General features: G+C 48.0%; 2 protein-coding genes and 1 long non-coding RNA gene across 5 annotated transcripts; 2 read left to right on the top strand and 1 right to left on the bottom strand.

Annotated features, from left to right (window-relative positions):
- Positions 1-5706: 5706 nt before the first annotated feature.
- On the top strand, positions 5707-22389 carry Slc22a8 (solute carrier family 22 member 8). Its single transcript, XM_028857958.2, is given in 12 exon segments — positions 5707-5835; positions 6552-6606; positions 6609-6907; positions 16327-16430; positions 16903-17057; positions 17570-17738; positions 19509-19632; positions 19821-19936; positions 20818-21032; positions 21358-21466; positions 21603-21806; positions 21892-22389. Coding segments are annotated over 11 exon segments (1620 nt in total). The 5' UTR covers positions 5707-5835; positions 6552-6575; the 3' UTR covers positions 21986-22389.
- Positions 22390-24890: 2501 nt separating this feature from the next.
- Positions 24891-31799, bottom strand: LOC114683632. 3 transcript variants are annotated; one of them, XR_003733182.2, is made up of 3 exons: positions 31506-31799; positions 25234-25387; positions 24891-25088 (listed from the first exon to the last, which is right to left on the bottom strand). It is a non-coding gene; the product is annotated as an uncharacterized LOC114683632 (long non-coding RNA). The 3 variants fall into 3 exon arrangements; XR_005091964.1 differs by lacking the exon at positions 31506-31799 and adding an exon at positions 30651-30989; XR_003733181.2 differs by lacking the exon at positions 31506-31799 and adding an exon at positions 28854-28939.
- On the top strand, positions 28948-36982 carry Slc22a6 (solute carrier family 22 member 6). The gene is made up of 10 exons (XM_028857954.2): positions 28948-29581; positions 29968-30071; positions 30298-30452; positions 32098-32266; positions 32724-32847; positions 32981-33096; positions 33900-34114; positions 34255-34363; positions 36097-36300; positions 36590-36982. Exons 1-10 carry the CDS (start codon positions 29213-29215, stop codon positions 36678-36680), a joined length of 1656 nt encoding a protein of 551 aa, XP_028713787.1. The 5' UTR covers positions 28948-29212; the 3' UTR covers positions 36681-36982.
- The last annotated feature ends 23966 nt before the right edge of the window (positions 36983-60948 follow it).

Below are 60948 nucleotides of genomic sequence, written 5' to 3'. Positions count from 1 at the left end.
AACAGAAGGTCCAGGGATCCAGTAATTGTTCAGTCCGTGAGGCTGGATGTCACAGCAGGTCTTCAGTGTACACTGAAATCCCAAAGGAATAGGTTCTAATGCCAGTGAAAGACTGGACTTGCCAAGTAGAGCAAGCAGGCAAAGAGAGCAAGCTTCTTTCTTCCTTGTCCCTTATATAGGCTGACACCAGGTGTGACCCAGAGTAAAGGTGGATCTTCCCACCTCAAAAGATCTGGATCAAAAGCAGGTCTTCCCACTTAAAATGATTTAATTAAGAAAAAAATCCCTCACAAATGTACCCAGCTGGATGGGTTTCAGTTACTTCCAGATGTAGTCAAGTTGACAACCAAGAATAGCCCATCACAGCCAGCAAGGAGGAGGCTCGAGAACAAGTCTAAGGCAGTCCTACCCTTCCCTACCAGGAATCACTTCATGAAGCCTGTGGCCCCCATGGGTGGCAGAAGCAGAGAAGGCAAAGGGATTCCAGAAGGTGGGAGGAAGGGTCGCCTACACAATTGGAAAATTTTCACACACAAAAAAAGTCCAGATTTCAAGCTATTTTTAAAATATCTGAGGATCTGGCAACCCAAAGCCTGCATGTCCCCATGGCAACAGCAGCTGGTGTGGAGCAGCAGCTACCCCGCTTCAGACTGGACGTGTGCTTTACAGCTCCTCATGGACACAAACACACTTGTGTGCACACACACTCTACAGCTCCTCATGGGCACAAACACACTTGTGTGCACACACACTCTACAGCTCCTCATGGGCACAAACACACTTGTGTGCACACACACTCTACAGCTCCTCATGGGCACAAACACACTTGTGTGCACACACACTCTACAGCTCCTCATGGACACACACACACATGTGTGCACACACACTCTACAGCTCCTCATGGACACACACACACTCTACAAGCTTATCATGGACAGATGAACACACATGCACACAAACACGCTCACAGACTCTACACTCCATAGCTCACACACACACACACTACAGCTCTTCATGGATGTCTCTCTCTCTCTCTCTTTTTCTCTCTCTCTCTTTCTTTCTCTCATGAGAATGTTCTTTATTGACACCTCCCCTATACACACACACACACACACACACACACACACACACTGTCTGTTGCCAGCACTTGACCCACCCAATTTACTCACATACTCTCCCTCAGCATTAGAGTCTGCCAGCTCTAGCGTAAGGCCTTCGATGAGCAGAAAACTGTGCTGGGGAAACTGAGACCATGGCATTTGTCCCATCACCTTGAAGCTAAGTACCCCAGCCTGAGATCTCCTCACTCAGTTCTTTTTGTTGTAGTGATTATTTTTGTTTTGGGTTACTAGTGGTTTTTCTATGTTATTCGTTGTTTGTGACTTTTGAGGAGGATTGTTTGGGGGGGGCAGTTGTTGTTTCAGTTTGGTTTGGTTGTCGTTTTTTTAAGACAAGGTCCAGCTGTATACCCCAGACTGGCCTCATCCTTCTACTAGGTGTGCAGCATTGGCACCAGGTCCTTTTCCTCAACTCTTTAGGGCGCTTACCCCTTGTAGGGGGAGTCCCTGCTCCCTCCATCTTCAGGGAAGAAACACAGTTTGTGATGTAAACCAGAAGAGGGTGGGTGTCTCCCCACATTGCACTGGAGCTGCCTGTGAAGAGCCATTCCTAGCCACCAGGCTCAAGTTGCAATAACATGATCTCTGTGAATGTAGGTTCAGGAAGGGGCCTATAAACCTGCCCTGTAACACAGCTGAGGCCCAGGCTGCTTAGCTACAGGATGGACTCAGGCAGGAATGGCTGGGCCAGGGTCTATGTATTCCAGTTGATGAGGAAGATCTCAAGAGGCCCACCTACCTCGCAGGCCTGCTGGTCTGTGCCCTGGAAGGCAGCTCCTTCTCTCTAAACCTGTTCTGCCTTCTTTAATCCTATGAGAGCTCAGTTCTCCTGAGACCTGTTCTCTCAGGTCTGACCCTCAAATTAAGTCCCATGTCTTTGGTTCTGTGGGCTTACATACTTTATATAAAACCACAACAATCCTACAACTCCATCTTACAGGTAAAAAAAAAAAAATTGAGACTTAAACAGGTGATTTATCACTTGCCCAAGTCCAGCTTGGTAGTAAATGGTAGAGTCAACATTCATAGCCAGCCCTGTAAAGTCTCCGTCCCTGGGTCTGTGCAGGAGGGAGGAGCTGGGTTTTAAGGGCAGAGAATATCCTCTTATTCAGGTCTGGCATGAAGACACCCCACACAGACCACCTATCTTCTTGAAGCTGAGTTTGGGGTCTCTAACAAGTAAATGATCAATCCCAGGGCTAAGAGGATCCTACTCAGCCACTAGGGAAATACAGGGCCTGGCCCTAGGAAAGTTAGCCTTACCATCCTCACCTATGAACATTCTAAGCAGCCAGGCAGGGATGCACATGCTAAGTTCCTACCTTGAACCCTTGAGAGGGTTCAGAACAGGTAGGCAGCAGCTACTGGCAGCCAGCCTGGTAAAAATAACCGTAAGAGATGAGAGACTCAGATGCTGAACTAAACGAACTTGGGTACCACTGAGCCTGACTCAGTCAACTCCTGACTCCTCACAGGGTTCAGGCTTCAGACACTCTCCCTCCCCACTCCTGAAGGACAGAGAAACCCAGGGGCCACCAGACCCTCTGAGACTGTCACAGAGGTTCCTGGCCCTGAGGCTAAGGTCACCACCCTAGGTGGAAACAGAGGTTCTGCCCAAATGAATTCATCCATTTCTCCTCTGGCTAATCACAATCACACTGCATACACTACTCTCCCCCTCCGACTGTACCTGATGAACTCACTCTATCCAGTCATCAAATCCTGGTGATGGTGTCACCTCCTCCAGACAGCCCGTTTTGATCTAGTCCTCCAGCCTGGTCATCTTTAACATCTTTTGTGCTGTAATTATTTCTTGAATGCCGTCCACTCAGAGAGGCACGCTGGTAGTAAGCACAGCCGTACCGTGGGGCTTCAGATAAAACACGTGGCCACAAAAAAGTCGGTGGGACCCTACTTCTCTGTGTTCGAGAGTCCCTTTTTCAGCAGCTCCCCTGCCTCAGAGAACTTAAGATTTCGAAAGATGCCAAAGAAGCCGGAGACTCAGCCTGCCTTCCTTTGCACTGGGCCTCGATTACCCACACAAAAGACGAGGGTGTGGAACTAGAGGATTTCTTGGACCCTTCTTGGTCAAATTACACATACCCCCTGATGAGACCTAACAGATTACAGGGGAACCTGAACTCAGTTTCAGCTTAAAGGAAACTGGAAGAATTTAGATAAAAATGAAAAGAAGGAAGAAAAGGGGGGGGGAGCAAAACCAATTTCCATGTCCCGAGTTTAAAATGCATTCAGCATGTAAGATTTCTCAAGTACATAATTTCTTTTTAAAAAAATCAGTTTGAAGACATTGAATTTTAGGATCACAGCAGAGGTGGCCTGGGACAGAAGGTGCCAAGGGAAAGAGCGACTAGGAAAGGTGACGGAGAAAGGTGCTCATTTTGGTGAGCTGGAGCACCAACTCTATAATATACTTTATCCAGAGATGTCATGAACCCAATATACCATTAAATGAAAGGTTTCTGGTGCTTTTTTTTTTTTTTTTTTTTTTTTCAAAGCCACTTAACTAATGAAGGGAAGAGGCCCAGGGAGAGGTGATTTTTCTCCAAGGTCATACAAGTGTATCATACAACCCCCCCCCCAATAGCCTTGATCCAGGAATCAGGAACCCAGGCATATCCGCTGGGGGGTGGGGGTGCTGCCTGGATACAGCGGCCCCTCACTGGGCAGCTGGGCTATGTATACTCTGGCTCAACCCCAACAGCCTCAGGGAAGTCACCAGGAGCCTTTAAACAACAACCCACTGGGACAGGAACAGACGGACAACCCAGGCCAATTAGGAACCAGAAAAATCTCTAAGAGAGTGAACACCCAGAGCAGGGCGGGGGAGCATGGGGTTAGCTGTGGCAGCCCAGCTTGCTGCGAGCCTCACAGTCAAAACCTTCCTAAAACAACCCTTGGCGGCCTTGGAGCATAATTTAATCTTCCTTTGATGACTCCAGATCTCAGCCTGCCTCAGGCCACTCGGAGAACATCAATAATTGCCGAGTCCAGGTGGTAAGCGAAGAGGAGGGGCTGGAAAAGGGGGTCATCAGCTGACCCTGCCCTGTGGTAGAGGGAGGAAGAACTGGCAGGTACTTCGGCAGGGGGATCCCGGCCCTCGCTTGGGGGCTGGATGCCACCTTTAAGAAGGGGGCCCAGGAGGAGGAGAATGGGAGACCTCTAGCAGACAAAACAGTGGACCCCAAGTGGGCCCTCTCTGGCCCCCTAGAGCAGGTGGGATAGGACATCTCCCAGGGGTCCCAGGAAATAGAAACAGCCAGCCAAAAACAAGCTAGTCGTGATTTAAAAGACACACCAGGTTAAGCCACTTTGCTAAGGAAGAAGCAATACAGTGCCCTGCGGAGTTCATAGAACACTGATTCAAACCAGAAGTGGCAGTGCACACTTGTAATCCGGCACTCAATGGGAGCCTAAGCGGGGAGAACTGCCGTGAGCTGAAGGCCAGCTTGAACTATGTAGTGAGATCCTGTCTCAAAAACTGGAAGAGGGGAGGGAGGTGGAAAGAGGAGAGGGAGAAAGAAAGAAGGGAAAAGAGAGAAGGGGGAAGGGAGAGAGAGGGAGAGGGAGAGGGAGAGGGAGAGGGAGAGAGAGAGAGAGAGAGAGAGAGAGAGAGAGAGAGAGAGAGAGAGAGAGAGAGAGAGAGAGCTTAAGGACAGAAATGAGCTTGAAGCCGCACCTCTGACCTAGTTCCTGGCTGAGGACCCTAAGCAAGTTACTTAACTTCTCGGTTCCTGACGATGCCAGGCTAACAGTAGGACTGACCATGAGTGTCCATCAAGCTTCAAGTTGGCTGCTAGACCGTGTCTTAGATATAAGTCTGTGGGAGAAAAGACTAGAACATGACACAGAACTCACTGCCCAGTTGGCTCTTGGGTGAGATTGAATGTACTTATTTGATTTGTGTTGGCTTGTTAGATTTTCTGTTTTATACAAGAAATGCACATTATTAGATAATTAAACCATACCCAGAGAAATAAACAAAGCCATAGGGGCTGCAGTTGGTCCCCGGAAAGAAGCAGCTGGAAGAAGGTGAGTGAGTCCATGGGTAGATGGAAGAACGGTCACTTGTGTCTGAGACTCAGACAAGAATGGCCCTGGTTTTTCCAGGAGGCCAAGGCATGGCATCTCTGAGACCATAAGGACCAGTGCTTGGGACTTTCTGTCTGGGTGTGCTCTAACACTCTCCATGCAGCCACTCAGGAGACACTGGGCAGGAAAAGACAGTGCGTTGCAGGAATACTGCCTCTCTCACTGGTTGTTCTCAGCTCCAAGTCCTCTGACTATCAACTCAGAGGGCCCTGGACCCTCAGACCAAAATCCCTTCCCAGATTCTCTCTCAGGAAGGGCGGCCTGGGCCACTCAGCCTTTTGCCCAGCCAGCAGCCCTCTAGGCTCAGCCACACTCCATTCCCCAGCTCTGTCTCCACCCCCACCAGCCTTGGCTGAGGCAGCCCTTGGGCTTGGTGGTGCACAGCATTCTCGCTGCGCCCCGCCCGCCGGATGTTAATCTCCAAACAAAGTCAAACATTAGCCCAGGAGACAGCTTATGCCTTATATAAGGCCCCCTGGGGGAGACGCAAACAGCCTGTTAGAGCTGAGCTGTCCTACCAGAGCGGCCGGCTGCCGGACCCTGGGACAGAGCACGGGCCACCACCACATCCACCTCCAGCCCCACTGGATCCAGCCCCAGCCACCAGGTGAGATGGGATTGAAGGCCCCAAGTCTAGCACCCAAGAACACCCAAAGCCAGGCCCTGCTTCCTCACTGTGACTAGTCAAACCCCTAGTGCCTTCGGTAACCTGCTTGGACTCTTCTGATACTCCCGCTTGGGGGACTCACCCCAGGGAACAGCAAGGAGGCTTTGAACTTGGGGAGGTCCTTTCCGCCCCACACAGAGCAATACACGAATGTGTATTATTCTTCCCCTCACCCACCTCCAGCCTGTGCAACCAACATCCAAGTCTAGTCTCTTGGTTCCCACTCTGTGGCCTGTGCAGCCCCATGCATGCACACCTATAACATATAAGCATAGGGCCATATGCCTGCATTCACACAGCCTTCATGCTGCATTTTAAATGTATGCATACTGTAGATATCTGCTCCCACACATCTGTGTGTGTGAGTGTGTATGTGTGTGTGTGTGTGTGTGTGTGTGTATGTGTTTATACTTTTGGTATTTCACGTCCCTTCATGCAGCTGGGTACATTCTCATGCATCCACACACCAGAGCCCCCACATCTTTACACATACACACACACAGACACAGCTCCATACACATGCTCATACATGAAACTAGATACATCTTCGTGCATGTGGTTCTATGTTGCTCCACAGGCCTATATCACACACACACACACACACACACACACACACACACACACACACCCCTCTTGGCCTGATGCCTTGCCTACAGCTTTGGTTTGTCTTGCCTGGTGCCATGACCTTCTCCGAGATTCTGGACCGTGTTGGAGCATGGGCCCCTTCCAGTACCTGCATGTGACCTTGCTGGCCCTCCCAGTCCTCGGAATAGCCAACCACAACTTGCTACAGATCTTCACAGCCACCACCCCTGCCCACCACTGTCGCCCGCCACCCAACGCCTCAATAGGGCCCTGGGTGCTCCCCTTGGATCCAAATGGGAAGCCTGAGAAGTGTCTCCGTTTCATGCATCTGCCCAATGCCAGTCTTCCCAATGATACCCAGGCGGCCACTGAGCCGTGCTTGGATGGCTGGATCTACAACGGCACCAGAGACACCATTGTGACAGAGGTATGTCTGGCACCCTCGCTCCCCACCTTATCTTAGGTAGTCCCATACACCCTACAGCACTTGTGGATAGAAAGAGAGGCAAGGGGCCTAGACTTCCTGGGATTGGAGGACAGAGGACTGGGCAAAAAGGAAGGATCCAGTACTAATGAAGAGGAGCTGAGTGGTTTGGTTCTGTCATGCTCAGAGCCAAGCATTCCTTCAGCAATCCATGGGGGCATTGTTCTTTAGCTGGCATGGTACTAAGTTCAGGGATTCAGAAAACGTACAGTCCCTGCTCCTGGTGGGGTGTTATAACCTTGTTGGATAGCAACAGTGGGCGAAAACACCACATGAAGTAGTGTAAAATGGCTTGTTACCTCATGCTATGCCGTGACCTTGGACTGTGACCTACCACCATTGGACTGGTTATAGGACAGGAAAGGGTGGGCATTGCAGGAAGCCCTTCTAAAGACGCAGCACTGGAGCTGAGACTGGAACACCAGGCAAGGGTTAACCAGACTAGGAGGGAGAAGAGGAACATTCCATCCTGTGTAAAGCATTGCGTCGGGGGAGGGGGGGTGTAGAAAAGGGATTTCGAGGAGCAGAGGTTGAAAGACTCCTGAGAAGATCCAGGGACTGTCAGTCGCCCACACAGGTACTATGGCTTCACTTCCCAGTCATCCTTCTTGGAGGAGCTGATTCTCTCACTAGAGTTAAATCAAACTAGAACTAAAACTAGAGTTTAATCAAATCCTTCAATGAAGTGACAGGCCAGGCAGGAGACTGACAGGAGGAAGAGAGGAAACAGGAATGGTGTTTACTGAATGTCAACTGACTGCCAGGCATAGTTGGGTGCTTTGCAGATACTGTCTATTGCTGCTGAGGGTGAGGCCCTCCGTCCTGGGGGAGGAAGTGATTGGTCTGTGCAGTGTGCACGATCAGTTTCAAGGCTGCATTTTAAAGCAAAATGGCCCTAAGTACAAAGTACAATGGATGAGTTAGCCGTAAATTCCAGGGAGGCTTAATAAAGGGACACCCTGTGAGCCCCACAAGTGCAGGATCCAAACATTGCTTCACTAGAAGACCTTTGCCTTGCAAATACACTCCCAGGTAGCCACTCTGTGAGTCTGGGCTTTCTGAAATCCTAAGGCAATGTCTTTAGCTCCATTTCACAGATGAGAAATGGAGGCTCAGCCCTGACTTTCTTCTGTAGGCAGAGGTAGGATTTGAATCCAAGACCATCTACACCGTCTATATAATTATTCTACAGAAAGCATTTGTAATACGCCAGACACTATTCTAAACACCTTGCAAATGTTAACACTTTTGATCACATCTATTATTTTTCTGCTCTGTGTCAATCATAGCATTCAGATGATATAGCATCAAGTATCCAGAACATTGGGCACATTGGTGTTATGATGCAGAATGCTGAGGCCACAGAGTCAAAGAAGACACTAGTCTTCCAGGTGCTTACCTTTAGAAGGTACACAGATGCACGCCCCTGGGGGTCCAGTAGTTTGATGGAATCTGCATGGATTCACTGCTGTGTCCCCAGCACCTGGAATAATGCCTGGCACAGAGGAGGGGCTCTGAGGAGTAAATATTTGTGGAAGGAATAAATAAATGTTCCATAATCTTAAGATTCTGAAAACCCAATGGAGAGGTTTCTAACCAGCACAGGGGCCAGGAGGTCCTGTTGGAGTCAGTCACGCTTGCTCTGAATGTAAAAGAGAAGTAAGAGGTAAGGAGTGAGCCCAAATGGGCAGTACACCCCAGATACGAGACACAGAATGCCAAATGCAAAGTCACAGATGCACAGACTGAAGAACAGACAAGAACAGTGAGGCATGGAGGCTGTTGGACATGGGACAGGAGAGGACAGCAGGGTGGCCTGTTGTGGTCACTAAGCCAAACCTGTGGCCTCTGTAACAAGGAAGCAGGAGCCATAGGATGTGGTAGTCTTTAAGAAGGAGTGTGGCAGGCTCAGGTCGCCATCTGAGGAGCCTCACTCTGCAGGACAGAGAGTGGCTTGCAGGGAGGGCTTTTGTCTACCAGCTGGGAAAGCTAGTCGTGAGCTGCATAGGACTCTGGAATGGAGGTGACACATAGATGGAATGGTGGGTTTAGAAACTAGAAGAGGATAGGGAATTGGAATCTGAGGGCCTGGTGGCTGAACAGATGTGGGAGAGAAGAGCAGATAGGAAATCAAAGACATGCCCATAAGTTTCCCAGCGTATGAGTGAAAGAAGGAGAAAATGAAGAAAGAAAGAGCAGGCTTACAAGGAGTAATGAGATGGCCTAATCACGAACACGGTGTGTGAGTTCACAGGAGCCAGATGGATAGAGGTGTGTGCATGGATTCATTTCATCCTCACAGCCCTCGGAGTTTAGCACCTTGATTATCCTGTTTGCAGAGATGAGGAAGTTGGAAAACAGGTCCCTAGTCGAGGCACAACATTCACACAGGGCAGAGTGGAGAACTCAAGTCCCTGAGGTAGGGCTCTAGAGACCACGCTCCTTAAGGCTGCACAGAACCTGACCCGTAGTTTATGAGACAGACTGTCCACCCTTCATCCACTGAGAGAACTGGGTTGTCTGACTCGTCCACAGATGCCCCACCCACCTGGAGGAGCTCCTCCAGGACACGGACAGTATCTCTCCCACCTTTATCTGTCATCACAGGACTAGGTATGCAGTAGGTGTTTAAGCAATGCTAAATACAGGATAAGTTCCTCCTGCAGAGGCACTGCTGACCACTGGGGAACAGCTTCCTCTTGAGGTCATTCCTCAGGTGGGCTTCCAGGAGCCATGCCAAAGGCAGACAGGGCCTCATACACAGTCAAGCATCAGTTCACCTTTGTGCCAGCCAAATTTCCAGTCACCATTACATTCCTTGAGATGATGTGAGTCTGCACAATGTAGGAGATCAGCAGTCCTCAGGGGGCTGCACCCTTGTCCATGTCAGACCTCATTTAGCTCTACATTAAGCTCTAATTCCCTGGGGACACAGCCATGACAAGCCCACAAGAAGGTTCTCCTACCTTGCCCAGCCACTGGAACATTAATGGCCAAACCCAACAACCAGAACAAACACAAGCGCCGTGGTCTTCTGTTCATTCAGCCATGGCAAATACAAGCGCCATCTGCTTGGGGTGGGTAGAATTTCTGCCTCCCATGTGATAGAGGCAATCAGGACTTTTCAGAAGGAGCTTTAATGAGGACATTAAGAGGAAACAAAGACCTTTCTTTTATGCCTGGAAAGCTCAGGAGCCTGGGTGTTGATCCCTAGGTTCCCAGGAGTATAACTCACAGCCACATACACTGACTCAGCCCACAGCCCCCTGGACCTGGGACCAGCCTCAAGTGAGCAAAGTGCGCCTTTCAAAGGCCCCTGGGCTTCCTCCTGGCTTTGTACCCTCCTGTCCTGATTCCAGGGCCACAAGAAGTTCATGATCTGTACCCCAGGCAAAACTCTTGCAGGGTCGTTGGTCAACCACCTCTGACCTCCTGGTCCTCATCACAAATCCCCAGACTACCCAGATTCAGGACACTTATCAGTCTGTCTCTTGGGTTCAGTCCCATTCCTGCTCCACATCCCCACTGGCTGCCCTCAACCCTGCTTCAAGCACTCTCTGCTTCAACCTCTTCCTCAGCCTCCTGAGCAGAGTGGCCCTTCTCTTTCCTCCCGACCACCTTCCTGCTGTTCTAGGCCAGGCAGGAAGACAAGGCAGAAGTTTCTGTCATTTCCTTCCAGAGCCAGCTCCTTGGGGCTTAGTTATGCTACAGACTGGGAAAAGAAATGCAGTGCAGGACTAGGTTATGGAGAGCAAGAAGTCTGTGTAGAACTCACAGGAGCTGATGGGAATTACAAGCCCAGGCCATACCCAGGGCGGGAGAGAGCACCACAAAAGGCTTCTCCAATGAGCACATTACCTTCCCTCTCTGAGCTCAACAGTAAAAATATGTATGATAGCCTGCCTGTTTATTCATTCATCCATTATGCATTAAACAAACTCTAAGATGTATTATAACCAACTATTCTGTTAGTTTCCAGGGATAAAAAGTCAAGTGAGATGTCTTCTGCCTCAGCAAGGCTACAGAATACAGGAGAGGAAAAACAAAGACGTGAGTGGCTAGAGGCTTCATAGCATGTACCCTGTTGGCAGTAATTTGCCCTCCCAGCAGTAAAATCAGAGCTGCAGAGACAAGGGCAACCTTACTTCACTGGGAGTCACAGTTCCCAGACATTCATCACCTCACAAGCATGAATTGACCACCTAGAGAAGCCCTGATATTCAGAAAAGATTATCAAAGGACAGGCAACACCCTGACTAAGTAAGGGAATCAAGGAACCATTCGTTTTCATTGACTCAGAGTAAAACTGATTAAATCCAAGGATTACACAATCTCTGGAGTCCCAGTCAAAGAAAGCACAGAAACCACTCCAGATGTCATGAATATTCAAGCCTTCTGCTGCAGGTTTTACCAGGACTTCTTGAGGGCTTTGCACTGGAGCTTCCACAGGGAGTTCATCGAAAGCTTCCAAATGCTAAAATCTTCCTCTTTCAGAAACTCGGTATACCTTTAAAAACACATCCATTTGCTCCACACCCGTTCCTTCGTCTATTCTCGATCCCTTTCCATCATCACCTATAAGGCCAATAGATGTTTCACACAAAGCCAAATCACACAGTTTATTCATTTCTAGCAAATTCCCAAATCGGGTAGCTTAAAACAACAAAGATTTTTATTATCTCACAGATCTGGAGACTAGAAGTCAAACCCACAACATTAGTATGTTCTCCACAAAGGCCTACAAAGAATCATCGATGTTCTTCTAGCTTCAGGTGGCTGCTGACAGCCTTGGCACTGCTTGGCTTGTGGGTCCCAGTCTAAGCTCCGCCTCCATCCTGTCCTGTCTGTGCATGTCTCTACCCTTCCTACAAGGGTCCACCCTACCAGGACGGCCTCACTGTAATCAGCTAATTATACTTAACTTGATTTCCAGTCTAGAAGGCTAGAACTGTGTCTTTTGAGGGGACACAGTCAACTCCTAATGGTGCAGGTCTCAGACCTGGGCCTACAGTTTGTGTTGTTCTGTAGGGTGGTCACAGCACATTTTTCTCATTGCTTCTCATGAGCTTCATTACTCATGAAATCTCTGAAAGAAATTTACAGTGTGACTGAAGTTTGCTTTTTTTTTCTTTTTAAAGTTTTAACCACAGAGTACTTCTTTTGAGCTTCTAACATCACTAAAGAATGACTCAGTGGATGTCATATAGTTTTGAGCTTTCTCTCCTCACTACATAGAGTTGTGTGCTAGATACTGCCCATCCACCACACACACATCTCACAAAGAGGCAGTTTCCTCATAGAATTTGGAATGTAAACCTCTCATGCAGATGTGGAGGGTGATACAAATTCCATTTTCATCTACAACGTTTTGTTGCTGTAATGAAAGCCTCAGCAATAAGTCATGGCTTGACTATTATTATTAATAAAGAAGTGTTTCTTCTGTAAGAGTTCTAACAAAAAAAAATAGCATTCCAGACTGATGGTTAGATCTGCAGGGCCATCCAGGACCCAGACTGACAGCAACTCAGTACTTGCTCCAGGGTTGCTGCTCCTCAGTACTTGCCTCCCGGGTTGTTGCTATTGTCACTATTCTCACCCATAAGAAAAGTGAAAGCATGTATGCATGTATGCCCAGGCCAAGGAGTCCTCTTAAGCCAATAGTTAGAGATGCCACATGTGTCTTCCATTCAACTTTCTTATCAATAACAACATGGCTCCCCTCAGCTACAGCATCACACAGGGGGTGTGCTTTTTGCTGCAAAGGAAGGAGGTGAAGTAATTTATGTGAGCAGTAGGTCTTTTCTTTAGATTTTCCTAAACGGCTTAAGACGCATGTCATAAAATACAGAACTCTCTCTAAACACCTCCCACCCCACGACCACCATGCTTCTCTCCCTACGCCCTCACTTCCTCCCATATTCCGTTTCCTCCATTGCCGCCACACCATACCATGTAGATCCCTTCCCTGTTAGAAATGTCTACCAGGATTACTGGATATGTTGGCTCACCTGGAGCTAGCTGGAAGATCTGGAGTCCTCATCCACCCCCATCCCCCTCACTTCCAGAAGAGAAAGGTAGAAAATAACTCCTTGGGCTCCCCCACACTTTATTTATGAAATGCTCTTAGGAGGCATTTCTAGGGAACATTCTTCACTTCATTACACAAGTAATTTGGGATGTCTGGAGCAAAGAATGTGTGCTGGGATTAGCAGGAGATTAGAGCAGACAGGTTGACCAGGCCAAAGCATAGCCAGCCTTATAAACCTCTCAGCAGGGGAGTGAGTGTCCTTACCTAGCCAAGAACAGGGAGCCAGGGAATATTTAGCAAAATAGAAACCTAAAAGCCAATTCTGTCATGGGAAAGGAGTGGGGAAGACTTGTCATGCACTTGTCGCAGTAACCTGCTCTGAGCCTGTTTCCTCACCTGTAAATAGGAACATACAACATGGATGCTGTGAGGCTTAAAGAAATTAAAGTATAAGAAAATTTTTAACTTATGACAGTGCCTGGTACAGGGGGCCTCAGCAAACATCAGCTGTTACTATGCGTTCAGAGGCAAGATGGCGAGGCCTATACTAAGGCAATTGTAATGAAAATAGAGGGCCTGGAGGATAGGCTCAGCAGTTAAGGGCACTTGTTGCTCTTGCAGGGGACCTACTTTCTGTTTCTGGCATCTACATGGCAGTTCACAACCATCCATCCATAACTCCAGTCTGAGAGACTCTGACATCCTCATCTGACCTCTGGAGGCATCAGCCACACACAGTGCACTTACACATACACAGGCAAAACACTCAATATACACAAAAGAAATAAATCTAAAAAATAGAAAGATCCAGTTTCAAAAACAAATGCAGCCGGGTGTGGTGGCACACTCTTTTAATCCAAGCACTAGGTAGGCAGAAGCAGGCAGTCTCTGTGAGCTGCTCTATAAAATGAGTTCCAGGACAGCCAGAGCTATGTAGAGAAACCCTGTCTCAAATGACTGTGGGGTAGAGTATCTGCAAACACCAGAGCCAGCAGAGTTTTGATCTGAGTGAGGCAAGAAGTCCGGTTCAACATGACTCAGTAACTTGTGTGATGCCAGGTAGTTCATTTTAGGCATATTTAAGTATAGTACAATTTTGGAAAAGTTTTCGTGACAATTAGCTCAATCTTGTATGCACAATAAAGCTTAAGGCATCACTGCATCAAAACTCTTAGTGATCTCTTCCATAAAGATGGGTTCTAGAGATTGGCTGAGAAACAATACTCACAATAAGGGTCCAAGACAGTGGTTCTCAACATTCCTAATGTTGCAACCTTTAACATAGTTCCTCATATTGTGGTGACCCCCAACCATAAAATTATTTCATTGTTACTTCATAATGGTAATTTTGCACTGTTATGAATCATAATGTAAAGACCTGATATGCAGGATATCTGATATGCAGTTCCACAGGGTGAGAACCACTGGTCTAGGAAGAATGCTTATTTTTAAGCGTAAGAGTCTAGGGGAAGCCAGGTGTGGTGGCACATGCCTTTATTCCAGCATCTGGGAGGCAGAGGCAGGTGGATCTCTGAGTTCAAGCCCAGCCTGGTCTACAAATCGAGTTCCAGGACAGCCAGGGCTACACAGAGAAACCCTGTCTCAAAAAAGGAAAGAAAGGAAGGAAGGAAGGAAGGAAGGAAGGAAGGAAGGAAGGAAGGAAGGAAGGAAGAAAGAAAGAAAGAAAGAAAGAAAGAAAGAAAGAAAGAAAGAAAGAAAGAAAGAGGGAAATGTCTGGGGGAATCAGGTGTGACCTGGCCCTACAGATAGCACAGGTCACCAGGCTATTAATTACATACATTCCCAGCCTTCTAAATGGAAAACAAATTATACCTGTCTCCCTTTGAAGAGACAACCGTGTGTGTTTAACATTCCTGGTTTCCCTAGTGCATATCTGTGAGCATGAAGATATCATATTCTCTGCGGGGCAGGAGAGAGAGGAAGGAGTCAAAAAGTGGACACCAACATGCTCTCTTATATGTGGATTTCTTAGGAGTATAGAATCATATTTGTCAGAGGCCAGGGATTGAGGAGATTGGTGTGGAGTGGGCACAGGAAAGCTACTCATCAATGGATACACAGCTGTAGGTGAATGGAAAGAATAAGCTGGAGTTCTGTTTGCACAGCAGGGTGATTATAGTCCTCATAATGGATTGAATATCAAAGCAGTTGAAAGGAGAAACTTTAAATGTATCACCACAAAAAAAAACATAAAGCAGGAAAAGTTAAGGACAGGTTTCCATAGCACGATTTATTCTTTGCATGTATATTGAAAACATGGCAGTGTTATCCACATGTGTGATATAATTAGGATTCATCGATTCAAAGCCATGTAAATTTCAAAAATAAATATTTTTAAAAGCCAGGTCTGCCATTCGGTGTGCAAGGAACCTTACAAAGAGTGGAATGACAAGTCCTGTTAAGTCTGGAATGTTCGTGGGCTGTCATCCAGGTAGTGTTTTCAAGTATGACACAGACTCCAATGATCTGAAGGCCAGAGGAGAGGCTGGGCTGCAGAAATCGGTTTGGGGAAAGAGCCTTAGATGAAGAGCAGGATCCAGAGGGGGCCCTGGAGAAGCTAGCAGGATGGGGCAGGGAGAAAGAAGTGGAGAAGGTGGGGGTAAGAAGCAAGAGGAGAGCCCGATGGAGGGGAGCCCAGGGGTAAGTCAGGTCAGAACACAGAAGGTCTGTAGCGTGGCGACAAAGAAGCCGTGAGCGGCTTGGTGAGCACAGCTTCCGTGTGTTGGTCAGGGCAGAACTGAGAAATGAGCGAAGAGGTTGGGTGGCAACAAGGATTCTTGTTGGAGAGAACTGGAAAGTGTATAGGGAAGACTGATGGAGAAGAGTTGGGAGAGAAAGAGAGGAGGAGAGAGAGAGAGAGAAAGAGGAGAGAGGGAGAGACCAAGAGAGTAGACCTTAAGAGGAGGAGAGGTGAGGTCAAGGATGCAGGTGGGAGGAACCAGCCTTGGAAATGTGGGGGAAATGAGGAGGCAGATTGGGAGCTGCAGAGCACAGATGGACTTTCAGTGGAAGAGGCTGAGGACAGAGCTCAATGGGGCAGCTGAGCAGACTCTGTAAACCACCCAACAGGTCACACACACTTGAGAGATGCTATCATCAAGCGATCATGGGCCAAAGGCCTAAGGAGCCCCCACAGGCAGAAAGCATTGGTGCTTGGGAGCCAAAAACCAGGCTCAGGGAAGCCAAGGCATCTGAGCGCATGCATGCGTGCCCACACGCACGCGTGCGCACGCACGTGAAGGTGCAGGCTTAGCATGGCTTGAGGGTACTGGACTGTGTTGAACTGGCATGGCCCTACCTTGCTCTTGTGCAGTGGGACTTGGTGTGCAGCTCCAACAAACTGAAGGAGATGGCCCAGTCGATCTTCATGGCAGGCATACTGATTGGAGGGCCTGTGTTTGGAGAGCTGTCAGACAGGTGAGGCTGGGGAGCGCATTCCCTGTACATCCCCCCTAACTCTGTTACGCCCACGTACCCCGAAGAAGCCAAAGCTGGGAGAGGTGAGAAGGATGACCCTCCCTGGGCAGACACCATTCCCTTGTCCCAAAGTCCTCTCAACCCAGGCTTTCAGACACAGTATTGTGGTTACATAGTGTAAAGCCAGGGCAGATGGATTACTCGGAGATACGTGGTCTTTTGACCTCTGCTCGGTCAGCTAAGCAGAGGCAGAGGAAATAACTCATTAACTCAGCGCTCCTACTGCAAACTTGTTGAAAAACAGCAATTACCAGCAAGGCTCTGTCTGGTGAGAGAGTTCTATGCTCCACCTGGTCTTTGGGTGAGGACTGGGGGTTGGCCTTCAGCCCTTTGCCCCAAAGCCTGCACAGTCACTCACTCTGGCGATCAGACGCAGTGGCTAACCTGGCCCTCCCTCTCTTCTGAGCTGCAGGTTTGGCCGAAAGCCTATCCTGACCTGGAGCTACCTCATGCTGGCAGCCAGCGGCTCAGGCGCTGCCTTCAGCCCCAGCCTCCCCGTCTACATGATCTTCCGATTCCTGTGTGGCTGCAGCATCTCAGGCATTTCTCTGAGCACCGTTATCTTGAGTGAGCCGCAGTGGGGGCCTGAGCAGCAAGGCTTTGGGGAGCACCAGCCAAAGGCTGAGAGAGTGGGTTTGACTCGACCAGAGGCCTACCTTTGATTTCTTAAGACCCTTCTGAATTTCACAACAATCACAAACGTAATGACAGCAGCTATGGAGCTATAGGACTTGCCTTGGGTCTGAGTCCTCTGCTAGGCCTATGATCCTATTCAGTGCATACGCAGAAGTGAATGAACGATACTATATCTGCTGTACAGATGATGAAGTTGAGGTGCAAAGCAAGGGAAGTTACTTGCCAGTGGGGAGGCATATTAAGACTGAACTGGGGCAGAGAGAGGCCCAGACTTGAGTCCTATGTCCTTGAGTTTCAGGCAATATCTGCAAAATGATGATAATTGAATCCTTTAGATCAGATGAAGTCAGGTAGCTCCTGGGAGGCAGAAGCTGATACCACTTCACAGGGAGGTGCCTAAGGCCTGACAAGACCCTAATCTAGTCCTTGGGCTCCTTTCACAGATGTGGAATGGGTACCCACCTCGATGCGGGCCATCTCATCAACATTAATTGGGTACTGCTACACCATTGGCCAATTCATTCTGTCGGGCCTGGCCTATGTCATTCCTCAGTGGCGCTGGCTACAGTTAACTGTGTCTGTTCCCTTCTTCATCTTCTCCCTGTTATCCTGGTATGTGGCCCTCTTCTGTTCTCCTCTCTACCCAATTCCACAAGGGACAAATAAGGGATCCATGCCTAATCTAGCTATCCAACTCCACCTGTCCCCGGTTCCCTTGCACCAGAGTCAAGGAAGGCCTTCCAGGGTGGAGGAGTTACATGTACTGAGGCGTACTGGAAGAGAGATCAGGTGTTGGGGGCACTGGAAGCTACCTGGAGCTGAAGAAGGGGCATGAGTTGAGATAGGCAAGAGGGGGCTGGTCCATCATGAGCACAGAAATCCAGGGTAGCCTCAACTTTACATGGAAGAGGATGGAAAGGCACAGAAAGTGTCTGTGGGGCTGGCAGGCCTACCCAAATTTCTGTCTGGGTAGGGGGGAAGCCCAGAAATACAGCCCCACATGGTGAGGCCGAGAACAGAAGGGAAGGGGATATGCAGGCTAGAGGATGCTAGGGAAGAAATCTGAAAGACATTTTGAAGGAAGTAGCTACAGAATTGGGAGAGCTCCAGATGTAAAGCACAAAAGAATATCCACAGTGGAGCCTCAGCCTGGAAATCTATGAGAACTGAGGTGGTCTGCTGGGAGATGCAGAGAGGCCAGAGATCTCAGATCAGCCTGTTGAATGCCAGTTCACACGGGAAGACAGAAAACCAGCCTGCATAACTCGCTGCCAAAGCCCAAGTACTGGAAGTCACAAGCTTTCCGAGGGAGACTGTGAAACCGTGCAGTAACTATTTATAAATTATGCGTAATGCCCCATCCTGGACATTAATGAGTGTTGTCTCTGGCCCTTGTCACATCTCCTTTTGATGGGAGCATTATTGTCCCTATCCAAAGATGAGAAAACTGAGGCTCGGGGAAAGTTACACGGAGAAGAACAGACTCGAGATGGAACTGCAACTTGGAAATGAACATAGAAGTGTCAGAGATGGACAGCAATCTGAAAGGGAGGGGGTGGGACTAGAGAGTGGGGGCAGAAACGTGCACAACCTGGGGTGGGAGCAGTCTGAGTCGGGAGACCAAGGGGGCAGATGGTCAGCAGAGTGCAGGTGACGCTCAGTGCCCTTTACCCCGTGGCTTGGGGCAGGCCTCACCCGTCCTGAGCCTCAAGGCTTTCCTAGGTAGGATGGGGGTGGTGCTGCTGATTACCCTAAGTTGTGTGGGGCTAACCTACAGGAAGGCTTGCTGAGTGGGAGCCATTGATGTCGTTATTCTCAGGAGACAAGGCTGGAGCCCTGGGCCCGGCCATGAAGCATGAGAGGAACTCCTTCACAGTCTTGGTGAGGGCAGGCTCACAGGACTGTCAAGGTAGAAACGAAGCTATAAGTCCATGAGAAACAGACTCAGAAAGTTGGGATCAGGGGTCTGAAGCCAGGTATCAGCCTCCACCCTCCAAAGGCCCTGAAGGAATCCAGACCAAGGATGGTTAGGGAAGTAGAGGTAAATGACCCTCCAGCTGTCCAGCCTCAGGTATGCCATCCCCTCCCCAGGCTCCACCTACCTTAGTCTAGTCCTTGGGACTCTTAGCTAAGGAAGACATCCAGCAACAGCCACCAACCTAGGTTGGGAGCATTGGGAGGCAATTTTAGAAGTGCGGGGACAGAATGCTGGAATTTGTGCTAGCTAGAGGCAGCCCAGGTACAAAGATGCCCATGTGAAATTCCATAGAAAGTGCACGAGGCACCTGAGGATTCTGGGCCTCCTATCCCATGGCCCTGGATGCAGACATCTCAAAAGGGACTCTGAATCCGGAACCATTATGTTTTGACTCTGGCCCCCAGGTGGGTACCAGAGTCCATTCGCTGGCTGGTTCTGTCTGGAAAGTTCTCAAAGGCCCTGAAGACACTCAAGCGGGTGGCTACCTTCAATGGCAAGAAGGAGGAGGGGGAAAAGCTCACCACTGAGGTAGGTGAGGAGGGACTGCAGTTGGGGCAGGACCATGTGTCTGCCTCTCTTGCCTCTGTTTCCTTGGCTTACAGCTGTCTTCCATCTGCCCCCAAATTGAATCCTCTGGAAGAACTTAGACTTGAAACCTCCTTCCCTCCCACCAGCTAGACCCACTAACAGCACCCCTCCTTCTCCTATGTTCCAAGGAGCTGAAGTTCAACCTGCAGAAGGACATCACCTCAGCCAAGGTCAAATACGGCTTATCTGACTTGCTCCGGGTATCCATCCTGCGCCGTGTGACCTTCTGTCTCTCCCTGGCCTGGTAACCTGCCCACCTCACCCTACCCACACCCTGCACAGGGGTGATGAACAAGGAGGTGTCCATCAGGGCAAAGGCTAGGGTACCATTCAAGAGAAATCAAAGGAATACCTCCTGGGGGCCACCAAGCCCAGCTTCCATCCCAGAAGTCCCATATTCAGCTGAGAGTGTCTGCTTCCCTCTGAGGTCGCACTGCCCCACACAGGGCAGGTGCTCTAGACCCTTCAGTACACCTCCTGGTGACAGAACTTTCTCCACAGTCTGCCTCTCTGCCCCTGGAAGCCTAGCCTTGCCCTCTGGAGCCACACAGAGCAGAGCTGACCCTGCAGGCTGCAGACTTTCAGGAAGCAATTATATATCTCCCAAATTTCCTCTTCTGACTGATCCTACATCGTCCCCAAAGTCCTTTTGTGACCTAGCTGTGAGACCATTTTCCATCCTAGTCTTCCCCAGGATCAAATTTGTCCCACACTTTGCCGTAATTCTGAGAGAGGAGGAAGAATTATGTTCACACGGTTCACAGCTTGACTTTCACCTCTGCCTCTCTGGATGTTCCACTTCTACTGAACAAAAACAGATCATTTCCTGCCTCCTCTAGTCTCTGAGAGTCCCTCCAGTCATGTTATTCTATGGAGCCAATCTTGGGCACCTTCACCATGAACACCCTAGACCATGACCATGCAAGACATGACCAATCAATCCCAGCACTTTTCCTTGAGTTCAGACACACCTCATAAAACTCAACTGTACTCAAACAGACTGTATCAATCAGCTATAGATAGCACAATAAGCAAAACTATTTATCATCCTAGTAACCCATGACAGCTATGGGAAGAGATCTTAGCTTGGCTACAGATGCTGACCAATGCCTCTCTGTCTCTCAGGTTTTCTACTGGTTTTGCCTACTACAGTTTGGCTATGGGGGTAGAAGAATTTGGAGTCAACATCTACATACTCCAGGTCATCTTTGGTGGGGTCGATATCCCAGCCAAGTTCATCACCATCCTCTCCATAAGTTATCTAGGCCGGCGCATCACCCAAGGCTTCCTCCTGCTCCTGGCAGGAGGGGCCATCTTGGCCCTCATCTTTGTGTCTTCAGGTGAGAGGTTGAGGCTACCCTAGGACCTTTTGGAAGAATCTGATACAGGCTAGAAAGTGAATTCCAGCTTTGTTAGCCCTCCTCCAATTCACTGTGCTGGCCTTAAACAGATCCCCACTTTTTGTGGGGCTCAGGTTACTCTTCTAGAAAACAATCCAATTGGCCAACATGAAAAAGCATTAGGAGTAGCAGATGGGTTATTACTCACCTTTTCATATGAACTTCCGGGCAACCAAGCACAAAGGGAGACAAAGTCTGCTAAGGAGTGAAAACATTCGGGTGCTCATGAACACCGAGGCCCATCCTCCAACCCCTTCCCATGCAGAAATGCCGCTCGTGAGAACAACACTGGCTGTATTTGGGAAAGGATGCCTGTCTGGCTCCTTCAGCTGCCTCTTCCTCTACACGAGTGAACTCTACCCCACAGTCCTCAGGTAGGCGATGCACCGGGGTCAGGGGCCAACAGATGGAACTGTAGCATCCTCCTCCCATCCTCTACCCAGGGGTCCTAGGACTGTCCTTTAAAAGCCCTCTGCTCAGGCTGCCAATCCCTTCTCTGAACCCTCCCAGGCAAACAGGTATGGGTGTTAGTAACGTGTGGGCTCGAGTGGGAAGTATGATAGCTCCACTGGTGAAAATCACGGGTGAAGTGCAGCCCTTCATCCCTAATGTCATCTTTGGGACCATGGCCCTGTTGGGAGGCAGCGCTGCCTTCTTCCTGCTTGAGACCCTCAACCGGCCCTTGCCCGAGACTATCGAGGACATTCAGGACTGGTGAGTTCTCTGCCTCTGGCCCCCAGGACCCCCTTTGAGCAAACAGGCCAGAGCTCCAGGCTTTTCCTAAGCTCTATGTCTCTAGGCACCAGCAAGTCAAGAAAGCAAAGCAGGAGCCAGAGGCAGAAAAGGCATCCCAGACAATCCCTCTGAAGACTGGTGGATCGGACCCAAGCTGAGAACAGAATCTTCTTTCCTGCCCTCCAGAGACTGATCCCAAGCAGGACCCTTCCAGGGCTCCTCAAGCACCTTGGGGCTTGGGGGAGACCCTGGGTGGGCCCATACTCTTAGAACAAAGACTTCTGAGAGTTCAGTCAAGGCATCTCCACCATCACCTCCTCCACCGTAGCCCACAACCCAGACCTCACCTGTTCAAAGCTCTGGCCACAAGACTTCCCATACTCACCCCTGCACTCACCCTCCCTGCAAACCAGGGCCTGCCCTTCCATCTGCCCTTCTGTATTGGCCACTTTCCTCCATTGTCCCATCTCCATTTCCCTTGAGATCCCCTAGCAGGTAGTTCTTTCCTCTCCCAAACTCTTTCCTTGGTGGGAAATTTCAATAAACCACAATGAAGAACTCAGGCCATGCTGCTTGGGAAAGGAGATGGGAAAGAGGGCTGGCCACCATGTGGACATGTGAGCACACACATGTCCATCTGTACTACACAGACATACAGCTATGGGCACTCAGCTGCGTGCAAGCTGGGCTACTGTGAACACGTACAGGTATTCTAGTCTGTGCAGCTGTAACAGACAACCACAGGCTGGATTGTCTAAACAATAGAAATGTATTGCTTGTAGCTCTGGAGGCTGGGAAGTCCAACCAAGGTCAAGGTATTGGCATTCAGTGTCTGGTGAGAACCTTCTTTAGTGTCCCCACAAAGCTGGTTCCCTCCGGCTATTTCTATCTGTGTTAGTCAGCTTTCTATCACCATGACAAAATACCTTAAAAGGTGTTATGTGGTCTCTCAGTTCGAGGTTTTGAGCCACACTCACTGGGCACTGTTGCTTCAGAGCTAAGGGAGAACATCAAGATGAGGAGCACTTCGCCCTTCTCCAAGGGTCTGTATTCCCAAGACCTGCTAATCAAATAGTTCCAGAACCCTACATGAGACCCTGCCTTTGTTAGGCTTTTTACTGCTGTGGTAAAACATCATGACCAAAAGCAACTCAGGGAGGAAAGGGTTTATTTCATCTTATAATTTTCAGGTCATACTTCATCACTGTGGGAAATCAGGACAAGAACTCAAGGCAGGAACTGAAGCAGAGGCTATGGAGGAACACTGCTTATTGGCTTATTCTTCCTGTCTTTCTCAGGCTGCTTTCTTATAGAACCTAGGACCACCAGCCCAGAGGTGGCCCCACCCACAGTGGGCTGGACCCTCCCACATCAATAATTAATCATGAAAACACCCCACAAGTTTGCCTACAGGCTAGTCTTATGGAGGTATTTTCTCAATTAAGGTTCCCTCCTCCTAACTTGTGTTAAGCTGACAAAAAGTGAACCAGAACACTCAGTTTGGATCAACTCCATTCAAGTGCTCCACAGTGGCTACTGGTGATCACATAGGACAACGCCAACACACTCTATGAATTCTCATTATCAAGCACAGAGCTAATGACTACTCTTAAGTATGTATTTAAAGATCTGAGAGGGTGCTTAATAAATATTAAAAAGAATGATATTGCACCCTGCCTCCATCTTTCAGTGATTTCTCATGGGGATAGAACTTCAACCTTCTTACAAGATTCACCAGAATCAGGCCCCAACCTGCCTCAGCAATTTGTTTTTAACATTCCACTTTTACAGGCTGAAATCCAGCCTTACTCAGTTTCTTTCTGCTCAAAAACTGCTCCAGCCTTTCACTCAGCACTTGAATTTTCCCTGTCTGACTCCCACTGCATTTGGCTCATCCACAACTCATCTTGGGGGTGTCAACTTGTGCAATTTCCTCCCAAAGGACTTCTGAGGCTCTAAAGTCTGGGTTAGGTACCCTACCGGTTGTACAATGAATCATGGTCTCGGTTGCATCTTGGTGTAGATTTCCCCAGAAGCAGACCCCAAGACAAGGATTTGATGTAAAGTGGCTTACTGGGGAGGATAGTCAAGAAAATAGGAAGTAGAAGAGTAAGTCTGGGAAAGAAAGCAAGAGCTGGGAGGAGAGGGAGTAAAAGGCAGAAGGATCTCTCTGCTACCCGCTCCAAGCCCCACCCACACCAGCCTGTCATCCAGTCTCATGGGAAACTGCTATTTACTCTTGGTTTGGATGCAGGAGTCTCGTTTGCCAACCTTTAGATAATTTGGGGCTGGTACACTGGCCATGGAGACCTGACTTTTCCAGTGAGGCTATCAGGCCTTAGAACTTGATGCCTACTGATGGGGCTTCCACCTTGTTGCCTAAGATCAGCTGGCAATCGAGCCAGCAGTGCCTCCCTTGGTTTCACTAGATCTCCACCAGACAGAGAAGAACTGGGCTCAGTGTGAATCACTGGCCTCTACCTTCTCCCCACCCATCAGTGATCCAGAAGTCAGGACGGCTCCTGGGATGTCCTAACCAGGACCGTTTCTGCACTGCTCCAGGGTGTGTCTTACAGACACATGGTGAGGGAAAGGCAAATGTCCAGAAAGGATTTTCTGTTGCTGCCGTCAGGATTCACAGAGAAACACCAAACCCCATTCCTCCTCCTCTCCAGTGCTGCTGTTCCTCAGCCCTCCCTGCTTCCTCTATTCCTCTCTCACTCTCTCTCTCTGGACCCGAGCAGGGACAACTACTAACTCAGTGAATTGCCACCCAATATGGAGCACCCCCTGGGTCACCTTGTGGGTGAGTGATCTCATATCTAGTTTGTGAGGTTTTGCTATTTTATTGAGACAGGGTCTCATATAGCCCAGTTTGACCTCTGATGTGCTGAACAGCGAGCTGAGGATGACCTTGAACTTCCGATCTCCAGCTCCCACCTCCTTAGTGCTAGGATTACTTGTGTGTCACGATGCCCTGTGTTATGTGGTTCTAGGAATCAAATCCAGAGCTTTCTGCATGCTAGTGGGTACTTTATCAATGAGATACATCCCCAGCTTAGATCCAGCTTTTAAACAGTGGTTTTGGATGGGTTTATACAGCCTGCTGGTTGGGGTAGCCAGGAACAAGGCACAAGGGTCACTTTGGTTCTGAAATTTCCGGCTTAGATGCTGGTAGGCAGCTGGAGTCTTCTGAACTCTCCAGGTCATTTCAACCCCATGCTTCCAGAACGTGATCTGAGCCAAACTGTCTTCTTTGATCTGTAAATTATTTATTTGAAAGGTGTCACAAAGTAATAAAAATCACATGTAGTCCCACACTTTGAATCCCATTGACTTAACAGACTACAGTTACACCAAGTCAGCACTTAGCCCAGAAAATCTAACCTATGTGACAGCAACTCACACGGCACAGAGAACAAAGGAGTCAAAGGCATGGAGTCTGAGACTTGCAGTGTGATCATGGGCGACACTGGTCCTGTCTGGGCCTCAGTCTTCTTATCTGTATCACAAGTTGTTTTCAGCTGAGTGATGGCTCTCAGTTCCAGTGGTTTGTGGTTCTGAAAAGAGAAATACGTTTCTGCCTGTATCCAGATCTCCAAAGCTGACACTCCCCCACTGAGCACAGCCAGAATTTAAAAGCCAATGATCCATTTGGCACAGAGGCATCCCATCCTGAATTTTCAGTGACCCACAAAGTCAACAAGGGACCATCCCCAGATCTGAAAACCCCAGGATCTTGCCACCGTTCAGTTCCTGAAGTCTCCAGTGGAGCCTTTTATAGACTCCACCAGGCTTGGGGTTTGTCAGGAGCTGCGCTGGCTAGTTTTATGTCAATTTGACACAGGCTGTGGCCATCCAAGAGGAGGGAATCTCTATTAAGAAAATGCCTCTGAATGGGGGGGGTGAGAGGGGGAAGGCTGGAGGAGTGGGAGGAGGGAATCTGTGATTGGTACGTAAAATGAACAAAAAAATTCTCAATAAAAAAAGAAGAAAATAAAAAACAGGAAAAAAGAAAAGAAAATGCCTCCATAAGATGGGGTTGTACACAAGCCTGTAGGGCATTTTCTTAGTTACTGGTAAGGACCCAGCCCACTGTGGATAGTGCCACCCCTGGACTGGTTCTGGGTGCTATAAGAAAGCAGAATGAATAAGCCATGAGAAGCAAGCCAGTATCACCCCTCCATGGACTCTGCATCAACCCTGCTTCCAGGTTCCTCCCCTGTTTGAATTTCTGTCCTGATTTCCTTCAGTGATGGACTATGATGTGGAAGTATAAAGCAAATCAATCCTTTCTTCCCCAATCTGCTTTGCTCATGGTATTTCATCACAGCAATACTAACTAAGACAGGAGCTAAGAAAGAAGTTCTTACCCAGGGCAGGATTAAGCACAAGCTTGGAGAGCGAGGGTGCTTGCAAGAGGTCACCCCACTACCCTCAACACTCCACCTACTTCCCTACAAGAGCCCTAAGTCTTGGCAGGGAACTGACCCCACAGCTTCTAAGCTGTTTGTCCAGCTGTCCTGGCCTCCCCAGGCCACAGGTTCTTATATACCTTGGCCTGGAGAATGTATCAGGCATCTGGACACCCATTGAGCCCAAGCTAGAATCAACACATGCTGGGAGGGGGAGGCTGGGATGAATTACAGCCTCCTCTGGGCCTCTTCTCTACATATGAAGTTGGCTCATCTCCAAAACCCCTTTAGCTGGGCAGTGAACACCTCTACGGCCACTGTGAAGGTTCAGCTTTTAGCCATCGTGGCTCCAGGCCTGTAATCCCAGAACTTGGGAGGCTGAGATCAGAGAACCATGAGTTTGAAACTAGCCTGCATGTATAATGAGACCCCGTTGGAGGAAGAGGAGGAAGCCAGCTTTGAAGCTAAGATCCTAGTCCAACACCTCATGTGCCTCATGTGCCTGAGGATCTAATCAGACAATAAACACCCTCCCGATTGAATGCATACAAGTGCAGTTTGCGTAGCATAGTATCTGGCCTTTTTTTTTTTCTGGTGGGAGGTTCTTTAAGACAGGGTCTCATAGTCAGGTAGTGGTGGCACACTCCTTTAATCCCAGCACTTGAAAGGCAGACACAGGAGGAGCTCTGTGAGTTTGAGGCCAGCCTGGTCTACAGAGTGAGTTCCAGGACAGCCAGGGCTACACAGAAAAAACCTTGTCTTGAGGAAAAAAAAAAAACAACAGTGTCTCATGTAGTCCAGAGGGCCATCAAACTTACTATGTAGCCAGGACTAAGCTTGAACTACTATCCTCCTGCTCAAGCTGGTTTTGAACTCCTGAGCTTAAGCCCCCAGCCTCAGGTTTCCCAGGAGCTGGGACTACAGGCACAAACCACTATTCTTGGATAAAGGCTTCTCTAAACTCTTGACCTGTATTGGCTCATTTTACCCTCCAGGAACAAAATAAAGGGGACATTAAAACCATCCCTACCTTGAAAGCAAGGGCACTAGGTGCACAGGAGTTTAATAACTTGTTCCTGGTCGCACAGCCTGAGAATATGGCAAGAGGACTGACTCTGGAGTTCAATGTTCTTCTACACCAGATGCACCTTGCAAATCAAAGCCATAGAGTAGCAACCTGCCCACTCTGTGATCCAAGCAACCGGATCCAGTTAGTGTCCAACACTGCCTCTGATTGTGAATAACTGAGGCTCAGGAGCCAAAAACTGTTGGAGGAATTCAAGTCAATTTAGCTGGACTTGCAGCTAAAAATAAGATAGGTTCATGCTCATTGTTTAAAAAAAAATAGAAGAGGTGGATAGAGAAGTGGCTTAATGGTTAAGAGCACTGTCTGTTCTTACACAGGACCCTGGTTCATTTCCCAGCACCTACAGAGTGGCTCACAACTGTCTGTAATGACAGTTCCAAGGAATCTGACACCCTCTGTGGGTACCAGACATGAATACGGTGCACAGATATACATTCAGGCAAAACATCCATACATATGAAATAAAGTAAGATATTTTTTAGAAATAAAAACACAGCAATGGGAAAATTTGAATCAAGACAATTAAAGGAGGAAATAGGGGCCAGTGAGATGGCTACACACATAATAATAATAATAATAATAATAATAATAATAATAATAAATAATAGTTAGTTAGTTAGTTAGTTAGTTAGTTAGTTAAGTTGGCAGGCTGTGGTGGCACATGCCTTTAATCCCAGCACCCAGGATGCAGAGGTAGGTGGATCTCTGAGTTCAAGGCCAGCCTGGTCTACAGAGCGAGTTCCAGGACAGCCAGAGTTACACAGAGAAACCCTGTCTCAAAATAGAAAAAATTAAGGTAAACAGTGTGGTGGTATATATTTGAAATCCCAACTCTTGGGAGGTGGAGCCAGGAGGAGTCATTCAAGACCAGCCTTGGCTACATACCGACCCGGAGGCCACCCCAAGCTATGTGAGACCCTGTCTTTAAAAACAAATAAAAAAGAAGAATCAAGAATGTGAAAACTAAGGTCCCAGAAGAATGAGTCCCATTTTGTCTGATTTTGCCCTTGGTCCCCGTGACTTCAAGAGCAACCTTTGACCACCGCTGTTTCTTCCAGTTGCACAAGGCTGTGGTCCTACAAGACGTGAGCTGTCCTTGGAAGGCCAAAGACCAGGGTTACTCAACTTAGCAAATAAGAATATAAGATTCCCAGTCAGATCTGCATTTCAAACTAACACATAATTCTGGATATAAACATGGCCTATGCAATATTAGGGCTATACTTTTAAAAAATTAATCATCGATCGGAAGTTCAGGTTCAACGGGACTTGCCATATTGTCTCTGGTGTTATTACTGAAGACAGACTTTGATGTCCACAGAAACCCATCAGGAGGTCACCACATTTCCCCAGAGCCCAGACCCCTCAACAGAGAGAGGACAGAAGTTCCCATATTTCCCCTTCTGCATCCAGGTGCCCAGATGGCTGCCCCCAGTGAATCCACTCTCCACTCTCAGTCTCAACCATCCCCTCCTGCCCTTTACACCCACTTGGAAAAATTCCACTGACACAAGGGATACTCACAGGGTTAATCCTCCTGACACCAAGTCACACTTTAACTCATTGTCTTCAGGCCAAAGATTAAAAGCTGCCTGCATAAGAGTCAGGGCTCCAGCAGACCCTGAAAGCTGAGCTGTCCAGACCCCCGAAGTGAAGAAAAGAGGCGAGGGCAAGGGAGGGCCAGAACCAGGGGAGAGAGAAAGGAGGGGCGGTCCACCAGTTCGCTGTCCCGCCACAGAGCCGGCTCAGTTCCAGCTCCAGGAGCCACTCAGCTGCAAAGGCAGCAACAGCCCCACTCCTCAGGCAAAGGGCAGCAGGCAGGCAGACAGAGGTCCTAGGACTGGAGGTCTTCAGTCTCTGACCGCTCGGCCTGGCCCAGCCCCATGGCCTTCAATGACCTCCTGAAGCAGGTGGGGGGCGTCGGACGCTTCCAGCTGATCCAGGTCACCCTGGTGGTTGCTCCCCTGCTGCTGATGGCTTCCCACAACACCTTGCAGAACTTCACTGCTGCCATCCCCACTCACCACTGCCGCCCACCTGCCAATGCCAACCTCAGCAAAGATGGAGGTCTGGAGGCCTGGCTGCCCCTGGACAAGCAGGGACGACCCGAGTCTTGCCTCCGTTTTACTTCCCCACAGTGGGTACCACCCTTTCACAATGGCACAGAGGCCAATGGCACCGGAGTTACAGAGTCCTGCATTGACGGCTGGGTCTATGACAACAGCACCTTTCCTTCAACCATTGTAACTGAGGTAAGGATTTGGGGCTCCCTCTCCGTGTGACACCCTTCACCTCTCAGACAGATGGTCAGACAGAGACACAGGCGTGTGCGTGCTCACACACACACACACACACACACACACACACACACACACACACACGTTCCCCGGGGGGCCAAGATCTGGAGATGAGATAGATAAAAGCATTCAAGAGGGTGGTATCTGTGGAAGGTGGATGTGGGAGCTGCTGAGTGCTTTAAATGTACTTAGCTCCCGGGAACAGTGAGACAAACAGCAGAACAAAGTATGACTGAAAGAGGGAGGCATGGGCCCCAGAGGACCTTCCTGGAGGAGGCTGAGAGGGTCTTCCCTGCGTCTGGGCTCTTCTCTGGCCCACTCTGGCTTACCTCTCCCCACAGTGGAACCTCGTGTGCTCTCACCGGGCCTTCCGCCAGCTGGCCCAGTCCCTGTACATGGTGGGAGTGCTGCTGGGAGCCATGATGTTTGGCTACCTGGCAGACAGGTCAGTCCTGGGTAAGCCAAAGAGCTGGGCTAAGCTGGGATTGGGGGCCCCTGGCTGGATTCAAGGCAGGGGTGGCTGGTTTAAGTGCAACACTCAGGATTCTTCTTAGATCCTCAGAGGACTGCAGCCCGGGGCCTCTCCTGTGTAGCTCAGCCTGCCCCCGGCCTCCCCCCCCCCAACCCTCGAAGTCCTCAGGCCCCTGACCCAGGTCTTCCCTCCCCCACAGGCTGGGCCGTCGGAAAGTACTGATCTTGAACTACCTGCAGACAGCTGTGTCAGGAACCTGTGCAGCCTATGCACCCAACTACGCCGTCTACTGCATTTTCCGGCTCCTCTCGGGCATGTCTTTGGCTAGCATTGCAATCAACTGCATGACACTAAGTGAGGACTGCTCACCTATGTCCCCTCTCACCACCCAATCCTGCCAGCCTCCTCCTGAAGGTGTCCCCTCCTGAGCTCTTCCCCCCACCCCCATCCATCCCCCCCCACCCTGCACCCTCAAGCCAATACCTCCCTTAGATCAGCATTTCCAGTCAACACCACCCTGCCTTCCCCAGCTCGCTCCATCTCGACTCTTACTTATTAGTAAGACTTGTGGTCAGAGTGACCAAGACAAGCCAGGTACAGGAGACCTTAGGAGAAGTGAAGACTGTATCCAAAAGAGATCCAAAGGCCGGGAGACAGGCCAGGCATGGTGGCATGTGCCCACAATCAGGAGGCAGAGGTGGGAGGACTGTCCAAAGTATGAAGCCAGATGGAGCTATTTAATGAGTTCCAGGCCAGTCTGGGCTAAATAGCAAAGAAGGTGGGCATGGAGAGATGTCTCAGTGGGTAAAGACACTTGCCACCAAGGCTGATGGCCTGGGTTGATCCCAGGACCAACTGCTGCAAGTCAGTTGTCTCTGACTTCCACACACCTGCCATGGCATAAACACTGAGAGGGAGGGAGGGAGCGAGAGAGAGACAGAGAGAGAATACATAAACAAATGTGATTGTTTTAAAGGAAACATCCTATCTAGAGATACCAACTGTACTCGCAGCCAAGGAGTCAGATCTTACTCCATTTTTGTTGGTATTGTTTATTTGTTTTGTTCTGATACAGGGTCTTACCATGTGGCCTACAATTCACGACATTCAGCTCCCCGCTCCCGAGTGCTAGAATTACAGGCACATTCCACCACACCCAGGTCTCTGTCCCTTTTTAAAATTAATATAAAATATCATAATTATTTTAATATTGTGGCTAGTCTAATATTTCTAAACAAGGATAAGCCAGCATCATATGCACCAAACAAACTTAGAGACTGAGGATAGTGTGTTCATGAACCATCAGTGTGCTTCCTCTAGTAGATCACACACACACACACACACACACACACACACACAATTTCCCAGATAATGAATCTGAAGCTGGAGAGAAGAAGAGAAATTTACCTGAAGTCATCTCTCAATTCCAGGAGGGAATCCAGGGATTCACAGTTCTCTAGACAAAAGGAACTAGCTAGGCCTGAGCTGGAGCTGAGATATGCCTAAGGCTCCAGCTCCAAAGTCAACGCACATATTCAAGTGTATCCCGGCAGCAGAGTCAGAAGCCCTCCAGGAACCTAGCCCAGCCTCTTGAGACCTTAACGGAGTAGTGGTCCTCTTCCGGCCTGGACTGATGCTTCAGGATAGAAAAAGAGTAGTGCTCTGACCACGAGGGTGGGTCCAGCCCAAGGCCGAGGGAAAGGGAAGTGGTTTCTGCTGAGAACAGACTGAGTGGTCAGAGTAACTCTGCAGGGAAAGGGGATGTAGCCAGGCCCTGGGGGCAGAGCCAAAAAGCAGCAGGAGCAAGGAGAAGACAGTCAGTCCCAGGGGCTCCTACTTCCATTCACTGTCTCCTCTCTCCCTACCCTGGCACCCAACCTCACTGAAACATCTTCTACGGAGCTTTGGGAAAGCACTCGGTTGGGAGAGGGCGGGAGCGGAGTCTCTTTCCACCCAGCAGCCTGGTTACTTGCACCACTCTATTCTAACCCCTTTCCAGATGTGGAATGGATGCCCATCCACACCCGCGCCTACGTGGGCACCTTGATTGGCTATGTCTACAGCCTGGGCCAGTTCATCCTGGCTGGTGTCGCCTATGCGGTGCCCCACTGGCGCCACCTGCAGCTTCTGGTCTCTGTGCCTTTTTTCGCTGCCTTCATCTACTCCTGGTATGTGGGATCTGGGGTGGGAAGCAATGGCCCAGAAGCCTACAGGACGACAGGGAACAAGCCAGCTCCCAGAGCAGGGCACAAACCTCCCCAGAAAATTCATCCAAGACAGAAAGCTGACCCCAATCCAATGCTTCTGTTGAACAGACTCTGAAGCCAAGGCTATGGGGGTAGGTTTTGTCCCAGAGGGGGGCGGCAGTTCCCCAGCACCCCACAGTTTGACCTGCCCGCTGATACTCCTCCTTCCCTACCCAGCACCCAAGAACTAAATTCTGGGCTGGGGATGAGCGATTATCAAAGTGGCCACTACTTTGTGATCATTATAGTGATCCTTAAGGGGGTCTTGGCACGGGCCCTGGCCCCCAAACATAAATAAAACTCTACTGTATACCTCTAACCCAGAAGACTAAAACTGAGACCATGCCAACATCCACCCTCTCTCCATCCCCACTCCCAGGTTCTTCATTGAGTCAGCCCGCTGGTACTCCTCCTCAGGAAGGCTGGACCTCACCCTCCAAGCCCTGCAGAGAGTGGCCCGGATCAATGGGAGACAGGAAGAGGGGGCTAAGCTGAGTATAGAGGTAAGGCACCTCTGTCCCCAGATGCTGCCTGAGCTCCAACCCAAATACCAGTACCAAGACCCAGGACTCAGAGGCTGGACCAAGGGCGTTCCCCGGGAGGAGCTCAGGCCCTGAGTCCCGCCTGTCCCGCCAGGTGCTCCAGACCAGCCTGCAGAAGGAACTGATGCTAGGCAAAGGCCAGGCCTCAGCCATGGAGCTGCTGCGCTGCCCCACCCTTCGCCACCTCTTCCTCTGCCTCTCCATGCTGTGGTAGGCTCAGACAGACACACAGGTGGACAGAAGACAAACAGCAGGCTGAGGGAGGGCGTGGATGCGATGGGTGGAAAAGGCGGGGGGGGGCGGGGGGGGGGAGTCAGCACATCTGCTGTGAGGAGTAGTAAGGACCCTAAAGAAATAAGGGTCCTCCAGCTCAACCAGTCTCCATGCTAAACTCACCAGCCCCGTTCCCGTACAAACCACCTCATCAGGACCAATGGTCTCCAGAGCCCACGGGTTTGTTTATATTGTGAGGACAGATCCGTGTGCTTTGAAAACCACGCAGAGACTTGACTGCTCTGGCGGTGCCTGGGGGGGAAGTAGCACAGGCAGAAGAGGACCCACACGTGTATCCTACAAACCCAAATCTTCCTTTCCTGTGCGGTTTTCCCATTGCCTCTCCCATGTGCATCACCATGGCAATCCCATGACAGTTAAGTGGGGCGTGGTCAGAAGAACAGTCTTGCCAAAGAACTCTTTGATGGCAAGTTTAGGTTTATTCTCTGTAGAGGGTTCTACCCCCAAACCTATGCTTTGTGAACCCCTCAACAGTCTTAGCAACTAGATGAAAGTTCCCCCTGTTCCCTGGGGTGTCTAGTTAGCACAGGATTGGAGGACTGCCCCAATACTTCAACTGTGCAGTTTGAATATGCAGTTGTAGTGTCTGAAGAAGCAATAGAGAAAGCAGATCCTAGGTCCCGAAGCAGGATACCCCATGTATCATATCACTGTATTTATGAAAGAGCACCTTGGTTAAGCCTGTCTAACCAGCCCACATCCCTCTCCCTCCTCACCAGGTTTGCCACCAGCTTTGCCTACTACGGGCTGGTCATGGACCTGCAAGGCTTCGGGGTCAGCATGTACCTTATCCAGGTGATCTTCGGTGCCGTGGACCTGCCTGCCAAGTTCGTGTGCTTCCTTGTCATCAACTCCCTGGGCCGCCGGCCTGCACAGTTGGCCTCCCTGCTGCTGGCAGGCATCTGCATCCTGGTGAATGGGGTAATACCAAAGGGTGAGCACTTACCAGCGTCTTGGCACTCAGTCCCACCCACCCTACTCCTTCAGACACAGCCCAACTTCTCAGAAGGAAAGAAGCCAGTACCTCCAGCCTCAATTCCTATGCTCCCGCTCTCCCCATTCCTTTCTCTCTAGACCAGACGATCATACGCACCTCCCTGGCTGTGCTAGGGAAGGGCTGCCTGGCTGCCTCTTTCAACTGCATCTTCCTGTACACTGGAGAGCTGTATCCCACAGTGATCCGGTGAGTGGGAGCCCAGGGCACGGAGGGGAGGTCTAGGGAAAAACAGTCCCCTGCACACACTAAAGCCAGAACCCCAGAGCATAGCTCAGTACACAACCCCCCCCAAAAAAAAAAAAACACATTAATCAGGGCAGGATATATAGGAACCAGGAACCACTCAGTTACACATGTCGGGGTCTGGTTGACAGAGATATAGCTGTCCAGCCCCCGCCTAACCCTAAAGGAGATCTAGAAGGAGTCACCATCTAGAACAGGGTAGAGAGCTACATCTCAGAGGCAGTGAATGTACTGAAGATTTCAGAGCACAAGTTACAAGCTGTGATCATATCTAAACTCCATCTTAAACCAACCAGCACATCTGAAACTAAAAACACAAACATGCATGCAACTTCCTACAAGAACCACTCCTGACAATATGCCAGCCATAGGAATGAACTCAGCACCACTTTATAGCGAGATGGGAGAGACATTAAGAAATAAATAATAAGTCTGCTTTAAGAATCAAATGCAAATCACATGAAACGTCAAAGACCTGAGAGGTCAGAGCGCTGGGATGAGGCATCTTGGATATATATTATGCCATGCCTTTAAGGGTTTCCAAACAAAGTGTGTTCTGTGTATCAAGCATCTTCTTAATCTCTTCACAAATATTAACTCACTTATTTCTCATAGCTGATCAAAGTAGGCACTATCATTCTCCTTCTACGAATGTGAAAACAGACACACAGAAGTTAGGTGACTTCTGCAGGGTCACACAGCTAGCCATGAAGCCTGCACCAGACCCCAATGCAGCTGCCTCCTGGGTCAATGTTTTTAACCTTTCTCTCATAGAAGATGTTCTTGGTTAGCTAGATTTATTCTTAAATATATTTATTTTTATTTCATGTATGAATGTTTTGCCTGCATGTACGTATACATACCACGAGCATGCCTAGTACACACAGAGCACAGAAGTGGACATCAGATTCCCTACAACTAGAGTTACAGATGGTGATGTGCTGCCATGTGGGTACTGAGAACTGAACCTGATCCTCTATGAGAGCGGCCAGTGTCGCTCTTAGCGGCTGAGCCATCTCTCCAGTCCCTCATAGAGAATGAATGTTGTTAACACACAAGCAACAGGCAGCCTCCAGATTCCTTCCCCTGAGGATCCTAACTAATAGGTCTCTGTGAGATGGAGACAACTATGATTCATAAGGGATGCAGGTGTGCTGGGGTGTAGCTCAGGGGCAGAGCAACCGTCTTGTGGGTGTGAGGTCCTGAATTCCATCCCTAGCACAGCCAGAAAGAGAAAAGGAAAACAAAAACATTCCAGATCATGGTAACCTAAGAATCACTGGTCTTACCCAATGGTCTCAAGTGTCAGTTGGAAACTGAAGCCCGGAGATGTAAAGCAATTGGCTGAAAGTCACATAGGGGCTTACGGATGGAGGCAGAACTCAGTTTCAAGTCCCCAGTTCTCTGACGACAGCCCTCCTCGATTTCCCTTTTTGTCTTAAAAGTCACCACAATGGCCTGGGGATGCAGGTCAGTAGTAAAGCGTCTGGCTAGTGCAAGGTCCTGGCTTTGCTGTCCAGCACAACCAGCAGCAAAACACAAAAATGTGGAATCATTTGCTAGTCAAGTAAGAAAGAGGAAGCACAGGGATGTCCAGGGCTGTCAGAACTACCCTGCTCCGAATGTGACCACTGGTACCCACACCAGAGCTCTAACCAACACCCACCTGACCACAGGCAGACAGGCCTGGGCATGGGCAGCACCATGGCCCGGGTGGGCAGCATCGTGAGCCCGCTGGTGAGCATGACTGCCGAGTTCTACCCCTCCATGCCTCTCTTCATCTTCGGCGCTGTCCCTGTGGCCGCCAGTGCTGTCACTACCCTCCTGCCAGAGACCTTGGGCCAGCCACTGCCGGATACAGTTCAGGACCTGAAGAGCAGGTGGGCACCCCCTGCCCAGAGGATCGGGGTCTTACTCCAGGTCACCCACCCAGGCTGGGATAGCACTGAGGCTCAAACCCAGGACTTCTCTTCCAGATCAGAGTTTAGTCCCTTTATCCCCTAGTGGAGGCTTCTCCCATAATCCTTCTCGGGGCTCTCAGCTCCAGGGAGGAACAGTTGCCATTTGGGGGCAGATAGCAGGTGGCTAGTCACAGACTGGGGGGAGAGCCGGAACCATGTCAGACCTGGACAGGAGGCTGCAAACCCAGATGTCTGCTTCCCTTCCCAGGCATAGAGGAAAACAGGGGCAAGCACAGCAGGAGCTGCAGAAGCAAATGATGCCACTCCAGCCCTCCACACAAGAGAAGAATGGGCTCTGAGGACAGCACTAAAGGGAGCAGACTTCTACAAATCCTGCCACCTACCTGAGGAGGGGGAGTGAGTGGAGAGACCAGACCGTCCAAGTGTGCAGGCAGAGAAATGCCTCCCCAAGGGTCACTTCAGTAGGCCCCACCAGTAACAATAATTAAACGGTCTGACTGTGTGCAACTTCTTAAATGGAATGTGCTCTTCATCAGCAGTAGTCCAGCTTCACATGGTCTGTCCCTCCCCCGGCTCCAAGGCCCTCCACCTCCAGGACTTGACAAAGAATCCCAGATAATTAAAAGACTCTCTTCTCCCACCTTGGTCCCTCTCTCTTCTTCCCTGCCTCCACCTCTCCGTTCCTAACACTTCTGTTTTAGTTAAATGCCTTATGCCCCCTTCCCTTCCCAGAAATCAGAACCCGATGAGAAACTGAAATGAAAGCAGCCAATCAGAGGCTCTGCTTTGGGCTCTTCTCCCTCTGTAAGAGCAGATGGAAATTTCTAGCAGTAAAAGAGAAAGATGATCATAGGTGATATCAGGATGCTGCCCTCTGCAAGTTCAGGCTACCTGCCGACCTGATTCTTCCTGTGTTTGCTGAGTTTTCAATCTGCTTGTTTCCTGAGGTCCAGGGACAGGGCTGGAGAGGAAGGACGAGGACGGGACCATATTGAACAGCCAGGGAGACCCAACACTGAGTGCTAATTACGTGTCAGGCAACGTCTTAAGCAGTTTGAATATATTAACTCAGTTTCTCCTCCCAGTCACTCCCTGGAGGTAGATATTGTTTGAGAATAATTTGGTTTGGTTTCATTTTTTGGTTATTTTGTCAACTTGACACAAGCTAGAGTCATCCAACAGGAAGGAACCTCAACTGAGAAAAGGTCTCCATAAGTGGCCTATGGGCAAGCCTGTGGAGCATTTTCTTGATTAATGATTGATGTGGGAGGGTCCAGATCACTGGGCTGGTGGTCCTGGGTGCTATAACAGAGCAAGGTGGGCAAGCATGGGGGAGCAAGCCAGTAAGCAGAGTTCTTCCACGGCCTCTGCTTCAGTTTCTGCCCTGACTTCCCACAGTGATGGAGTGTAACCTGAGAGTTATAAGATGAAATAAACCCTTTCTTCCCCAAGTGGCTTTTGGTCATGGTGTTTTGTCACATCAATAGAAATACTCAGACAGGGCCTCATGTCCCCCTGGCTGGCCTTAAACTCACTACATAGCGGAAGATGACCTTGAACCTTGATCCTTCTGCCTCCACCTCCCAAATGCTAGTATTACAGGGGTGTGCTGCAATGCTCAGTCTGAAAGTGGCACTGTTTTCTTCCCACTTCAGTCTCTTTTCAGTCAGCATGTCACTGAATGTGTAGCTTTCTCAGCATTTTCTGTGTCCAGAGCAAAATGGAACACTCCAGGGAACCCTCAACTGCCTGGTCCTGGCAGAGTGCTCCTGCTAAAGTGCTCCTCAAAGCCACATTCTCTGGACTTCACTCTGTCACGCCAGCTCCCACACAGGCTTTAGTCCAGTCCAAAGCTCTTCCTTAGATGTTTCTGTCCCCCTCCCCAGAAGTTTCACTGCCCCAGAGAAACACAGAGGACAGAGGCTTCCCCAGAGAAGCTTCCAGGTCCTGTGGTAGGCTGGATAGAGGAACCCACAAAGACACCCACAGCCAAATCTCCGGAACCTTCTATTGTGTTGCCTGAAACAGAAAAGGAATCATGCAGATATGGTTATATTAAGGATTCTGAGATGAGGAAACTAGCCTGAATTATTTGGGTTAGCCCAATGTGATGGCAAGGGCACTTAGAAAGACGGATCTGTGACCAGGAGATGTAACAGCAGAATCAAGAGGTTGGAGTGACTCAAGATGGGACAAAAATAAAAAGCAGTTCAAGTCAAGACAGAGGCAATAAGATTCAATTAATTGTTACTAAATTAAAGTAACTTCTGATCATTTTCAGTCAAATAAATATATTCAGCATTACAAAAAAAAAAAAAAAATCAGTGGTGTGAGCCTCCAAGCCAAGGAATGAAACTTCCCAGAGCTGAAATGGGAAGAAAATGGATTCTTCCTTGAAGCCACCCAAAGGAACACAGCCCTGTTGACATGGCAACCTTAGATATCCAGCCTCTATCTATATGAGAATGATTTAAGCCTCTATATTTACAATGATTTCTTACAAACAGCAATAGGAAACTGATATGGCTTTTGTTAGCTTCCTCCAGGAGGCCCAGTAAAGATTTATTTCCCCATGCACTGTATTTTTTGATGGGGTAGAGCTGTAATGCATAGGTAATGCAAAGGCCCTTACCATCGAATTCACAGCGTTTGCCTTACCCCCCTGGTTCCTGTATATATTTTGGAACTCCTAGACTCCCCTCTGCTAAATCCTCACCTGCCTCAGCCCCGCAGCCTCCCAGTGCCCCCAGCCCCCCAACCCCCAAACCTCTGCTTAGGTGTTTCAAAGATGTGCAAAAAAAAGTGTTCATCATAGGTACAGGGGCAAAAGAAAAATAGTGCACTGGGGCTGGAGGTGGAGCTCAGCTGATAGCAGGTACGAAGCCCTGAGTTCCAGCCTCAGCACTGAGGAAACCAGGCATGCTGGTGTGTGCCTATGATCCCAGCTCTCAAGAGGTAGAGGCAAGAGGAACCAAAGTTTACGGTCACTCTGGGCTACACAGTGATTCTGAGGTCAGTCTGGCATTCATGATATGTACTGTCTCGAGGGGAGAACAAAAAGAGATAAGCAGGGGGCAGGGAGGGAAGGGGGGAGGGGAGGGAAGGGGAGGGAGGGAGGGGAGGGGAGGGGAGGGAGGGAAGGGAAGGGAAGGGAAGGGAAGGGAAGGGAAGGAAGGAAGGGAAGGGAAGGGAAGGGAAGGGAAGGGAAGGGAACACTGCATGAACCTGTGCCCCATTGTGCCTCCTCTTAAGAAAACCCTCAGGTTGGGGATTTAGCTCAGTGGTAGAGCGCTTGCCTAGCAAGCACAAGGCCCTGGGTTCGGTCCTCAGCTCTGAAAAAAAAAAAAAAAGAAAGAAAGAAAAGAAAACCCTCAATGATCCCTTAGGGCAGTGGTTCTCAACCCACGGGTCATGATTCCTTTGGGAGGTCAAATGACCCTTTCACAGGGGTCACATATCAGATGTCCAGCATATCAGATATTTGCATTATGATTCAGAACAGTAGCAAAATCACAGTTATTAAGTAGCAATGAAAATAATTTTATGGTTGAGGGTCACCACAAGACAAGGAACTTTATTAAAGGGGCCACAGGAAGGTTGAGAACCACTGTCTTAGGGCCATCTCCATGCAGCTCAGATTGTGGTTACGCACCAGCAGCTGAGTCTGTTGCAAACTGATGAAGTGCTGAACTGATGATCTTGAGGCTCAATTCCCTCCACCGGCTCTAATTCACTCTCACCCTGTTTTGCTTAAATCCCTCCTCAAGAGAAGCGTACACCAGTGCTATGATGTAAGTCACATCTGTAGAAGCTGAGCCAACTGTAAGGACCCCAATCAGCTACAGTTTAGATGTAGGTGATGGATGGTGCTAGATGTTCAGATGCAATGTCTCAGAGCATGGCAGCCACTGGGGAAAGCAGGAGTTCAGGGGACCAAAACACAACATAATGGAAAGCTAAAACTACCCCAGTAGTTGGATGTCATTGGCACATAGACTTAACCAATCCCAGAACCACCTACTGACCTCTGCTTGAACTCTCCACTTGCAATTATACACGGAACTTGGCTGTTCTAAAAGCACTGAAAATGGAAGAGAAAAAGGTCCCAACCATCAGGGAGAGCAGGGTCCAAAAGAACTCTTCTACTTGTCAACGACTAGAAAACTGAAGGAAACGTAGTTAGACACTGGATACTAGGTAGCAACCAGGCCATACTTGCTGTGAGAAAGAGAACAAATGATATGAGAGCTCCTCCCCTTCCTGGGAGCAGATTCTGGACCTCAGGAGAGAAGCAGGATCCAAACAGAGCCAAGCAATCTCATGAAGTTGAGGAGAACAAAAGAGAAGTTCAGGGTGGCCAAGGCAGCTAGTCTTTGCAGAAGTGAGAACTATGAAACTTCTGGAGATGAGAGAGGTATGCCGGCACTGGGTTCCACAGGTTTGCAGAGTCTAAAGAGAATTCCTATCCGTGGAGGTGTATCTCAGTTGGTAGAAGGCTTATCTACCTCAGCACCACATACAAACTAGGCGTGGTGGTTCATACCTGTGATCTCAGCACACGGAAGATCAGAAGTTCAAGGTTACCCTCAGTTACATAGAGAACCTAAGGCCAGACTAGACCACATGAGACTGTCTTAAAAAAAATAAATAAGTGAAAAGAATTTCTAGGGCCAGTGAGATACCTCAGTAGATAAAAGCACTCGCCACAAAAACCTGACAACATGGATTCTGTCCCTAGAACCCACTATGGAAGTAGTAAACTGACTCCTGAAAGTTATGTTTTGATCTCTATATGCACATATACAGAGAGAGAGAGAGAGAGAGAGAGAGAGAGAGAGAGAGAGAGAGAGAGAGAATAGAATTAAATTTTAAAAGAATTCCTTAGAATTCAGTAAACAGAACTCAGGCACCCCCGATTTAAATGTACCCAAAAATACATAAATACAGGCTTTACCATAGAAGATACAGGAATGGGTGGTAAGCATTTGATATGATCAACCTCAATAGTCATGAGGAAAATGTCGGTTCACACCCATACAAACAGCTAACACATAAAATTCTGGATTCTATGCAGTCACCTTGAGACTCTACAGGATCCTCACCAGCATGAAGACTCTCACCAGATGTGACCTCTTGACTTTGGACTTCCTGCTACTCCATGTGACCAAGATGCAGCCAGAAGGCTGAGACTCAGCTAGTGCAACCGATCCACACAGGACTTTGACTCAGGACACAGTGACTTGAAAATGGAGCCCACCAGAGAACTCCCCCATGGTGAGGGGTCCACAGCTAATCTGTAGACCCCAGTGTCTTCACCAGACTAGTTGTAGATCACATTACTCAAGCTGAGTTTTCTCTATAATTCTCCTAACTATACCCAAAGGACTATCAATAAATTTGTTCCCTCCTTGGAAAATAAATTAAGACTGACCACACCAACGTGCTGAAGAGAAGAAACAGAAATCCAGTTCTGGCAAAAACCTAAGTTTGTAGCCATTTATTAGCAATGGCAACAATAGTGAGCCTGAGCAAACCTTTGCACTTTGTAAGTTGCCTAACCTCAGGTATTTGTTACAGTGACAGGAAGCTGACTAACATACAGAGTTCCAAAACAGAATACCAAGAACTAGATAGCTTGCTCAACAGAAAAGCGCTTTCTCACCGTGCTAGAGGCTGAAAGTCCATTATCAAAGAGTCAGCAGGTTTAAGCCGCTTCCCTTGGCTACCTTCCCAGTGTGTCCTCACATGGCCTCTCCTCTGCATGCACACATCCCTGATGCTTTCTTTTTATAAGGACATCAGAAGTTCGGATTAGGAGCATATTCTGTTTTCAATACAGTATTTTTTATTATTGGACAGTTCCACTTGTGTGAACAACTTATCTTAATCCCATCCACCCCACCCCATTCCCACTCTGCCCAGGCACCCCCAACATCTTCCCCTCTCTTTCACTTCCTCAACTTCAGTAAGGAGAGGGTCCCTGGAGGCCTGGCTGCCTCAGACAGGGGATGGCCTGGACCCTGCATCTCCTTCTTCTCTCCTCCAATGGAACAGTCCTTTCCCGATGATAACATGGAGGCCAGCAGCACTGGAGTCACAAAGCCCTGCATGGGTGTCTGGATCTTCCTTCCCTTCTACCAGCATGGCCGAGGTGAGGAAACCTGGACCACTTCCCACCCTCTGTGTCCCCATCTGTTTCGATTCCTTCCTCGGTGCTGCATCAGAGAAACTGACAGAAAAAAAGGAAGAGTTTGCTTTGGCTCACAGTTAGAGGGAGACAGTCCATGCCAGCAGGGATGCACAAGCCTGGGGCAGCTGGTCACAGACCTAGCATCTGCAGTCAGGAACCAGAGAGAGATGACTGCCTGTATTCCACTTATTTTCTCCTTTTCATTCAGTCAGGAACCCCAGACCACAGAATAGTGCCACCCAGATTCAGAGGGGGGTCCACAGACACACTAGAAGTTTATCTCCTATGTATTTCTAAATCCTGCCAACATGCCCATCAAGATCCCTTGTCATCCCTCCCCACCCACCCCCACCCCCACCCCCGTTCGCCCCGATCTTGCCCTCTCACATACAAACACAGACTGTGTGACCCTGACTTGAGTTTGTCTGAATGGGGGAAGACCCTGAAGCTACAGCGTTTGCCCAAAACACAGAGCTGGAAGGCTCTTCCTGGGGGAGACACAGTAATCCCTGCAGGAAGCAGCTCTCCACCCAGCCCACAGCAGAGAAGATGCTGCAACAGGAGCCGAATGCTCACCTTCACCTCGGAATGCCAAAGGACCCTGGAGAATCAGACAGGTCTGCAAGGTGGGTAGGTGGATGCAAAGGAAGGAAAAAGGAGCTGGAGATTCTGAGCTCAGGGTGTTAAAGGCAGAAGCAATTTCCTGACTTCATCTTGAGATTGCTCTCAGTAGCTGAGACTAGGAGATGGAGCACAGCCAAGGAGCGAAGATGGCTGTGGGGTTCCTTTCATCTTGGTAATTTAGTGCCTGTTAGCATTTACGTACTGGCCTGCCCTTAGGGTCCTGACAGGACATATCCTCAGCTGCAGCCACTAAGAGCGCCCTCGGTGCGTGCGCATTCACAACGTTTCCTTATAAAAAGGCGGTCCTTGCCCATCTCCCGTCTCTTTTTCTCTTTCTTCGCTCTGGTCCCCAGGGACCGGTCTCTCTGCCCCTTCTCTCCCTTCAATAAACCTCCCAGGTGAGCCCTGTTGCATGGTGCGACTCCTTCCCGCCGTTTTTAAAATACAACATTCGATGCCATGACTGGGATAGGCTCTCCCGGCAGCCTGAGACTTGTGGGGACCCTAGAACCTGGTCTGCCCATGACAGCCCTATTTCTCCACCTAACGGGTCACTGGGACTCTCCATCCAACACCGACGATTGGTAATCACCCCCTTCTTCACTTCTGACCATTTCCCACCAGTGAGGCTTCATTTCTTGAGCACCATCTTCGTCTTCTGGCTTTTCTCGAAGTCCCGGTACCAGGCGACTGTGTCTCACTCGGGCTCTTAGCCCTCAGCCCCTGCTCTTGCTTGACAACGCACTGAACAGCTTGTGCCCACTTAATCCGATCCTCCTTGGACCCCTGGGACGCCAGAACATTCAGGCCTTTGGATCTTCTTCTCTCTGCCTCCTCCTTGGGAACTGTTCATACCCCTCCTCCCTCCCATTGGGTTGCCTTTTGGAGACCCGCTGACCATTTTTTTGTACCAGGCAGTTGGAGAACCAAGAAAGGATTTTCCATTTTCTTTTTCTTTGCTCCAAGATCTGCTTGTGTCTGTCTGCTCTCCCTCTCTAAATGTTCTGTTTGCTGCAAGGTGCAAATCAGAGATGGAGAAGCCAGCTTCATCTTGCTCAGCACACACAGGTTCTTCCTTTCTATTTACTCAACTCCTGCTTAATTCTGTGTATATGTGCATGTAACTATTAACAGCAACCACATGGCTCTCCTCCATCTTGGCTGGTGACCTCATCAGGATTTCTTGTGAGCTCCAGGGAGTGGACTTCGACTCACCTCAAACAGCATCTTGCCAGGTCCAAGCAGCACCAGATGGTTCCACAGAGCCTGGACAGCGAAGTGAAACAGCCAGCTACCCCAGGACGTGGCCAGCACCCCAACTCTCTCAGGTCCCCCAAAGATGATCAATGTCTCCCAGGTCAATGCCTCGAGAATATGGCGACCTCATCCCCACCTCACCTGCTACCCCTTTCTAACTCTTAACCTTTTTTATAATAAACAAAAGGGAGGAATGTTAGCATTCAGGCATCTGTACTGGCCTGCCCTTAAGGTCCTGACAGGATACATCCTCAGCTGCAGTCACTAAGAGCGCCCCCTGTGCGCATTCACTACGTTTCCTTATAAAAGGCAGCAGTCCTTGCCCACCTCCGGTCTCCTTTTCTTTGCTGTTGTCCCCAGGGGTTGGTCTCTGTCCCCTTCTTTCCCTTCAATAAACCTCCTACATGGGCCCTGTTGTATGGTGTGACTCCTTCCCACCGTTTTTAAACTATAACAGTGCCTCTCCCTCAAACACACACACACACACACACACACACACACACACACACACACACACACAAAGAGAGAGAGAGAAAGAGAGAGAGAGAGAGAGAGAGAGAGAGAGAGAGAGAGAGAGAGAGAGAGAGAGATCATGATAGCCTGCTGAGTGGCTCATTGGGCTACATTCTGAATGTCACAGCTGTGACATGGATCGTGTTCTTCACCTCTGTTCCAGCCAATGGTCAGCAAGAATAGCGCCCTCGAATCAGCCCATGGGAAAGGAGACATAGTTTCAGGTACGCAAAAGAATTCAAGGAGGCTGGAGAGACTGCTTAGCAGTTAAGAGCACCTGCTCTTCTTCCAGAGGACCCAAACTTGGTTCCCAGCACCCAAGTCAGGCAGCTCTCAGTGATCTGTTGCTCCAGCTGCTGGGGATCTACTGTCTCTGGCCTCTGCGAGCATCAGCACTCATGTGCAGGAATTGTCTTACATTGCACCCACATGCAGACATACCTACACATAATGCAAAATACTAAAAATAGATTTTTTAAGACTTCAGGAACAGTAAATAAAGCATATCCAGGGTTCGTGGGAACTGGAACCAAGAACTGGAACCCCAAAAGTGTTTCTGCACACTCTTTCTGCTCCTCTGCCTCCTCAGCCCCTTTCATCTGTGGGCTCATCTTGCAAAATGATCACCAGTCCTAGCTCTGATCCTCTCAGGTTTAGGGCTCAACACTAAGAACATTTCTGTGTGCTTAATTCAAATTCTCAGGAAAAGTTCTGATTGGCTTAAGGCAACATACTGATAAGCTTCCCCGTCTGCATTTGGCTCATGGCCATACTTCCTCTAATAAATGCACTTTATCATTGACTTTTTTATTACTGTGATAATGCCTGGCAAATGTTATATAAGGAAAGAGGGTGTTTTTGGCAAACAGTTTAAGGATAAAGTCCTTTCTGGCGGGGAAGCCATGGTAGCAGGAGCTTGAGATGGTTGGTCACATTGAATCCATGATCAAGGAGCAGAGATGTATGTTACACTTAGCTTACTTCCTCCTTTTTATTCTGTCTGCGACCCCAGCCCACAGAATGATGCTGCCTAAATTTGGGGTAGGTCTCCCAGCTCAATTAGCCTAATCTAGCTACCACCTTACAGACAGGCCCAGAGATTTGTTTCCATGCTGATTCTAAACACCGTCAGATAATTAATTTAACCATCACATGCGCCTCCGTCTGTGTTAAGCAAAGAGAAGATGCCCTAAGAAAGAACAATGGTCAAGCATAGACCCAGGCTTTTCTCATACAGCATCTGTCTGAAACTGGTAAAAGGTAAATTATATTCCTACTGGAAAGACCCAGCACAGAAGCATCAGGTAACTAAATATGGCATGGCTAGTCCCTCCTCCCTGTCACACACAGATGTCCTGTGGAAGTCCCTCCAGACACAGTTATAAAGACTTTCTTCTTTTCTTAAAGATTTGTTTATTGTTATTTTATGTGTATGGGTGTTTTGCCTGTGTGTGTCTGCACACTATATGCACGCAGTGCCCTCAGCGGCCAAAAGATGATGTCAGAGCCTCTAGAACTGGAGTTGTGAGCCTCCACTGGGTGCCCAGGGAGGGTAGCAAGTGCTCTTAATGCTGAGCCATCTCTCCAGCCTGGGTATTCTTCTTTATTTTCTGGCCTAAGATAGTAGATAGTGTCCACTCACTTCAACGTATCTTGTTTGTTTGTTTGTTTGTTTTTTGTTTTTCAAGACTGGGTTTCTCTGTGTAGTTTTGGAGCCTGTCCTGGATCTCACTCTGTAGACCAGGCTAATCTCGAACTCACAGAGATCTGCCTGGCTCTGCCTCCCAAGTGCTGGGACTAAAGGCGTGCACCATTGACACCCGATCACTTCAACATATCTTATTAACCTCCCAAATCTGCTGTCCTTTGTCTCTTCCTTTTTAAATTTTTTTAAATTTATTTTTTAATGTGTGTGTGTGTGTGTGTGTGTGTGTGAGAGAGAGAGAGAGAGAGAGAGAGAGAGAGAGAGAGAGAGAGAGAGAGATATGCAGGGGAAGAAGAGATCGTGTGTGGAGGTCATAGAACAACTCTATGGAGTTGTTTCTCTCCTTCTGCCTTTATGTGGATTATGTGGATTCTACAGATTGAACCCAGATTATCCTGGCAAATGCTTTTACCTCCTGAATTCCCTTGCCAGCCCCTCCTTGCACTCCCCCACCCACCCATCCACTCTCCTCCTTTTTCAAGACAGGGTCTCACTATTCTCTGTGTAACAGCCCTGGCTGTCCTGTAATTCACTATGTAGATGAGGCTGGCCTCAAACCCAGAGAGATCTGCTTGCCTCTGCCTCTGACTGCAGAGTGCTGGAATTAAAGGTGTACACGACATACCTGCCCCTTTTCGCTTCTTTTTTTTTTTTAAGATTTATTTATATTATTTTACAGTTATGAGTATTTTGCCTGCATACATTTATATGTGCACCACGTCTGTGACTGGTGCCATGGATCCCCTGAAACTGTAGTTTCAGTTGTGAGTTGCCATCTAGATGCTGGGAATCGAACCCAGGTCCTCTGGAGGAGCACCCAGTGCTCTTAACCACTGAGCCACTTCTCCAGCCACCGCCACCACCCCCTTCTTCACTTCTTAAACCTCTACTTTCTTTTGGTTCTGGTTTGATTTGGGGGTTTGATTTGGTTTGTTTTTTGGGTTTTTGAGACTGTGTAGTCCTGGCTGTCCTAGAACTTGCTTTGTAGCCCAGGCTGGCTTAGAATTCAGAGATCTGCCTGCCTCTGCCTCCCGAGTGCTGGGATTAAAGGTGAGGTGTGCACTACCATGACCAGCCACTCTTTTTTTTTTTTTAATTTATTTTATAATTTAATTTAATTTTACATATCAGCCACTGATTCCCCTATCCTCCCTCCTCCAGCCCCCCCACCTCCCCCCAGCCCCCCCCATTCCCATCTCCTCCAGGGCAAGGACTCCCATGGGGATCAAGAACAGAGAGGGAGAACAAGGAAAAAGAGACCATGATGAATGAAGACCCCATGGGAATAGGAAGAAGCAAAGTGATAGAGAGGTCCCCAGAAATCCACAAAGATACCTCCACTATAGACTGCTGGCAATGGTCGAGAGACAGCCCAAACTGATCTACTCCGGTGATCCGATGGCCAAACACCCTAACTGTCATGCTAGAACTCTCATCCAATGACTGATGGAAGTGGATGCAGACCAGCCACTCTTAAAACTGCTTTCTAAGCTGGGCATGGTGGTGCACACCACCTTGAACTCTGTAAGTTCAAGGCCAGCCTGGTCTACAAAGTAAGTTCCAGGACAGCCAAGGCTGTTACATAGAGAAACCCTGTTGGGTGGGAGTTGGGGAGAGACAAAAAAAATTCCACTTTCTGCTTTCCAAGGTTATCTATACTCCCTGATCTGTCAATCCACCTGCTGCTCTTCTGTCCAAACAGCAGGTGGTTTGATTGAAAACTCAGATTTCTTACCATCTGAAGAATCTGAATAAGTGAGCATCCTGGATTCCCTTAAAAATGAAGACTTGATACTAATCTCCTCACCACTTTTATATATTTATTTTTAGATTTAATATCTGAGCAAAGTCAGACACACATTCTCTGAGACAATTCCAGACATGTCTGTATGGATGCCAGGAATGGTCCAGTCCTCTTGCAATGGACACCGCGGATGGGGCTATCAATCACCACCACCACATGCCGGTGTGGACCACCAGAAAGTCTGTTTTGTAAACACAGTCACAACACTTTTTCCTTGGGTCAACCCTATCAAAGCCTGTGGCTGCCTCCCAAAACCATCTCATTAAGCTAATGGGCAGCTAACGTGCATAACCCAATGTGAATGAAATGGCTGACAAACCAGCAGGGACCACTTAAGCGAGAAACAGAATTGCCATGAATATGTTCCCCCAGGACCACATGGCTGTGTCTGGAGAGCACAACAAGCCAGGTGGTCATCCGAGAAAGACAAGCTCAGAAGGGCCCTTGAGAGGAACTAAAGGTGCCAAGACCTGAGAGGGATGACTCGGCAGTCTACACGCCATGCAATAGATAACTACAACAAGAAAAGGTCACTGGTTGTAGGTTATTTAAAAAACAAAAACAAAAACAAAAGCAGCACTGGGGCCACGGAGATGGTTCAGTGAGTCAAGATGCCTGCTGCCAAGACTGATGACCCATGTTTGATCTCTGGAAGCCACTTGCTGAAGAGAGAACCAATTCCTGTAAGTTGTTTTCTGACAACTTACTCGCATGCCATGGTACATGCACACACACACACACACACACACACACACACACACACACAAACACAATCAATAAATGTAAGAACATCTTAACCCAACTTCAATTATTCTTGTAAATTAAAAATGCTAGACAAGCCAGGCAGTGGTGGCACATTCCAGCGCTCGGGAGGCAGATGCAGGCGGATCTCTGTGAGTTCAAGACCAGCCTGGTCTACAGAGTGAGATCCAGGACAGGCACCAAAACTACACAGAGAAACCCTGTCTCGAAAAAAAAAAAGAAAGAAAGAAAGAAAAAAAGCTCGACAAGCCAGGTGGTGATGGTGCACACATTTAACCCCAGAGGCAGGTGGATCTCTGAGTTGGAGGCCAACCTGGTCTACAGAGAAAGTTCTAGGACAGCCAGGATTACACAGAGAAAACTCTGTCTTGAAAATTCAAAACCAACACAAACAAACAAACAAACAAAAAAGCTAGACAAGAGACTCGGGAGATGGCTCAGTCAAAAAAGTGTTTGCTACACAAACATGGGGGCCAGAACTTGGATCCCAACAAAAGCCAGACATGGCAACACACATCTGTAACTCCAAGTGCTGGAAGAGGTGTGGAGACTGTAGTATCCCTGGAGCTCATTGTCTATCAAGTTGAACCCAATTCAGGTTCAATGAGAGACCCTGACTCAAAAAACAAGATGGAGAGACTGGAGAGCTGGCTCTAAGAGCTCAACTGCTCTTCCAGAGGACCAGCATCCACATCAAGGGGCTCACAACTGCCTGGAACTCCAGCTCTAGAGGATCCATCATCCTCTGCTAGACTCCACAGGTACCTTCACACACACACACACACACACACACACACACACACACACACACACGGGCACTGGAGTCTTGTTTGCTTGTGGTTCAATGACAGTTCTTGCTATTTTGAGCATAAACAGGTCATATGATGGCTCTTGTAACCAAACCACAAGATGGATAGAGCTGAATCTGCCCTAGAGACAATGAGGACAAGGATGTGGATGTTATCAGCATTCTTTTTGGCCTTCTGCTTGTCTTGCATGCCTGGAACATCTACTGTACACAAGTGCTTTGTGTGGTAGCCTTATTACATGTGCATGTGTGAGCATGTGTGTACCATGATACACATGAGGAGATCAGAGGACAACTTGCAGAAGTTGGTTCTCTTCTTCAACCATGTGGCATCTGGAGATCAAACTCAGATTGTCAGCAAACGCCTTTCCCCTACGAGTCATCTTCCACCCCAGATTTTCTTCTCATTGCACCCCTGTGACTTCTTGCCTCTGTCCTGTTTCTTATCCTTTTGTTACTCTGCTCCTGTCCAAAATATCATTAATCCGGTTCCCACAGTGTGTTCCTACGTGGATCTCCACAGTCGTGCTCTGCTCAAGTGTTGTTGAAATTAATTCTCAGTCTTCTCTGACACACCACCACAACATGTTTTAAATAAAAGCTGTATCAGACAGCATGTAGACTTACATAACAGCAGCTATTTGAATAAAACAGAAAAAAAAAATTCCATTTGTGGTTTGAATGAAAACTGTCTCCCGTAGGTCCCTGGTTCCCAGTTGATGGCACTGTTCAGAGAGGATGTGGACCTTTTAGGGGTGTGTCCCTGATGAAGTCCTTCATGGGGGTTAGCCTTTGAAGGTTTAAAGCTTTGTCCCACTTCCCATTCTTTCTCTGTTGCTTCCTGTGTGAGGATGAAATATGATCTCTCTGCTGCTCGCTTCTGCTTCCATGCCTTCCCCACAATTATGGATTCTGTCTCTTGGGAATCAGAAGCCAAATAAACACTTTCTTCCTCAAGTTGCTTTTTGTGGTGATGCTTTCTCACAGCAACAGAAAAGTAATAAGACAATCCCATTGTTCTTTGAACAAAACACACAAGCACCAATATCCCAAATTCTACATCATGTGATTTTTGCATCCACAGGATACAAAAAACCCACAAGTGGGGCTGGTATGTGTGCAAGAGCTCTTGCTACATACCATGAAAATCTGAGTTCAGATCCCCAGCACCCATGTATACACTGGATGTGGCCTAGCACATATATAACCCCACTACTAGAGTGGCAGAGAGCAGAAATGGGAAGATGACTGAGGTTTGCTGGCTATCATCATAGCTGAAAAAACAAAAAAGCAAACTCCAGGTTCAGAGAAAGACCATGGCTCAAAGGATAAGGTGGGAAGTCATAGAGCAAGGTAACCAGCATCCTTCCCCTACCTCCAGATAAGCATGTATGGACACACATACCCACACATGCACATATTCACGCACATATAAAACACACAGTAAGTGTGTATACCACACAAGCAATTAATTAATCAAATTTCACAATAACAAGCAAGGATTTCTCTCCAACTCAAGTTCATCAGGTGTGGTGGTTTAAAAGAAAATGACCCCCAGAGAGAATGGCACTATCAGGAGGTATGGCCTTGTTGGAGTGAATATGGCTTTGTTGGAGGAAGTGTGTCACTGTGGAGGTGGGCTTTGAGGTCTAATATATGTTCAAGCCGTCCAAGTATCTCAGTTCACTTCCTGTTGCCTTTGGATCAAGATGTAGAATCCTCAGCCCCTTCTTCAGCAACATGTCTGCCTGTGTGCCACCATGGACTAAACCTCTAAAACTGTAAGCCACCACCTCAATTAAATGTTCTCCTTCGTAAGAGTTGCCGTAGTCATGGTGTCTCTTCCCAGCAATATAAGCCCTAAGACATCAAGTAACTTTGCTTGAAGGGTACATTCATTTGGACATATAATAGCCATCTAATGGGGACTCTCTGGCTGTCCTGGTCATTCCAGATCCTTTCCTTTCTTTTCATTCTTTGTGGACTTTTGTTGTTTCTTTGAGACAGGGCCTCACTATGCAGTCCTGGCTGATAGAGATCCACTTGTCTCAGCCTCCCAAGTACTGGGAGCCTTGTCTTTTTTTCTATTAATAACGAAAATGCCAGTTTTACAATCCATCCAAAAGGACACAAAAGTGAGTTCTTAATTTTAGAAAAAAACGGCATGTCTCTTCACCATTTCAATTTAAAAGTAATGGTACATCCTTTGGCAGTATAACTTTCTGTAGGCTGTGGAGCTGTTTGATTGCACCTAGAGAGGAAATAATTTCAGAAGGAGAATTCTTTTCTTATCTTGATTTAAAAGAACAACAAAATTATTCAGTGATAAAAAGAACTGAGCTACCAAGTCATGAAGAACCATGGAGGAAGCTTACATGCATATTACTGTAGGTGGAGTTTTCCTGTCCTGACCACCTGCTCCCAAATAACTGACAGAGAGGTTTAATATTACTTATAAATACTCAGCCAATAGCTCAGACTTATTACTAACTAGCTCCTACAACTTAACCCATTTCTATTAATTTATGTGCTGCCCCAAGGCTCATGGCCTTTGTCTCTAACCCGTTTTGCATATCTGACTCATTCTCCGTCTGGCTGGCAACTCCTCACCCACCCTTCTCCTTCCCAGCATTCTCAATTTGGTTTTCCCACCTAACTTTATCCTGTTCAGCTATTGGCCAGTCAGTTTCTTCATTACACCAGTCACAGTGACAAATCTTCACGATGTACAAAAGAATTATTCCACAGCATATTACTCAGCAAAAGAACCTCTCTGAGAGGTAGAGAGATGGGTCAGAGGTTAAGCACTCTGGCTACTCTTCCAGAGGTCCTGAGTTCAATTCCCAGCAACCACAAGGTGGCTCACAACCATCTATAATGAGATCTGGTGCCCTCTTCTGGTGTGGTGTGCAGGCATTCATGCAGGCAAAACACTGTAAACCTAATAAATAAATCTTTAAAAAAACAATCTGAAAAAGCTACGTACTGTATAGTTATATATTTGAGACAGTGTCTCACCATGTAGCCCTGGTGCTGGTCTGGAATTCACAGAGATCCAATTGCCATGCCTGGTTATATTATATTCTTTTTTTTTTTTAAGGCAAAATGGTGAAGGCAATAAAACAATCAGTGATCACCAGGGCTTAGGGAAGAGGAAGGATTAGACAGACACAGAGAATTGGGGGACCATGAGTCTAGGTTTCTAGTACTCTACTGGTGAATACATCCATTCCACATTTGTCAGAATTTATAGAACATAAAATGCTAAGCATGGGCTGTAAAGTACACTATGGGCTCTGGTGATGACGATGTGTTAATTCAGGTCCACTACTTGTAACTAAGGAAACCCACTCTGGTGTGGATGCTCATGGCAGTAGAAGCTGCATGGTTGTGGCAAGAGTGGAAGCAAATCTCTACACCTTCTGGGAACCTGGAAGGGCAGTCCACCATCTCAACCACGGAGCTGTCTTTCGGCCCCCTTCTATTTTATTTGTGGTATGTGTGTGTCTGTGCAGTACGGTGCATGGGTGTGAGGGCATATACGAAGGCCGGAGAATAATCTCAGGTGTCTTCCTCTATCACGTCCCATCTTACTCCTTTAAGGCAGGAGTTGTTCAAAGAACCAAAAGCTGCTTCACAGACTGGCCAGTGACGTCCCAGCATCAGTCTATCTCTACATTTCCAGTGCTGGGATATCAGGGATGCACAGCCACGTCCGCCTTTTTATGTGGACATGGGAGTTGAACTCAGGTCCTCACACTTGCTTAGCAAGTATTCTTACCCAGTGGGCCATTTCCCCGGCCACTGGTTTCAGTTTTTTGAGACAGGGTTCCATGTAGTCCAGACTGACTCAAAACATGCTATGCATTAAAAACAACCTTGAACTCTTGCCTCTGCCTCTCAAGTTCCGAGATTACATGGACAACAACGCCAGGCACATAAAACTGTTTTAAATAATAAAATCAATTATTCAAAGTCAACTGAGCAGGAACCCCAAAAGGCACTTTCCATAAGAACAACACTTTAAATGTTAGCTGTGGTACCCAGTTACTATTTATTTCAGGGCTGCAAAGGACCACAACCCTCTCTAATGCAGTTTACAAAATGGGAAAGTTAATGGGAGGATGGAAGAAAGGTCCATCAAGCCCTTGATCCAGAACTTGAGTGTAGCCTCACAGGGGCCTGAGGGCCAGGCAGCTGGACGCTCCATCCCTCTGCCAAGTGTAAACAGATTTCTTGTCCTGACTTCCCTGACTGGATCATAGTCCTTCATCTTCTCTCCCTCATCCTCTCCCTGACTCCTTTTCTCCCCCTGATCTTAGTGTTTCACTCCCCCCCCTCCCTCCCTCCTTCTCCCTTCACCCCCCCCCCAGCTAGCTCTCTCTCCTCCCCATCCCCCTCTAGTTTTCTCCACTGTACTTCTACACTGGCACAATTTCAGCCATGCAGCTCCAACTTCAGATGTCCTTACAAGTCCTGCTTGTCTGAGTCATATTAGCAAATTCATAAGAATGTGACTCGCTCAGACCAACCCTGGAGTCAGATGTCTTTAGTCGTGTCTAAGGAGAGGCAGGTGCATTGGTGTAAGACCACTGCAGGAGAGTCGGCAGCTAGAGCTCAGGAACGGCAAACAGGCTGAGCAGACATCCCAAAGGCATTTCCTCAAGCAGATGAGGAGAAACATCTGTGGCCGTGAGAAGGTGGGGGGAGCTCCTCGTGTGTTATCTTTAAAGCAAGACCCTCAGCCCTGCCAGGGAGTGGGGTTTTCCCCGCAACCATGGCAGTCTCCGTGACCCCAGTTCTTCCTTCCTGGCAGGAGACTCTTGTGTGTGCACACCACCTTCCCCTGGGGAATTAAATCATTTCCATGGCTGGGCTGTGATGGGAAGATTGATGCCTGGGAGTCTGGCCGACAGGTGAGTGATGGACAAGGCTGAATTAAGGAGCAAAGGCTGTTCTGACTGGACTGTTTGAACTTGTTTCTTAATCATTCACATGAATTAATTTTATCATTTCAAGCATTTAATGCTGATTGGGACAGGAGTAAAGTGCAATCATGTCACTAATAAATGAGAAGAGCAGGAGAGGAATCCAGGACTGCTAACACCCAAAGAATCAGAGGGGCAGGAGAGACGGCTCAGAAGTTAAGAGCATGTACCTCTTCCAGAGGACCCACCCACCCATGTCAGGAAGCTTGCAACACCTGCAACTCCTCGTGGTCCCCCGTCCCGTCCTGTCCCCCCCCACACCCGTCATCCTCCCGAGTGCTGGAACAACAGGTGTGCACCACCATGTTCCGCTGAAATAATCCCTTAAATACAGTTCCTCTTGAAGACAGAAGCTCGTCATTACCTTATAGAACCACATCATCTTTTTTTTCTGATTCTGGAAGCAAACCCAAGTACTTGTGCACGCTAACAAGTGAACTGTCACCAGGCTGCATCTCCAACCTCCTGCTCTAACTTGTTTCTTCTTCCTTCTCCCCTCCTCTTCCTCCTCCTTCTCCTCTCTCTCTGCTGAATGTTGAACCCAAGACCTTTCCCAGACCCTCATACTGTCATGCTCAGCTCCTTTTTTAAAAATTCACCTTTGATGTTTCAGATTACGTTCAGAAAGGCCTTCCCAGGGTTGGCAACATGGTAGTATGCTTATGTGAGGCCCTGGGTTTGAATCCTAGCACCATCTCCCACCCAGAAAAAAATAGAAAGAAATTCCTCTCCCCTTGAATTCAAAACTATTTACCCAAACTCTCTTCAAAGCAGTTACACGAGTCTGAGGTTTGAGATTTTATCATTATGTATATGAGCTTTAACACAAAGTGAAAAATATCTTTTTTCTTTATTTCTTTTTTGTTTAGGCTTTGTTTGTGTCTAAATTAGTCATTTTCTCCCAATCCATTTACTGAATAGCCCCATGTTTCCTAGCTGGCATAAAAAATGCTCCCTATGGCACACTGTTTCTAAAATCCAGCCCCACTGAGCAATGTGTCCTCCGCAGAACCATGCAGCCCTCCGATGGATTCTTCTTGTGAAAGGGCATGGGCACTTGGCAGGGATGAGGCTGCCTCACACACTTTTGTAAAGTCATGTTTATCTGGAGAGGAACGTGGTTTATATAAGACTGTCTTCCTGCACTGGCTTTTTGCTGCTCCCTCCACCAACCATGAGGCAAAGAACAGCCCTTGCTCTTGTCACAAAAGAGCAAATCTGCCCCACAAGTGTCACTAAACATCACTGACTTTCAGAACTCACAGGGAGACAAAGGAAATGCGTACAGCATACACCGCATAGAAAAACGCTGAACAGACATTTGTGTTCTCCTTCAAAGCCATCCTTGGAAAACAGCCATCGGTCCTTCTCCTCCTCTCTCTCCTTTCCCTCAGTAACCTCTCAAGTCTCCTCCATTGCCGAAAAATCCAGGTAGCTACAAATTTACAAATGTGATTCGGAAACTCAAACGTCCTATTACAAATGAAATCTTTGTTAGAATTTATTAATTGTTACTTGAATACCCTAGAAGGAGACAGACAGACAGACAGACAGACAGACAGACACACACACACACACACACACACACACTGAACAGAAGGAAACACCTGAGGAAGACATCCTGGTTTCAACCTCTGGTCCTACACCTGCCTACATGGGTAGGCACATCTGCCACAAGTGTGTGCATACACACACACACACACACACACACACACACACACACACACAGGAATGCACTCATGCATTCACAAAAACCACCAAAGAACTCAAAAAATAGTAAGGAGGGACCTGGAGAGATGGCATTGGATGGCAAGGTATGTTTCTAGCACCCACACGATGACTCACAGTCTTCTATAACTTCAGTTCCAGGGGAGCTGACATCCTCTTCTGGCCTCCCAGGGCACCAGGTATGCACATGGGACACACGCATACACACAGGCAAAACAACTCATACACATTAAAAAATAAAAATAAATTAGCAGACTGGACATGATGGAGCACACCATTAATCCTGGAACTTGGGAGGCAGAGGCAAGTAGATCTCTATGAGTTTGAGCCAATTTGGTCTACATAGAGAGTGTCAGGCCAACAAAAGCTACATGAAGTGAGACCCTGTCTCAAAAAGTAATTTTTTTTCTAAAAAAGATAGTATGGGAAAACTAGGTCAATCATCTGAAGAGCGGGTGCCCAGATGGGTGAACCAATCAGTTCAGCACAGGAAGGAAGTGCAAATGAGGCTGCCTGGGAGCAGCATCCGCAGCAGCAGAGTCAATTGTTTGACATGAGGCTAGGCGCTTAATACATACTCTACTAAAACAGAAAAATACAAGAAAATTAAGGATTAAAACAGAGGACTTCAAAATGCCATTACTTAGAAGGAATGTGACTGACCACTTACCTACTTAAGCCAACAAAATCAATAAACAATTAAAAATAATGAAAGAGTCACACAAGGATATTGGATTGAAAAGTTAAATAATCAAAACAGCAGTAGCAATAAGTTAGAAACTACTGTCTAGAAACATAGTTTTGAAAATTAAGATGCTACTCAGAGCAGCACCCAAAGCTCAATGCTATTAAGGCAATCAAGGATACTCAAGCCATCCAGAGAGAAAAAAACTTTGATTCTTTTATACACTTTGCAATGGCTTACTCCTCAAATTAATTTATAGAAATTTAATGTGCTATCATCAGAATTTTACCTGGGATTATTTTTAGGAACTCTGAAACTTTTACACTGAAAATTTAAATTTTGCATTGAAGAATAAGGAACCAAGATCATGGAGTCAATTTTGAGCAAAAAAGTAAAAAAAAAGCAGCCAGGTGTCCAGGTGCTGTGGTTTTTATGCTCACTATCCTACAACTTGGGGGATGGGAGATGGGGAAGAGGGGCTAACTGAGTCTCAAGACCAGGCAGGGCCACAGTAAATTCAAGGCCATCCTGGGCTATTCCTTGTCTCAACAAAGCTAAACAAATAATTAGTTAGTTAGTTAGTTAGTTAGTTAAAAGACAATATTAAAGGTTTACTTTTATTATTTTTAATTATGTATATGTGTATGTCTATGTGTGAGGGTCTGAGTGTAAGTGCAGAGAAGCCCATGGGGCCAGAGATGATGAATCCCCTGGAACTATATCAGGTTGTGAGCCACCTGATACAGTTGCTGAGAACCAAACTTAGGTCCTCTGGAAAAGCAGTAAGAGCTCTTACTACAGAGCTCTCTCTCCAGTCCCAACTCTGCTGTCTTTTAAGAGATGGGCTAAGACTAGAGGTCTAGCCCAGTGGATATAGGTCAGTGTCTAGCATATCTGAAGTCCTGACTTCAATATCCAGTGGGGGGGGGAGAGAGAGAGAGAGAGAGAGAGAGAGAGAGAGAGAGAGAGAGAGAGAGAGAGAGAGATTCAAAATTTCTCCAGCCGGGCGGTGGTGGCATACACCTTTAATCCCAGCACTTGGGAGACAGAGGCAGGCAGATCTCTGTGAGTTTGAGGCCAGCCTGGTTTATATGATGAGTTCCAGGACAACAAGGGATACATAGAGAGACGCTCTCTCAAAATAATTAAATTAATAAAAGTATTACTGATTCAGATGTCTATAATCTGGGTCCTAACAAGGTCTCTAGGACTCTCTGTATGACTCATTGCCCCAACCTCCAACACTTTGTGTAAACTCTATCATAATCATCAGCTGTAGAAACTTAACAATACAGGGCTGGAGAGAGAGCTCAGTACTTAAGAACACTGGTTGCTCTTTTAAGGACCAGGGTTTGTGGTATTGTATTCCCCCAAATATTGTGCATGCTAAGAAACTTATCTGGGGTCAGAGACAGAGTAGCCACAATATTAAGCATAAAGGATAGGCAGTGGTAGCATTCCAGAGGCAGAAATCCATGTGTTCAAGGATACAGACAGGCATGGTGACTCATCATGCCTTTAATCCCAGAAAGCGAGCCTTTAATCCCAGGGAGTGGTGGTAGAAAGCAGAAATGTGTATAAGGCATGAGGACCAGAAACTAGAAGCATTTGGCTGGTTAAACTTTCAGGCTTTCGAGCAGCAGTTCAGCTGAGACCCATTAGGATATGAGGACACAGAAGCATCCAGTCTGAGGAAACAAGACCAGCTGAGGATCCGGCAAGGTGAGATAGCTGTGGCTTGTTCTGGCTCTCTGATCTACCAGCATTGACCCCAATAACTGGCCTCGGGTTTGACTTTATTAATAAGAACTTTTAAGATTCATGCTACAAGGGTTTCATTCCCAACTCACAACTACCTTTAAGTCCAGTCTGGGGCTCTGACGCCCTCTTCTGGCTTCCACAGGCACTTCATACACATGGTGCACAGACATACATGCAGACAAATACCCATACACATAAAATAAAATTTAAAGGTGGGGGGGAGAACAGGACAGAAATTTATTATTTAATTTTTTTAAAGAGAAAGAAATTTGCTGATCCGTTTTTCTATGGCAAAAGGGACAGTAGTGGAAAGTCCTTCACGCAGGAAAGTGTTTGGCACATCCGAGAACAAATGCGGTGGAGCAGAGCAGAGGAGCAGGTGTGGGAAGGCAGTCAGAAGGAAGTCGAGGCAGCTCACAAGCCAGGCAAGTCACAGTGGAAAAGATGGGCTGTCGCAGCGTCAGAGGACATGACTTAGCTCACACATATCAAAAGGAACCTTCTAGTCGCTGTGTTGAAATCAGAGCACGGATCAGTCTGGATAGAAGCAAGAAGACGGCGTGGAGGTAATAACTCAGGATGACACGGGAAAGGCCACAGTGGCCACACTCTGAATATACTCCAGGGCTTCCTGATGAATTCGATTTGGGTGTGAGAGAAAGAAGAAGGCAAGATGACTGCTCCGAGATTCCGTCCTGAGTTTCTGGGAGGACCCAGTTGTCATCTTCTGAGAGAGACAATGCCACAGATAGCACAAGTTTGGGGGTTGAGATGAGTCATGTCGGAGATGATTCTAGACATCCAAATGGAGCCGGCTAGCAGGAACAGTGACAGTGATAACAGTAATCACAGCTGCACACAAAGCGAGCTCTGGGTTGGGGGCAGTGCAGTAGTGGGGTGCTTGCCTAGCAGGAGTAGAGCCCTGAGTTTCATCCCTACCACCACCACAATAATAATAATAATAATAATAATAATAATAATAATAATAATAGAAAAATGTAAAGCCATCATACTCAGTGAGAGCCAGGCACTTTCCCAACACTTCACAAGTCTGAATCACTTAGTTCTCATAACATTCCTATGATGTGGAACTGTCATTATCCCCTTTCACAGATGAGGAAATCTGCAAGTCTGGTGTTCAGTGGAGAGCCTGTACAGCGATATAAACATCAGTGTGTGGGTGACATAAATTCATTTGGCAGTGGGCGTGAAGGACCACAGGCTGAGGCCAGATTCTCCAAAGTTTAGAGAGTTGGGAGATAAGGAACACCAACCAGGGGAAAAAATAAGAACAACCTCCAAGGAACAGGAGAAGACATTAGAGAACAGTATAAAAACCGCACAATGCACGGAGCATCCTGGGTGATTCTAGTGAGGGCTCAGGAGACAGAGTAGGGACTTAGTCTCATATATAAATGAGGTTCCACTGGAAATTGAACTTTTCCATGTTATACCTCGGAAAACAATGTGAGTGCAACCTGTCCACATCATATCCCAGCACTGGTGAGTCAGTGGCAGGAGGATCCCTGTGAGTTCAAGACCAGCCCCATCTACATGGCAAACTCCAGGAGAGTCAGGACTTCGTAGAGAGAACTGTCTCAAAAAAAAAAAAAAAAAAAAAAAAAAATGTAACAATTAAAAAAAAAAAAGGCTTTGTGGAAAGCTAAACTTAGAGATACCACAGTAGGTCACTGAGTGGAAACTTAAGAGAACACTCAGACTGTGGCATGAGTATTACTGGCTATTCTTAGATTTCCAATGAAATGAAAAGCAGGGTGAAA

Source organism: Peromyscus leucopus, chromosome 1 (assembly GCF_004664715.2).
Source record: "Peromyscus leucopus breed LL Stock chromosome 1, UCI_PerLeu_2.1, whole genome shotgun sequence".
NCBI lineage: Eukaryota > Metazoa > Chordata > Mammalia > Rodentia > Cricetidae > Peromyscus > Peromyscus leucopus.
This window is presented reverse-complemented; position numbering and strand designations above follow the sequence as displayed.

Excerpts from the sequence above, each read along its gene's own strand:
- Slc22a6 (XM_028857954.2), top strand. The coding sequence starts at position 29,213 with ATGGCCTTCAATGACCTCCTGAAGCAGGTGGGGGGCGTCGGACGCTTC. Across the intron at positions 30,072-30,297 it reads TTTGGCTACCTGGCAGACAG|GCTGGGCCGTCGGAAAGTAC; the intron begins GTCAGTCCTGGG and ends CCTCCCCCACAG. Across the intron at positions 34,115-34,254 it reads GAATGGGGTAATACCAAAGG|ACCAGACGATCATACGCACC; the intron begins GTGAGCACTTAC and ends CTTTCTCTCTAG.